General features: G+C 46.4%; 1 protein-coding gene across 6 annotated transcripts; it reads left to right on the top strand.

Moving 5' to 3' along the window:
• Positions 1 to 9,685: 9,685 nt before the first annotated feature.
• LOC309557564 (eukaryotic translation initiation factor 3 subunit C) lies at positions 9,686 to 58,868 on the top strand. Of its 6 annotated transcripts, none has more exons than XM_082260351.1 (22): positions 9,686 to 9,775; positions 11,360 to 11,485; positions 11,596 to 11,661; positions 13,373 to 13,562; positions 13,724 to 13,849; positions 14,953 to 15,010; positions 22,531 to 22,643; positions 23,350 to 23,474; positions 26,286 to 26,454; positions 26,541 to 26,644; positions 30,232 to 30,373; positions 30,507 to 30,632; positions 32,622 to 32,715; positions 36,516 to 36,703; positions 38,412 to 38,636; positions 40,963 to 41,326; positions 47,515 to 47,674; positions 47,753 to 47,818; positions 47,932 to 48,019; positions 50,063 to 50,228; positions 57,787 to 57,817; positions 58,698 to 58,868. In XM_082260351.1, exons 2-22 carry the CDS (start codon positions 11,388 to 11,390, stop codon positions 58,750 to 58,752), a joined length of 2,754 nt encoding a protein of 917 aa, XP_082116477.1. In that variant the 5' UTR covers positions 9,686 to 9,775; positions 11,360 to 11,387; the 3' UTR covers positions 58,753 to 58,868. The 6 variants fall into 6 exon arrangements, with proteins under 6 accessions (XP_082116477.1, XP_082116475.1, XP_082116476.1 ...); XM_082260349.1 differs by having other exon boundaries at positions 57,787 to 57,829; positions 58,710 to 58,868; XM_082260350.1 differs by lacking the exon at positions 57,787 to 57,817 and adding an exon at positions 55,063 to 55,105 and having other exon boundaries at positions 58,710 to 58,868.
• The last annotated feature ends 2,564 nt before the right edge of the window (positions 58,869 to 61,432 follow it).

The following is a 61,432-nucleotide window of genomic DNA, read 5'->3' as shown; positions in this document are numbered from 1 at the left end:
TCTGTCAGGTTGGATGGTAAACGTTGGTGGACAGCCATTTTTAGGTCTCTCCAGAGATGCTCAATTGGGTTTAAGTCAGGGCTCTGGCTGGGCCATTCAAGAACAGTCACGGAGTTGTTGTGAAGCCACTCCTTCGTTATTTTAGCTGTGTGCTTAGGGTCATTGTCTTGTTGGAAGGTAAACCTTTGGCCCAGTCTGAGGTCCAGAGCACTCTGGAGAAGGTTTTTGTCCAGGATATCCCTGTACTTGGCCGCATTCATCTTTCCCTCGATTGCAACCAGTCGTCCTGTCCCTGCAGCTGAAAAACACCCCCACAGCATGATGCTGCCATCACCATGCTTCACTGTTGGGACTGTATTGGACAGGTGATGAGCAGTGCCTGGTTTTCTCCACACATACCGCTTAGAATTAAGGCCAAAAAGTTCTATTTTGGTCTCATCAGACCAGAGAATCTTATTTCTCACCATCTTGGAGTCCTTCAGGTGTTTTTTTAGCAAACTCCATGTGGGCTTTCATGTGTCTTACACTGAGGAGTGGCTTCCGTCGGGCCACTCTGCCATAAAGCCCCGACTGGTGGAGGGCTGCAGTGATGGTTGACTTTCTACAACTTTCTCCCATCTCCTGACTGCATCTCTGGAGCTCGGCCACAGTGATCTTTGGGTTCTTCTTTACCTCTCTCACCAAGGCTCTTCTCCCCCGATAGCTCAGTTTGGCCAGACGGCCAGCTCTAGGAAGGGTTCTGGTCGTCCCAAACGTCTTCCATTTGAGGATTATGGAGGCCACTGTGCTCTTAGGAACCTTAAGTGCAGCAGAAATCTTTTTGTAACCTTGGCCAGATCTGTGCCTTGCCACAATTCTGTCTCTGAGCTCTTCAGGCAGTTCCTTTGACCTCATGATTCTCATTTGCTCTGACATGCATTGTGATCTGGAAGGTCTTATATAGACAGGTGTATGGCTTTCCTAATCAAGTCCAATCAGTATAATCAAACACAGCTGGACTCAAATGAAGGTGTAGAACCATCTCAAGGATGATCAGAAGAAATGGAAAGCACCTGAGTTAAATATATGAGTGTCACAGCAAAGGGTCTGAATACTTAGGACCATGTGATATTTCAGTTTTTCTTTTTTAATAAATCTGCAACAATGTCAACAATTCTGTGTTTTTCTGTCAGTATGGGGTGCTATGTGTACATTCATGAGGAAGAAGAATGAACTTAAATGATTTTAGCAAATGGCTGCAATATAACAAAGAGTGAAAAATTTAAGGGGGTCTGAATACTTTCCGTACCCACTGTATATATATATATATATATATATATGTGTGTGTATATATAGTTTTTTGTATAGTGAACTCCATACATATGCATCTAATCCATCAGCACCTACTTCACCAGTACAGGGGCAAAGTTACTGTTTCCTTTTTTTACATCGTTCCTCTGTTATGAAGCAATTAATGTGCCCGTTGGTATACCAACCATTCTGTTTTGTGCTCTAACTTCTCTGCTTGTGACTTGCAAGTCACTGATATTACACCCCTATTTGTATACCTTATCACAGTTACCCATTGTATTCCTTAAACGTTTCAATAAACATTTATTAAAAAAGAAATCAATGCTATTTTTATAAATATCTGGGTATCATTCGTAGATTCTTGTTGTGTAGACAACCTTAAGCTGGATACACACTATCCAACTTTTGTGGTTAGATTTCCTTCAGATTTACCTTTTCTATGTAGTGCAAGGGACTGCCAGATTGCATACAAATTGAAAGTGTTTAGGTTTGACCTCATATTATATGGTTTTGGTTAAGCCCCGTACACACGTACCGAATGTCGGCCGAACGATCGGCCGTCTTTTGTCCGGTGCTGTCCTGTCGGTTGAAAAGTGCTAAAGACTGCACACGAATTTTGTCGGCCAACAACAGCCGACTGCAGAAGTGATGTCATGTGATGGTTAACTTTCCGTGTGTTTTTTCTTTTCTGAGCATGCCCAGTCTTGATAATCGGCTGTTTGTCGGCCGAATTCTGTACTGACTGGTGAACAATTGGCCGTTCTGGTGACGGCCAACAAAAATTTTAAAGTCTGCACAACAGATTCTGTTCTGCCAAAAATTCGATGTCGGTTGTCGGAAGCATCATACTAACAAGCCGACAATCGGCCGATCGTTTGGCGGCCGAATATTTACAGCCGACAATCGCTACATGTGTACGGGGCTTTAGTCTAAAGGAAAAATTCTTCAGAAAATCTTATAGTGTGTATGGCCCATTAGGGCATGTCATAGTCCCTGTAACTACAGTTTTTGGCTGCATTTTTCTTCAACGTCTTCTAGGTTTGTAGTCCTTTCTTTAGGTGTCATAACCCTACCTAGTTATATCTGAACTTTCTCAACCAGGGTGTCGTGGCAGCTCACCCGAGCCATGGCAACGCATTACTTTGATCCAGGGCAAGCAGTGTGCTGGGCCACCCCCCTGCATTTAGGAAAGGATGGAAATCTGCCTCCTTGAGACCTCCTCCACATCTTGCCCTCTGCTGGAGCCAAAAGTTAGGCCTTTATTGTGAAGAGGGAAATGTGTGATTGGGGGCTCTGTGATGGGGGGACTCTATGGTGAGGAGTGGCTGTAATGTGATGGGGAGGCTCTGGTGTGATGGGGGCTTGCATGATGTGATCGGGGGGCCTCTCACATGAAAGGGGAACTCTGATGTAATAGAGGGCAAGTGATGTGAATGGGGGATTCTGCTATGAAGGGGGAGTTCAGTCAGCATAGAGGGACCTCTGATGTGAAGCGAAGATTCTGATATGAAGGGGGGGGGGGGTTTGTCATGATGGAGGGTCCTCTGATATGAAGGTGGGAGTTTTGTCATGATGGGGAGACCTCTGACATGAAGGAGGGCACTGATTTGAAGGGGGGACTCTGATGTGATGGGGGTTCTCATGTGTACAGTGGACTCTGACATAGGAGGTGAAGTGAAGGTGGGCCCCTGATGTGATGGGGGGGGGGCTCTAATGTGATGGGGGGCCTCTGATGTGATGAGAGGATCTTTGATATGATTGGGTGGGACTTCTGATGTGATGGGGGGACCTCTGATGTAATGGAGGACCTCTGAGCTGATGGAGGACCTCTGATGTGATTGGGTGGGACCTCTGATGTGATAGTGGGCTTATGATGTGGTGGTGGGCCTCTGATATGATGGGGACCTCTGATGTAATGGAGGGCCTCTGATGTAATGGGGGAACCTCTGATGTGATAGTGGGCCTCTGATGTGATGGTGGGCCTCTGATGTGATGGGGGACCTCTGATGTGATGGAGGGCCTCTGATGTAATGGGGGAACCTGTGATGTGATGGGGGACCTCTGATGTAATGGAGGGCCTCTGATGTAATGGGGGGACCTCTGATGTAATGGGGGGACCTCTGATGTAATGGAGGGCCTCTGATGTAATGGGGGGACCTCTGATGTGATGGGGGGACCTCTGATGTAATGGAGGGCCTCTGATGTGATTAGGGGGGACCTCTGATGTGATGGGGGGACCTCTGATGTAATGGGGGGACCTCTGATGTAATGGGGGGACCTCTGATGTGATGGGGGGACCTCTGACGTGATGGGGGGACCTCTGATGTAATGGAGGGCCTCTGATGTAATGGGGGGACCTCTGATGTAATGGAGGGCCTCTGATGTAATGGGGGGACCTCTGATGTAATGGAGGGCCTCTGATGTGATGGGGGGACCTCTGATGTAATGGAGGGCCTCTGATGTAATGGGGGGACCTCTGATGTAATGGGGGGACCTCTGATGTAATGGGGGGACCTCTGATGTGATGGAGGACCTCTGATGTAATGGGGGGGACCTCTGATGTGATGGGGGATTCTAATATGTAGAGGGGGATTATGATGTGATAGGAGGACGCTTGATATGAAGGGGGGGGGGGCTCCTACATGCTGCCCCCGCCGCCCCTCCTATCCAGGTGTACAGGGGAGCCGCACAGGCCCCCTGGAGCAAGGGGCCCGGTTGCAATTGCAACCCCTGTAGTTACGCCCCTGTGACTAGGCCATTTTTTGCGAATCAGCACTGTGTTGGTTTAACTAACAATTGCGTGGCCGTGCGACACCGTACCAAGATTCAATTGATGTTCTCCCCCCCCCCCCCACCCTACAAATAGAGCTTTCTTTTGGTGGTATTTGATCACCTCTGCAATTTTTTGATTTTACGCTATAAACAAAAAAAAAAAGAGCGTCAATTTTGAAAAAAACACCAATATTTTCTACTTTCTGCTATAAAACATTGCCAATAAAAAAATGTAAAAAGACGAATTTCTTCATCATTTTAGGCCAATTTGTATTCTGCTACATTTTTTTTTTTTTTTTACCAAAAATATCGCAATAAGCGTATATTGATTGATTTGCGCAAAAGTTATCGCGTCTACAAAAAATGGGATATTTTTATGGCATTTTTCTTATTTTAATTTTTTTTACTAGTAAAGGCGGCAATCAGCGATTTTTAGCGGGGCTGCGACATTGCGGCGGACAAATCGGACACCTAACTGACACTTTTTTGAACCAGTGACATTATCACATTAAGCAGTGCTAAAAATATGCACTTTTGCTGTACTAATGGCACTGGCAGGGAAGGGGGTTAACATTGATGGCGATCAAAGGGTTAAGTGTGTCCCTAGGGGATGCTTTCTAACTGTGTGGGGGGTGGACTAGCAGGAACACAAGATCACTGTGTTCATCCATGACAGAACGGCAAATACTGCTTGGCTGAATTAGTGCTGGAACCTCGACTTTAACTTGTTTGTTAACTCAGAAGACCCAGGACTGTAGAACTCTTGACTCCTGACACTCGATTTAGCTCGAAAGTCACTGAACAGCTCCCTTCACTGGCTGAGGTAGCTCCTTTTCACTACTTGTGCTGCTGCAACTCTTAACTCTGCACACTGCACACAGACTCTTCAAGGCCCAACCACAGGTACCCCCTTTACACTTCAGGGTCCTCTGACTAGGCACCCCCTTTACAGCTTGCTGACTCCTGGATCCCTGGAACCTTCTCTGGAGTGGTCCCCTCTACAATTAGGGGCAGTTCACAGTACTCACGACCTTGGCAGGCTTTCCTGGAAGTAAACCCCTCTTCCTCCACTGGTTCTCGGCACACCGGATCCCCTCTGCAGCTCAACTCAGCATTCTCTGGATTCCCAGGCAGCCATACTCTCCATCCTGGGACTCTGCTTCCCACCAAAGACGCTGCGTTGTGAGTTTCCCTCAAACTTATACCCACTCCCAGAATCCTCTGCAGCAGAATCTGCCTTCTGGGGTACATACAGGCCTAAGTGTGTCTCTGATTGGGTTTCCTCCACTGCCCAATGAGAACCCTCTCATGAAGCCAGTGGGGAGACTCCCCTCTCAGCAGACACACCTGGAAGACATGACAGCCCAGCTGAAATCATGGCCCTGCTGTTAGGCAGCCAAGGCCCACTATACTTTTACCTAGCACCTACCTGCAGGGTGCTACACCTTATATAGCCCGGTCATTTTTGGCGAGGCTTTACCTATACAGACATCCCAAGTCTCCCGCGACTTGCGGGAGTCTCCCGCCTTTGGCCGGAGGCTCAAGGACACCTGCAAGTGTCGTGCGATCTCCCGGCTGCCGCGGGAGACTTAGAATGTCGGAGGGGAGACTGACTGTCAGATCCCTTCTTGGTAGAGGCCGAAATGCTGAGAGGGCTTCCCTTGCAGCTCGGTGCGAATCACCCCTGGAAGTGGGACAGGAGGTGACGCGTCCCAAGGAGCACTGGATGCTTGTGGAGTGCAGGTAGAGGTTCACAAGGGTATCCGGAACAACTCTCAGGAACTCCAGGGAATCAAGCAATGTGCAGGTAAAAGCCAGGCCGAGGGTCATACACAGGTATCAGTCCAAACAGGCGCCAAGACAAGGGGATTTGAGCAGAAGCAAGTCCGTTGAGCAAGCCGGGATCGGTACACTAGAAGTCAGGCAGAGGGCAAAAGAGCAGGGATGGTCACACAAGCCGAGGGTCAAACACTGGAGCAGGATCGGATGGTCAGATGAAGCCGAGGGTCAAAGCCAGGAGAGAGAGCAGACAGGTCAGGAACAAGCCGGGTCAAACTGGAATCCAGGAAGTAACAATGCACAGGAAACAGGAAGAGCTGAAGACAATCCAGCAATCAGATAGGCTGAGCAGAGTCCTTTTATAGGCCAGTGAATTAGTCTATGGCCTGAGTCCATTGCAGCCATGGGAAGTACTGGCAAAGTTGCCAGTTGCAGCACAGCCATTTCACTTACAATGAGTCTATGGCCGGAGTCCATTGCGGCCATTGGAAGTACTGGCGGAGTTGCCAGTTGCAGCATGGCCGTTTCTCTGACACTGATGGTGAGGGAGCCAAACGCTGCAGGATGACGTCTCCGATGTGAGCGGACCGACACCCTGATGGTATGGGACGGCTTGGACCAAGCATCACACGGTGCCTTCAGTAGCCATGTGCGGCCCGTCCTATACCATCTGAGTGTCGGTTGGCTCACATCGGTGACGTCATCCTCCGGCTGCAGCGTTCGGCTCCATCGCCGTCGGTCTCCCCTCCGCCTCTTTGCCTGGACAGAGCCCTTCGCGTGTCTACAAGCGGACCACTGGAAGTCCCCCACGGTATGTTACATAGTCCACTGCGGTTAGCATTACAAGGAACAGGTTGTCCTTTTCCCCCCAGCACTCCCAGCCTTTTTGTGACAGTTGTAGGATTGGCTCCTATTCAGCTCCATCCACTGACCAGAACACTCGGCTTGTCTTAAAGCGTCAGTGAAGCGGACAGCACATGACAGTATTATTATTTTAACTCTTTCCCTTGTTCATCTTAATAAACTGTACATTTTTTTTTACTTTATTTGCAATGGCATTAGTATTTTTTATCACAGCCCCTAGCGCCTCCAGGTGAGAGACTTTCTGTTGTGTGTTTTTTCCTGGCATCCTCGGTCCCGAGGTTAATCCTCTCTGGCAGCTATGGCAAGGTTTTAGGTACAGGAAGCAATGGCTCTGCTCTCTACTGCAGCCGCTGCTTCCTCCAGAAGTACCCATCGTCATGACCAGCATTACCCGCCAGCAATGCCAGCAGTACCCACCGGCAGTACCCAGCAGCATTACCCACCAGCAGTACCCACCAGCATTACCCACCAGCATTACCCACCAACAGTACCCACCAGCAGTACCCACCAGCATTACCTGCCAGCAGTACCCGCCAGCAGTACCCACCAGCATTACCCACCAGCAGTAACCGCCAGCATTACCTACCAAGTCTACCCGCCAGCAATAACCGCCAGTATTGCCTACCAGCAGTAACCGCAGCAGTACCCGCCAGCAGTAACCACCAGCAGTAACCACCAACAGTAACCACCAGCACTTGAAACAAACAAAAATAAAATTCCCAGTTCAATTTGCCAACCAGTCTGCTCACCAACGAAATTAACCTGTCTAACAGTTTGCGCCAAAACAGGGGTTTAGTTAGCACACATTTGCAAACGCATGTGAAAGCTGCAGGGCCACTTCACGGCTCCCTGTGTTACCTGCAGTCCTAACTCTAATGAATTTATAAGAGTCTTCACAGTGGAAGCACATGCAAGCTAATGGATAGATGGGGGGCAGGTGAGCCTGGAGGTGGCCCATCCCTCCTGAAAGGTAATTGGGGGCATAATGGAAGCCCAGCTGATAGTATTACAGCAAAGGCATCCAGTATGTCCACTCACCAGCACTACCTGCCAGCCAGAGATGTATAGTAACTAATGCCTCGTTTCCACTGAGCGGATCGGTTCGGGTCGGTTCGGTACGGTACGCTAATTTGAGTGTTTCCATTATGAAAGTGGCCCATACAACCGAACCAAACCGCACCATTCCTGGTCCTGCTTCAGATGTAGGGCCATAGGAAGTGGTACGGTACGGTTAGGGCGGAGCTACTGGCGTCACACGATAGAGTCCTCTGATTGGCGGACAGGAAACCATCAATGCTCACGTCAAATGAAAGAGCAAAACAAACACCTCATTTGGTGTAAACCCCGCATGGTCCCTGGTGGCCCGACTTGCAGTGGAAACGCTCACCTGAATAGACCGGACCATTCTAACCCTTCCAAACTGTACCGACCCGAACCGTTCCGCTCAGTGGAAACGAGGCATAAGTAGAACTACTTCACTACTATACTTAAGTACGGAAAGGCGGTATCTGTACTTTCCTAGAGTAGAATTTTTTTTTCCCACTTCCACTTTTACTTCACTACATTTTTTCAATGATTTCAATACTTCTACTCCGATATTTTTTTTTGTGCTGCATAGTTACTCGTTACAATTATAAAAATTACCACTGCCAGAACAGTAGATGGCAGGTTTCATGAAGCTCAAAACATGTGTATTATCAGCGCATACGAAAATAAATGCTACTGTATGTATAAATAAAAGCTGCATTTGAAATAATAAAAAACAATATGATGTTCAAACTTTTGACTTCTTTCTTTAATAACTACATAGCACAGTACTTGTACTTTTACTTTCAGTACTTGAGTAGCAAAATTTTTTAAAAAACTACTTGCAATATTTAAAATGTTGAATACTTTAGTACTTCTACTCAAGTCACTTTTTGATTGAGCACTTCCACTTCTACTCAAGTCACTTTTTGATCGAGCACTTGTACATGGGTTTTGAGTACTTTATACAACTCTGCTGCCAGCAGTACCCACCAGCAGTGACCGCCAGCACTACCCACCAGCACTACCTGCCAGCACTACCCACCAGCATCTCCTGCCAGCAGTACCCACCAGCAATAACTACCAGCAGTCTGCAAAATAAGTAGAAAAGGTCTGTGCATTAGCGTGCGTAAATTGTTGCAATATGTTTTTTAATAACTAGTTGTGTTTACTCATATTATGTCATGTCCTTGTTTATACATGTATGAATAAGGACATGACATTTTCTGGCTGCCTAGGTCACATGTGCTAGGGGTGCAACCAACCCCCAGCACATAATTATAAATATCCCAGCATGTGCAGAGTTCCTGACTCCTCCCACCATCACCACTTCAAATCACTGATTATGGTGGATGGAGTGTTCCTTTAATATCTCTCAGAAGAAGTAATCCTCTGTATACTGATTCCATTTCATTTCATCATCCTCTAGTTGTGTTAAATTAGTGCGGGGGAAGGGGGGCGCGTGGCGGCGCGGAGTGCCACCTACATGAAATGAGTTTTGCGGGTTGGGATGCCTGCCTATATATTGTACACACATCAGTTATGTGTAGAATTCTTTACTGAACACATGTTGTATGTGCTGCTATTTGTTGGTTTGTTTTATTTTAGAAGGAAGAAGAGCAGCCTCCAGTTTCTCAATATTTCCCAGTAATTTGCTCAGCAGCCGCCATATTGGTACACCCAACCTCCAATTTCTCTTCTCGGCGCCTTTATTGCACCCGGCGCCTCCCCTGATTGGCTATGGGTAAGAGTGGGTGGACACCAAAAAAATTACCTATGATTCCTCCAGAAAATTAGGACAATTTTCCACACACGTAACTTTTCTTTGAAATGTATTATTTTTCTTCATGTTTAGTATAATTACTAACAGGAATGGTGAGGTAGTAGTTTAGAACGGGGCGCCGAGGATGCCGGGAAATGTAGTCGGCCGGGTGCCGGAAGTGAGCCCGAGTTCCGGTGAGGTGGTTTTGCGCAGGCGCACTGCTATCAGCCTTTTCCAGGCTTTTCATCAGCCTTGCTGGCCGCGTGTGAGCGGCACCGAGAGGTGAGAGGAATTATGGGGGCCCCTGGGTCTGGGGAACCGGGCAGGGCGGGCTGTGTGAGGGGCCGGTGCACTGCATGGGCTGACGGCAAGCTGAACCGAACAGCTGGTACTCTACAGCCGGGGATTGGGCCTAGAAGGCGGATGGGTGTCTGACCGGGGGGAGGAGACAAGAGCCGTGCTTGGGACTAAACCCAAGGGCTGACACTTTATTGGACCTAGGAGATCCCCAGGAGTAATCCCAGGAGCTAACACTCTAATGCAACGGTCAGGGGGTGACCCCGGGAGCTAGCACTCTATTCTTCAGGAGTTACCCTGGGAGCTAGCGCTCTAACGGTCAGGGGGTGACCCCGGGAGCTAGCGCTCTATTCTTCAGGAGTTACCCTGGGAGCTAGCGCTCTAACGGTCAGGGGGTGACCCCGGGAGCTAGCGCTCTAAAACGGTCAGGGGGTGACCCCGTGAGCTGGCGCTCTAAAAGGGTGAGTGGGTGACCCCGTGAGCTGGCGCTCTAAAAGGGTGAGTGGGTGACCCCGTGAGCTGGCGCTCTAAAAGGGTGAGTGGGTGACCCCGTGAGCTGGCGCTCTAAAAGGGTGAGTGGGTGACCCCGTGAGCTGGCGCTCTAAAACGGTCAGGGGGTGACCCGGGAGCTGGCGCTCTAAAACGGTCAGGCGGTGACCCCGGGAGCTGGCGCTCTAAAACGGTCAATGGGTGACCCCGGGAGCTGGCGCTCTGAACGGTCAGGGGAGCGGCCCGGGGAGCTGGCGCTCTGAACGGCCAGGGGTTGACCCCGGGAGCTAGCGCTCTATTTTTCAGGAGTGACCCCAGGAGCTAGAACACTAATGGTCAGGGGAGTGACCCCAAGAGCTAGCACTCTTTTTTTTCAGGAGTTACCCTTGGAACTAGTATTCTAATGGTCAGGAGTGGCTTCAGGATTTAGCACTCTGTTTGACTAACCCCAGAAGCTAGCAATCTACTGGCCAGGTGTGATCCCAGGAGCTTTATTGTAGTGGTCGGGAGTGGCTCAAAAAGCTAGCACTTTAGTGACCAGGTGTGATCTCAGGAGCTAGCACTCTAATGGACAGGAGAGACCCCCTGATCTACTGTGCAGTTCTGATCACAGGAGCTAGCAATGGAGGAGGGACTGAACCCAGGAGCTTTAAATTCTAAAAGACTAAGCTGACCCTGAGAGCTAGCAATTTAATGGACATTACTGACCCTGGCAGTTATTGCGCAGGAAAAACCACAGGAGCTTGCAGTCTAATTATGGACCCTATGAGTTAGCAGTCTAATGGCCTGGAGTGACCTCGGGAGCTAGTACTATAATGGTCAGGATTGAGCTCTATATTGTTTAGGACTGAACCAAGGAGCTAGCAGTCTAATTGAGTGACCTCATGGGATAGGTAAGAAAGGTGGTTTTTTCTTTATCCATCCTTGTGACTCATGCCATATACACCCTTCCGCTACCCACAATCCTCCAGTAGAAGTTCAGGTGTAGTAGGTTCTGAATACTGTTGGGTCCTTCACATGGTCAGGGGGGTTCCTTATAAACCACAATCTGAACATTTATTTATCTTTGTCTTCTCGCAGTGTTCTGTGACCCGGTGAAGCCAACAAAATGTCTCGATTTTTTGCCGCCTCGGACAGCGAGTCGGAGGAATCCCTGTCTGGAGATGAAATCCTGCCCAAGCCAGTGGGAGGAACCTATGGCAAGCAGTGAGTATCTCTCTGTATCTCGTACCGTTGTCACCCGCTGTAACGGCTGGAATGTACACTGAGGGTTCATCAATCTTCACTTATTTCCTGTTTTATCTCCACAAATGCAGGCCACTCCTTCTCAGTGACGATGAAGAGGACACCAAGCGTGTGGTGCGCAGCGCCAAGGATAAAAGGTTTGTCCCTTATCTACCCATTGATGTATACTGTCACTGGAAACATTTTACTCCATACTCTTGGGTGGGATCTCCAAACCTTCTAAACAAGGGGCCAGTTTACTGTCCTAAAGGCTTTCTGAGGGCCAGACTGTGGCCAGTGGGGGTAGAGAACGCCCTGGTGTCAGTTGGTGTAACTAATGCCCTATGATTGGTTTCAGTGGGAGGAATAGTGCCCCATCATTGGTGTCAGTGGGAGGAATAGTGCCCCATCATTGGTGTCAGTGGGAGGAATAGTGCCCCATCATTGGTATCAGTGGGAGGAATAGTGCCCCCATCATTGGTATCAGTGGGAGGAATAGTGTCCCATCGTTGGTATCAGTGGGAGGAATAGTGTCCCATCGTTGGTATCATTGGGAGGAATAGTGCCCCCATCATTGGTGTCGGCGGGAGGAATAGTGCCCCATCATTGGTGTCGGTGGGAGGCATAGTGCCCCATCATTGGTGTCGGTGGGAGGAATAGTGCTCCATCATTGGTGTCGGTGGGAGGAATAGTGCTCCATCATTGGTGTCAGTGGGAGGAATAGTGCCCCATTTATGGTGTCAGTGGGAGGAATAGTGCCCCATCATTGGTATCAGTGGGAGAAATAGTGCCCCATCATTGGTGTCAGTGGGGGGAATAGTGCCCCATCATTGGTGTCAGTGGGGGGAATAGTGCCCCATCATTGGTGTCAGTGGGGGGAATAGTGCCCCATCATTGGTGTCAGTGGGAGGAATAGTGCGCCATCATTGGTGTCAGTGGGAGGAATAGTGGCCATCATTGGTGTCAGTGGGAGGAATAGTGGCCATCATTGGTGTCAGTGGGAGGAATAGTGCCCATCATTGGTGTCAGTGGGAGGAATAGTGCCCATCATTGGTGTCAGTGGAAGGAATAGTGCCCATCATTGGTGTCAGTGGGAGGAATAGTGCCCATCATTGGTGTCAGTGGGAGGAATAGTGCCCATCATTGGTGTCAGTGGGAGGAATAGTGTCCCATCGTGGGTGTCAGTGGGAGGAATAGTGTCCCATCGTGGGTGTCAGTGGGAGGATTAGTGTCCCATCGTGGGTGTCAGTGGGAGGAATAGTGCGCCATCGTTGGTGTCAGTGAGAGGAATAATGCCCCATCGTTGGTGTCAGTGGGAGGAATAATGCGCCATCGTTGGTGTCAGTGGGAGGAATAGTGCGCCATCGTTGGTGTCAGTGGGAGGAATAGTGCGCCATCGTTGGGGTCAGTGGGATATATAGTGCCCCATCACTGGTGTCGTTGGGAGGAATAGTGCCCCATCATTGGTATCAGTGGGAGGAATAGTGCGCCATCGTTGGTGTCAGTGAGAGGAATAATGCCCCATTGTTGGTGTCAGTGGGAGGAATAAAGCCCCATCGTTGGTGTCAGTGGGAGGAATAGTGCCCCATCGTTGGTGTCAGTGGGATATATAGCGCCCCATCACTGGTGTCGTTGGGAGGAATAGTGCCCCATGCGCTTCTCATTAAGTAGATGTAGACTTGTTTTTTAGGCTTCTTGTTTCGGAGCTCATATGAAAAGTACGGGGTTGGTTGATCGCCTCTGTAGGTTGACCCCATCCTCATGAGAGGTGATCAGACAGAGTGTGTGTATGGCAGAATTGGGACTTTTGGGCCTATTCAGAAATTGCTTTTCCATCAGTAACAACCAACGCTCGTTTTTCTGGAACAGGTTTGAGGAGCTGACCAACATCATCAAGACAATTCGGAACGCCATGAAGATTCGAGACATGACCAAATGTCTGGAGGAGTTTGAGCAGCTGGGCAAGGCTTACATGAAGTCCAAGAACATCATAGACAAGGAGGGCGTCCCCCGCTTCTACATCCGACTCCTGTCTGATCTGGAGGACTATTTGAACGAGGTGAGAAGCACTCATCTGAGAGACGATCCATATACAGGATGCGACTTCTATTATCTATGAGGATCGCTTACATCATTGCTCCAACCTTTCTCCGATCACTGAAACCTTTTGGTTTAAACTGTCTTCTGCTTTTTACTAACCGGCTTGCTTTTGTCCCGCAGCTCTGGGAGGATAAAGAAGGAAAGAAGAAAATGAATAAGAACAACGCCAAAGCTCTGAGCACACTGCGGCAGAAACTGCGCAAGTACAACCGGGATTTCGAAGGTCCAATCACTGCGTACAAACAGGTGAGCCGCCATTCACCAGTATAGACTCATCAGTGGCACCAACCAGCACATGGGCCGCCTTCATCAATTGTCACCACTTAGTGTAGAGCTTCAGGATTTCCCCCTTACACCCTAATGCCGCCCCCATACATATTACATTATTGATCGACCGATATCGTTTTTTTACCGCCAATACCGATATTTTGGTCATCGGATATCTGTATTGGCCGATATCTGCCGATAATTTTCGGACATTACAGGTACAGTGGTCGGAGGGACCTGGGGGTCTAAAATACCCCAAACCCCTCCTTGGACTTAAAAGCATTCAAAACGCCAAGTTAGGCTGTTTTGATTGCTGTAAGTATTTTAAATTCGGCGCTGCCAGTACCCGGAAGTCATGTCATGACATCACCTCCGGGTACTCGGCGGCGCCAAATTCAAAGAAATGGAGACCCGGTCAGACGGCGGCGGTGGAGGTAGGATGCCCGGGTCTCCCGGTGGGACAGGAGACCCGGGCGACCCGCGGGAGGGGGGGGACGTCCTCTTTCGCTCCTTGGAATGACAGCTGAGCGGCTTCTCAGCCACATCGGTTGTCATTACAAGACAGCCGACCGTTGGCTATGGACGCCGGTACCGGGGTGATGCTTCTAGCTGCAGGCATCACCCTGGTACAAGCACTTTCCCGAAATATCGGCAATATCAGTAAATCAAAAGGCCGATTCCGATATATCGGGCAAAGTGCATATCGGCCCTCGCCGATAATCGGTCGATCACTAATTTACATTTATCTTCACGTCTTGCTGGTCCATTAGCATCACCACTGAGGACTCTGAACAGTGCTCACATAATAGCATTTAACCATCCTTCAGTCTTAAAGTGCTGTGCTAGGGCAAATGTGTCAACACAAGGCCCGCAGAACGAATCCGGCCCAGGAGGCTGTTACATGTGGACAGGGCGCTCTGCGGGTAGCGCATCCCCCGGCCGGGGCGCTCTGCGGGTAGCGCACCCCTGAGCTGGGTACTCTGAGGTATAGAGTATATTAAGCGGGGGGAGGCTGTAAGGTGTCTGATACTGTATGTATTGATGTCTGTTATGCTATATCCACTTGTGCTCTTTGTTTCTAGAATCCTGAAGAATCAGCTGATGAAGATCAGGAGAAGGATGACGATGACGATTCAGAAGGTGAGGAATCATCATACGGCCTTAGGATAGTTTCCATATTGATAAAATCAGGGCTAAAGTGCTACATAAACCTGAATAGCCAAACTTGCTCAGATCCAGGCTTGACTGGTTTCAGGCGCTATCATACAAGAAGTATTGGCTGCCAAGTCTTAAGCCCCGTACACACGTACCGATTGTCGGCCGAAAATGTTCGGCCGCCGAACGATCGGCCGATTGTCGGCTTGTTAGTATGATGCTTCCGACCGCGCACTTTCGGCCGAAAAGAATCTGTCTTGCAAGCATTAAAATTTTCCCTAAAACGTCTTTCAGGACAGCACCTTAGAGAGATGGCTCCTCCCTCTCCTCATCAGGAAACACCCCATCCACCAGATTTTAAAAGGAGGCTTCTCCCACCATTCATCAGTTTTTGTGTTTCCTCCGGCCGAGGAACACCTCTGTGGGGAGCTGGGCTCTTAAGGTGCTATCCTGAGAGACCGGGCTTCCTACGTCCACCTACCCTTTTTTGGAGACGATTGCTTCTCCCATTCACGCGACCGACTGCAGTGCATGGGCTCCTTCTTCCTCTTCAGTGCTCTAGGCTGAGTCAAGACCCCGCAGAGCACAGCCCTGGGAAGGCATCTTGGAGGAGCGGAACGATTTTTCTTAGGTCCGCCGCCTTTTTTTCAAATTTGCCGCCATTTCTCCGGATCGAGTGACGCTCGTCCGGACCGGAAGTGAGGTTCCGGAAAGGGCAGCGTTCTGCAGGGGGCGTATGGCGTCATTTCCGCCGGACGCAGAGGAAGAAGGGAGGAGCAAGCTGGTGCCTTATTCCGGATCCGGTCCAGTGCAGGTGCGCTTTGGTCTCCGGAACCGGTACCGAAGCCACGGGTGATACCGCTGCCAAGCGATGGAAGCTTCTTCAGCGAGTGGGACAGGCACAGGCACCAGTAAGGCCCAGGTAAGGGGTATCTTTATATGGCCTATCTTACTGTGGGGTCTCTCTCCATCCCTTTTACTATCCCCCCGGTGGCTGGGGGCCTGTCAGGGCACATGGGACTTCCCTTTAAATGTCTTTCTGTGCACCTTTGGTGGCCCTGAGAATCAGGCTGACTTTTAAGAAGCATGTGTATGTTTTCCCATTCATGTCTTCCAGGCTAAAAGCTCTGAAACTGTTTTCAAGAGAAAGTGTCCTTCATGCAAAGCAAAGTTGTCGGAAAGTTGGAAAAAGACACTTTGCCAGGGATGTATTGATGCACTAGTAAAGGAAGAAGCATCTGCAGTTTGTGGCGATTTAGTCGCATCTGTGAGGAAGGAATTGGATGCTACCATCCAATCTTTTCGGTCATCCCTACAGGACCCTGCCCTGAGTCAGCCATCAGCCTCACTGTCCTCTCAGGGTTCACAATTGCTTCCTTCGGTGGGGACAGAAGGGGTTCCTTCCACCCAAGGAGATAATTCCCCCTCACATTCCAAGGAGGATTCAGAGGAAGAAGAGGAGGGAGGGGCACAAAGCAGGCCCACTAAATACAAACTATCCTTAGAGCAAGTGGATGGTCTCCTGAGGGCAGTTTATATCACCCTGGGTCTAGAGGAAGAAAAGAAGGAACTGTCCCTACATGACAAAATGTATGCAGGCTTGGAAGAGCCTAAGGGCCGTATCTTCCCAGTACATCAGACCATCTCAGATGCAATAAAACATGAGTGGACTGATCCGGAAAAGAAAACCTTCTTCCCTAAAGCCTTTAAAAGGCGATTTCCTTTTGATGAGGACCCAGGAGCTCCCTGGAATAAGATGCCAAAGATTGATGCAGCCTTCTCCCAGGTTTCTAGGTCAACAGACCTAGCATTTGAAGACATGGGAATACTGAGGGATCCCATGGATAAGAAGATGGACCAGCAACTTAAGAGATCCTGGCAATCCATCATGGGGAGTCTGAAACCTGCCATGGCAGTAACCTGTGTGTCCAGGAATCTGGAATACTGGCTTAGCCAGCTAAAAGCACACATCACAGCAGACTCACCTAAACAGGAAATTTTGGATTCCTTTTCCACGCTCTCCACGGCCATAGCCTTCATTTCTGACGCTTCAGCAGAGTCAGTGAAGATGACCGCAAGATCTGCAGCTTTATCCAACTCAGCCAGAAGGGCTCTTTGGTTAAAGACATGGCCTGGAGATACAGCTTCTAAAAATAAGCTATGTGGACTTCCTTTTCAAGGGGATCTACTATTCGGGCCTGGGCTAGACTCTGTTCTAGATAGAACAGCAGACAAAAAGAAGTCTTTTCCTGTGAAGAAGAAACAGGCAGCAAAGAAGCTTTTTCGACCTCAAAAAGCTCAGCAAAATAGCAGACCCCAGGAGAAGAGAAGAAACTGGTCGACACAAAAACCCAAAGGGAAAGGAGGTGTTCTCTTCCATCCTCCTGTGTCAACCAACAAAACACAATGACAAGACATTGCCGGTGGGAGGAAGATTGAGGGAATTCCTCCCCTATTGGGCAGCCATAACAGAAAATCAATACATTCTGGGTATGCTGTCCCAAGGCTACAACATAGAGTTTTCAGAGACGCCACCCGAAAGGTTCTTTGTCACAAACCTCCCAAGAGATGCAGAAAAAGCCCTGGCTATGATGGACCTGTTAAAGGACCTGAGGCGACAGGGAGTTGTCTGTCCAGTTCCAGTGGAGGAACGACATCAGGGATTCTATTCCCACATATTTTTGATAAAGAAACCATCGGGGGATTTTCGTCTTATTCTGAATCTGAAACCATTAAACAGGTCAGTTCTGTACAAAAAGTTTCGAATGGACTCAATTCTTACAGTCAGAACCCTGTTAACAAAAGGATGCTTCATGGCATCAATCGACTTAAGGGATGCTTACCTACATATCCCTATTGCCCCTCACTCACAGAGATTCCTAAGGTTGGCAGTAAATCTGGGAAAGGAAATGCTCCATATCCAATTCAAAGCACTCCCTTTCGGGCTATCATCCTCCCCTCGTATTTTTACGAAGGTAATGGCAGAGTGTCTAGCTCCCCTCCGCCTTCAGGGAATCTCTGTGGTGCCTTACCTGGACGACCTGCTTTTCTTTGCCCCGTCAAAGGAAAAACTTCAAGAGGACCTGCACAAGGCAAGAGGTCATCTAGAAGCTCTGGGATGGATAGTGAACATCAAGAAATCGAATCTCACACCGGCTCAGCGGGTTCAGTTCCTAGGGTTTCAGTTATGCTCTGTGGAACAAAGAATCTTCCTACCAGAAGACAAACAGGTCAAAATACAGAATTTGGTAGCAAGGCTACAAACAAATCAGTGGTGGTCGATCAGAGAGATCATGTCAGTCCTTGGAAACCTGACTGCATCAATTCCAGCTGTCCAATGGGCAAGGCTGCATTTTCGACCACTCCAATATTTCCTCCTCAGAATCTGGGATCACAATCCAGAGACTTTGGACTTAAAGGTAAAAATCCCCACCAAGGTCAAGAGGTCCCTTTGGTGGTGGAGAAATCGGACAACCTTGTCTCAGGGTTTGGCCTGGTCCTTCCCGGCAGACCAGAGGTTGACAACGGATGCCAGCAGGTGGGGGTGGGGAGCCCACTGGAACCAAAACCTGGCACAGGGGGTTTGGTCTCAGACCGAGACAAGAAAATCCTCAAATTGGAAGGAATTAAAGGCAGTCGGCCTAGCCCTAACTGCCTTCTCTCAAAATCTTCAGGGGACTCATGTTCAAGTCCTTTCAGACAACGCCACTACAGTGGCATATCTAAACAAGCAAGGGGGCACAAGAAGCAAAACCCTACAGCTTTTGGCAACGGAAATTCTGCAATGGGCGGAAAGGCAGTTACTTTCCTTGTCAGCAATCCACCTAAAAGGTACACTAAACAGTGTGGCGGATTATTTAAGCAGGCAGAAGATCCGAGAAGCAGAATGGAGCTTGAACCCAGAAGTCTTCATGTTGATAACCAAGACTTGGGGAAAGCCAGAGGTGGATCTGTTTGCAACGAAAGAAAACGCAAAACTTCCACTTTACTTCTCACTCCACAGAAGCGACAACTCTCTGGGAGTAGATTCCCTGGCACATCCCTGGAGGTTCAGGTTGGGGTATGCCTTCCCCCCCTTCCAGCTCATTCCGTTGGTATTGAGAAAAATCCAAATGGAAAGAGCCTCAGTGATCCTGATCACACCCTATTGGCCCAAAAGGGTTTGGTTTTCGACTGTCCTTCAACTGTCAGTCAAACCTGCTTTTCAGCTCCCTCTTCGTCAAGACCTACTGCTTCAAGGTCCAGTCTATCATCCAGAAGTGGAAAAGCTAAAGCTCACCGCCTGGTATCTGAGGAGCAACTGCTGAAAAGGAAAGGATTTTCAGACGCATTAATTGCTACTCTACTTTCCAGTAGGAAAAAAGTCACAAGGAATATATATGCAAAAGTTTGGAAGACATATAATACCTGGTGTGAATCGAAAGATCAAAAATTGAACAGTACTACTTCAATTTTGGAGTTCCTACAGGAGGGCGCAGGAAAAGGTTTGGCAGTAAGTACCCTCAAGGTACAAGTTACAGCCCTGGGGGTATTCTTGGAAAGGCCCATTTCTTCAGAATCTTTAATCATCAGATTTTTCAGGGCCCTTACCCGCTCCAGACCAGTGCCTGTCAGAAGCTTCCCCAAATGGGACTTGTCGGTGGTCCTTCAGGCCTTCACAAAGGAACCTTTTGAACCACTAGAAACGGTTACACTAAAAAACCTTACCCTCAAGACGGTCTTCTTGGTGGCAATAACATCAGCAAGAAGAATCAGTGAATTACATGCTTTATCAGCTATCGAACCTTTCTTGTCCATATATCCAGACAGGATAATTCTCAAGACAGATCCAGGGTTTCTCCCAAAAGTAGCTTCAACGAGAAACCGCTCACAAGAAATTGTGTTACCTACCTTCTGCCCTAATCCATCAGGAGATAAGGAAGAAAGCTTTCACTACCTAGATGTAAGAAGGGTTCTTATACACTACTTGGAGGTTACTAAAGAGTTTAGATCATCAAACTCTCTTTTTGTTCTTTTCTCTGGCAACAAAAAAGGTCGCCAGGCATCAAAAGGATCAATAGCCAGATGGCTCAGATCTGCTATTTCAGAGGCTTACTCCCAAATGAAATTGTCTCCCCCACAGGGGATCAGAGCTCACTCTACTAGAGCGTTAGCCACTACATGGGCAGAGAAAGCTGGTGCCACTCCAGATCAGATCTGCAAAGCGGCTACGTGGTCAAGCTACTTTACATTTGCAAGACACTATAGGTTGGACCTTTTGGCAGCTGAAGATCAGGCTTTTGGCAGAAAGGTCCTGCAAGCTGTGGTCCCTCCCTAAATTGAGTAAGTCTCGATAATCCTCTCTAAGGTGCTGTCCTGAAAGACGTTTTAGGGAAAATTCAAGTTAGACTTACCGGTAACTTGTTTTCCAATAGTCTTTCAGGACAGCAGGAGGATCCCGCCCTATTGTATAAAATGTATTGCTGTGATTAACCATATCTGTTTATGTGTTCCAGCATGGGCCGGAGGTACTCTTCTACAAACTGATGAATGGTGGGAGAAGCCTCCTTTTAAAATCTGGTGGATGGGGTGTTTCCTGATGAGGAGAGGGAGGAGCCATCTCTCTAAGGTGCTGTCCTGAAAGACTATTGGAAAACAAGTTACCGGTAAGTCTAACTTGAATTTTTGTATGCCGACACCAGAGCGGCCGATTGTTCGCCAGTCAATACAGAATTCGGCCGACAGACAGCAGATTTGCAAGACTGGGCATGCTCAGAAAAGAAAAAACACAGGGAAAGTTAACCATCACATGACATCACTTCTGCAGTCTGCTGTTGTCGGCGGACAAAATTCTTGTGCAGTCTTTTACACTTTTCAACAGACACGACAGCCCTGGACAAAAGACGGCCGATCGTTCGGCCGACGATCGGTACGTGTGTACGGGGCTTTATTCCTTGTTCTGAAATGTTACTTTTGAACTAATTTATAAAGTTCATTTGGGCCAAGCTGGTTGTTTAGTTTATTGAAGATAGCTGGGAAAGCTGAGAACATTGTTTGATTTGAGTTCAGCTTACAGAAAGGTAAAGTGCATGACATTTAACCATTTGACCTCCGGAAGGATTTGCCCCCCCTTTCAGGACAGGGTCATTTTTAGCGAAAACGGCACTGCGTTACTTTAACGGACGATTGTGCGGTTGTGCGACGCTGTACCCAAATAAAATTTATGTTCTTTTCTTCCTAATAATAGAGCTTTTGGTGATGTTTGATCACCTCTGTTTTTTTTTTTTGCACTATAAACAAAAAGAAAACAGACTGTTTTGGGGGGGGGGGGGGGACTATTTTTTTCTGCTATAAAACATATCCAATAAAAAAAAAAATTGTAAAACAATCTAATTTCATAAATTTAGGCCAATATGTATTCTGCTACATATTTTTGTTAAAAAAATCCCAGTAAGCGTATATTGATTGGTTTGCATAAAAGTTAGTGTCCACAAATTTTGGGAAATTTTAATTTTTTTCTAGCAATGGCCGCGATCAGCGTCTTATAGTGGGACTGTGAAATTGTTGCGGACAAATAAGACCCATAAGGGCCCTTTCACACGGGTTTTCCGATCGGGTCCGCCTGTCAGTTTTGTAGGCACCCCTATGGAGCAGCAGATGTCAGCAGTGACATGTCTGCTGACACCCAATCCGATCCTGTCCGTGAAATCCAGACGGATAGAAACCCTATTTTCCATCTATCCGGAGGACTGGATCAGATTGGATTGAATGAAAAGGACAGGCGGTCTGTTTTCATCTGATCTCCCATAGAGGAGAGCGGGGATCTGACAGGTCTGTCTTTGCAAAGTAAGCGGAGATGAACCTGTCATCCTCCTGCTCAGCGGGGATCGGCGGATCGATCCTCGCTGAGCAAAACCGAGTCAGCTGTGTGAAAGGTCCCTGACGATTTTTTGGGGACCAGTGACACGAATACAGTAATCAGTGCTAAAAATATGCACGGTCACTGTAATAATGACACTGGCTGGGAAGGAGTTAACATCAGGGGCGATCAAAGGATTAACTGTGTGCCTGGCCAGTGTTTTTTACTACTGTGTGGGAGGTGCTTGTACTATTGGAAGGCATTGATCCATGTCCCTGCTTTTGCAGGAACACAGGATCCATGCCTTCCATACTGACAGCGGCAATCTGGGCAGACTGCCGTTCTGCCTGTGTAACGAACATTCGCAGGGTGCCGGCAGACATCAGGACCGCCGGGCGCATAGATCGGCTCCCGCTGTGCGCAAACACATCAACAGTGAGCCTCCAAAGGCCCGCATGTGCGCCTGATACCTGGAAATGCAGGATCATGTATAATATAAGTGATTCTGCATAGCGCGGCCGCCCTGTAACAGTAAATCTGCTATGGGGCGGTCGGTAAGTGTTAGTGGACAGATCTACAATATTACATTTTTGGCTGGTTTATATACACACGGGGGGGGGGGGGGGGGACAATAAATGCGATCTTCATTTCTTCTTCTGCTTTCCAGCTTCGTCTTCTAGTGAGGACGAGAAGGATGAAGGTATGAGCGCCAGCAAGTTCCTGAAAAAGATTGAATCTGCACCACAAGACGCCCGAAGCAAGTTGTTGAAGAAATCGGAGGTGAAGTCCCAATGAGATATTTGTCATTTTTTGCATTCCTGTAGCCCTGTAGAATTTGTAGAATACAGCGCATCCCGAAAGTATTCCCAGCGCTTCACTTTTTCCACATTTTATGTTAACAGCCTTAATCCAAAATTGATTAAATTCATTATTTTCCTCAAAGTTCTACAAACAAACCCCCATAATGACATCAAAGAAGTTTGTTTGGCAAATTTATTAAAAATAAAAAACGAAAACAATCCCATGTACATAAGTATTCACACCCTTTTTTCAATACTTTTGTTGAAGCACCTTTGGCACCAATTACAGCCTCAAGTATTTTGGGTATGATGCTACAAGCTTGGCACACTTATTTTCGGGCAGTTTCTCCCATTCTTCTTTGCAGGACCTCTCAAGCTCCATCAGGTTGGATGGGAGGCGTCGGTGCACAGCCATTTTCAGATCTCTCCTGAGATGTCCAATTGGGTTCAATCCTCTGCTCTGGATGGGCCACTCAAGGACATTCAGAGTTGTCCTGTAGCCACTTCTTTGTTATCTTGGCTGTGTTAGAATTTTTCTGAGGAAAATTAATGAATTTAATCCATTTTGGAATAAGGCTGTAACATAAAATGTGTAAAAAGCTGTGAATACTTTCCGGATGCGCTGTATATCAGAATGGAGCGGAAGAAGTAAAATGTTTAGTGGCCTAAATGTAACTTCTCTACAGGAGGCTGAAGATGAAGAGGAATCCTCTGATGATGAAGACTGGGGCTCTGACTCCGAGGACTCCGACTCCGAATCTGAGGATGATGAGGGCAAATATACTTCGCTGGCTTCCAAATTTTTGAAGAAGTGAGTTGGGGGTGTCCAGCATCTTCCTGCTTCACTGATTGGACAGCTGCTGATGTATCTCCTGCATGTGTGCGCTGTTTACATTATCTCCACATCCAGCTCTGGATTTGGTACCCTACAGATGCTGTGACCGGCCCAGGACTGCTCTCATTGTACAAATAACACGTTTTTTTTTTTTTTCATCAGTAAGGAAATGTAGGGTAGGGTGGATAAAAAAATCTATTTTTTTAACCACTTCTGGACCGGAAGGATTTGCCCCCTTAACCACTTAAGCCCCAGACCTATTTTGGACACTTTTTGTTTACAAGTTAAAATCAGTATTTTTTCCTAGAAAACAACCTAGAACCCCCAAACATTATATATATATTTTTTTAGCAAAGACTCTGTAGAATAAAATGTCGGTCATTGCAATATTTTTTGTCACGCGGTATTTGCGCAGCGGTCTTTAAAACGCCATTTTTTTTTGGAAAAATTTAGAAAAATCACATTTCACTGCATTTAAAAAATACTAAACAGTAAAGTTAGCCCATTTTTTTTTATATTGTGAAAGATGATGTCACGCCGAGTAAATAGATACCCAATATGTTACGGTTTAAAATTGCGCCCCCCCCCCCCCCCCCCCGTGGGATGGCGACAAACTACGGTCAATAGAGATCTCATTAGGAAAAGTTTTTAATTTATTTAACGGTTACCAGTTTAAAGTTAGAGTGTAGCTCTTTTTTTTTAATTATTGCTCACGCTATGGCGATCGCGGCGATACCTCACATGTGTGGTTTGAACAGCGATTTCATTCGCGGCTCGACTTCCATCTACGTTTTTTTGTGCGCGAGGTGACGGGGGCTGCTAAAATTTTTTTTTTACTATTTATTTTTTTTTTTTTTAAACTTTATTACAGGTTTTTTTAAAAAAAAAAAAAAAAAAAAATCTGATCACTTTTATTGCTGTCACAAGCAATGTCAACATCCCTTGTGACACCAATATGTAGTGACAGGTACACTTTATGGAGGGATCGAGGGTCTAAAAGACCCCAAACCCCTCCACTACACTTCCATGTATGCAAAACGCCGAATACGCATACAGCCGTTTTTTAAATTTGCCGCTTTTTGCAGCACAGTAACCCGGAAAGTGACGTCATGGATGCCGCCTCCAGGTTACGTCATCGGAGACCCGATCAAAGCCGTTTCCGGCATTGATTGGGACTCCATCCAGCCGGCGGACGTGCCGGCTGGGTGCTCGGGGTTCCCGGTGGGACGGGAGCCCCGAGCAAAGTCACCGAAGGCGGCGGGAGGGGGGAGATGTCCCCTCCCGCTCACCCGGGTAACGATCGAGCGGCTCCCGAGCCGCATCGGTCATTACCGACGGAAAGCCGACCATTGGCTGTTAACCACGGTACCGGGGTGATGCCTCTAGCTAGAGGCATCACCCCGGTATACCCCCGCAAAGTCTGCCGACGTATATATACGTCGATATGCGGTAAGTGGTTAATGACCAGGCCATTTTTTGCAATTCGGCACTGCGTTATTTTAACTGCGACGCTGTATCAAAATACAATAGATGCCCCCCCCCCCACAAATAGCTTTCTTTTGGTGGTATTTGATCACTTCTACGATTTTTTTTTTCCATTTATTGCGCTTTAAACAAAAAAAAAAAATGCTATATAACATTCCCCCCCAAAATGTACAAATCTATTTTTTTCATCCTTTTAGGTCAATTTGTTTTCTGCTACATATTTTTGGTAAAAAAAAAATCCCAATAAGTGTATTTTGATAGGATTGCGCAAAAGTTTATCGCGTCTACAAACTAGGGGAAAGATTTGTCATTTTTTTTCTACTAGTAATGGTGGCAATCTGCGATTTTTTTTTTTTTTTTTTTTTTTTTTTGCGGGACAGCGACATTGCGGCAGACAGATCGGACCCCTAACTGACATTTTTGGGGGGGACCAGCGACATTACTACAGTAATCAGTGCACAAATATGCACTGTTACTGTAATAATGACACTGGCAGTATAGGGGTTAACCTAGGGGGGATCAAAGGGTTAAGTGTGAGCCTAGGGGGTGTTTTCTACCTGTATGTGGGAGGGACTTGTGAAATGGACACAGAGACCTGTGATCCTAAATAGAAGGATTACAGGCGGTCTGTGATCATTTCAGAGAGAAAAATGTCGTTCTCTCTTCCCAGGGAGCCGCTGGCCCCGTGGGTTGGCATCCCCGTTGCCTAATGGGGGCGCTCCCAGGAACCTCCGTACAGGTACAGCAGTTCGCGTAGCAGAGCCAGCCTGCCGCAGTATATCAAGTGGCTAAAAAAATCCAAATCAGATTTTTTTTTTTTTTTTTTTTTCATCTTTATCAAATTTATTTTAATAAAATGCTTATGGGGGAAAAAATCTATCTAAAGATTTAAATAATCTTAAATAATAATTTCTATTTAAGATGCATGAGGCTGTATATTCTGCACTATTTACATTTTTGCTAAACTCATTCAATGAATCCAAGCTTTGCCAGCTGAGATACCATGCACTGCATTGATGCATTCACACAATTTCACAGTAACCATGAGATAAAACAAAGTTCAGGAATATTCCTTTATCCCATTGTTTTGCTAATCTATGTACACTACAAACTGTATGATTGATTTGGTTCTGATATTGCCGTTTTACTGGTTGGCGGAAGCTCTCCTGGGGCAGGATCGGCAGAAATAGACTCTTTGGCAACTGCAACAGCTTCCTTAGATGTATTTAACAGTTTGACTGGATCTCCGCTTCAATTCTGGAATACATTATTTTCACCTTTTTTTGTTTTTCTATATTTAAGGACCGCTCCTGATGGGGGGGATCGCCAAACGATAGAGAAAGAGAAAAAGAAAGAAAAGAAGAAGCAGCATCGTAAATTGAAGAAGCAGGGAGAGGAAGAGGGTGAGGAGGATGAGGAAGGAGGTGGAGGAGAGTGGGAGAAGGTCAAAGGAGGAGCCCCAATGGTTAAGGTAAGAGTCATCTGAGGGCATGGTGGGAATATGTATGTACGCCCTCTCTTCCGGCCATTTCTGTAACTTTGTCCTTTTATCTTTAGGAGAAACCGAAGATGTTTGCCAAAGGCACAGAGATCACTCCCCCTATTGTGGTCAAGAAGCTGAACGAGATCCTCCAGGCCAGAGGAAAGAAAGGCACAGACAGGTGAGTTACAGCATCCACAGTGCTCAGTGTAACTATGTGATGACTTTGTGTGTTTCCAGCACAATGGGGGGACATTCACTCCTAATAGTAGGATTGTAACCTCTAGATCAGTAGTCTCCAAACTGCGGCCCTTTGCTGGCTTTTTTATGGCCGTTGGGGCACTGTTTCATCCACTGATAACAATAGGTGAAAATCCCCCCCTCCACTGAGAACAGTGACGGGGCTCAATTCCTCCCCTATGACCCCAACGACTGGGCTCAATTCCTCCCCTATGACCCCAACGACTGGGCTCAATTCCTCCCCTATGACCCCAACGACTGGGCTCAATTCCTCCCCTATGACCCCAACGATGGGGCTCAATTCCTACCCTATGGCCCCCAATGACTGGGCTCAATTCCTCCCCTATGACCCCCAAAGATGGGGCTCAATTCCTCCCCTATGACCCCAACGATGGGGCTCAATTCCTCCCCTATGACCCCAACGACTGGGCTCAATTCCTACCCTATGACCCCAACGATGGGGCTCAATTCCTACCCTATGGCCCCCAATGACTGGGCTCAATTCCTCCCCTATGACCCCCAAAGACGGGGCTCAATTCCTCCCCTATGACCCCAACGATGGGGCTCAATTCCTACTCTATGGCCCCCAACGATGGGGCTCAATTCCTACTCTATGGCCCCCAACGACTGGGCTCAATTCCTCCCCTATGACCCCCAACGACGGGGCTCTATTCCTCCCCCCGTGACCCGGACGACGGGGGGCTCTATTCCTCCCCCCGTGACCCGGACGACGGGGGGCTCTATTCCTCCCCCCGTGACCCGGACGACGGGGGGCTCTATTCCTCCCCCGTGACCCGCAATTTGTATGCAGACTACCCTGGGGTAACGCCTCCATGATTGAAAGAAGTAAAATCCAATGAATGAAAGGGGCGGGCCAGGGAAAGTCAGACTGGGGAGGAAAGAGCTTAGCATGGGGTGCTCAACCCGTGGCTCTCCAGCTGTTGTGGAAATACAAATCCCATCATGCCTCTGCCTTTGGGAGTCATGCTTGTGTAACTGTCAGCAGCTTGCATTGCTTCATGGGACTTGTAGTGCCACAACAGATGGTGCACCACAGGTTGAGCACTCAAGGCTTTTTAGAGCATGTTGGACGTCCTTCACCCCGGAAATGAGGCGGGCTTCATCCTAAATTTTACACTATGGAGATCTCTCTATTCCATGAAACCTTTTACTGGGAGTCGTATGGATAAGGATTTATTGCATTAAACATAGAATCTAGCGGCCAAGATATATATCCAGTCCAACCAGGAAGAAGACTAAAAGCTCATATTATCTCCTTAGTGCTTACATAGCACCAGATGCCGCTTTCTCTCTTTGCTTCGGTGAGTGGGGACACAAGAGGGCAGCACTGAGTCATTCACTGATATTTGGATTTCAAGCACTGGCACTTTGATGCACACAAGGACTTCACATATTTTCACATTCATCGATTTTGAGATATAAAGACTTTTTTCGCTCAGCACTTTATGGTTTATTTATTGATGTATGTATGTGTGTATAGCACTTTTATTATATGTTATGTAGCAGCGCTGATACCCATTCATTTCTCCATCCTCTAATGCACATGGTGAGAAGCTCACAGTGTGCAATGAAATCAGAATAAGCCATTTCAGTCCAGGAAAGGAGCCGCTACAACTGCAAGACTGAAAGGATACATCCAGTCAAAACCTAACGCTAAACCTGCTCTGTGCCACATTCTAAGACTTCTCTATCTAACCCTGTAAAGCAGAAAATTCTGTACTTACCTTTTCTGCACCCGATCCGGTCCGGTCCCATGCTGATCTGTCAGCGGCGGCTTCTTCAGTGTGGAGACGGGTGCCCCATAGTAACTCTATGGGTGGTGTCACTTCCTATGGGTGATGTCACTTCCTATTCATTTCACAGCCGTTGTCCTGCACACAGCTTCCATCGCTGGAGACCCGACCTGGTGTAGAAAAGGTAAGTACAGTGATTTTTGCTTTAACCACTTCTGGACTGGAAGATGTAGGAACAACTCAGATCTGATGATTTTGGAAAACAAGAGGAATTAGTTTATTTACATGTGCATGGAGATATATACAGAGTTCAGTCACAGCCTGTCTCATGCATAAAAATCTACCCAGACAATAGGGTTTGCACTTTTTATAGTGATGAATATTTATGAGGTATAGGTGTGTTCTGGGCTGGTCCAAGGTGTAACAGTACATTTCCATCCAATCAATGTCCTCTCTTTCATCCGGCAAAGTAACGGTTACTTCAACTGTCCCATCCTTTAGCTGTTATCTCTCCGGTCAGAGTTGGTTCTGGAAGTTGGTCTTGGAAATGTAGCATCTTGCTTCCGATGCTTCCTTATCTCTCAAAGTTCTCTCTGTAGGAGCAAGAGACATACAGACTCCCCTTTTATTACAGGAGAAGGGGAAGGGAGGATGGAAACCTTCAACATAGTACACATAGAATTAGGTTATCCTAAAGCATCACTCTAACTACTGTGTTTTATATAAAGTCTACCTCTACCTACATTTCTAGGTTCACACATTATATATATATATATATATATATATATATATATATATATATATATATATATATATATATATATATATATATATATATATAATCTCTACGTCTACATTTAGTGAAAGATTCCTGACTCAGCCCATTCTTCCAACAGAAGATGTGCCCCCTTAATCACCAGGCCCTATTTTGCGATTCGGCACTGCGTTACTTTAACGGACATATTTTTGGTTAAAAAAAAAATCGCAATAAACGTATTTTGATTGGTTTGCGCAAAGTTATCGCGTCTACTAACTACAGGAAAGATTTGTCATTTGTTTTTTTTACTAGTAATGGCGGCGATCTGCGATTTTTAGTGGGACTGCAACATTGCGGTGGACAGATTGGACCCCTAACCGACATTTGTGACACTTTTGGGGGGACCAGTGACATTACTACAGTAATCAGTGCTAAAAATATGAACTGTTACTGTAATAATGACACTGGCAGGGAAGGGGTTAACACTGTGGGTGATCAAAGGGGTTAAATGTAAGCCTAGAGGAGTGATTCTAACTGTATGGAGGGTGTGGCTTGTGAAATGATCATAGAGACATGTCATCCTATATAGAAGGATCACAGGCGCTCTGTGATGATTTCAGGGAGAAGAACGGTCAGCTGTGTTTACAATAGCTGACCGTTCTTCTCTCTCAGTGGGGAGCGATCGCGGGTGTCAGACAGCAGTTGGAGCCGCCTGCCCCGTGCAACGGAGTTCCCGCTACAGAGTGGGGGCGGGAGCGTGGCAGCGAACGCTCTCGCCCCCTAGTTGCAGGCATGCGACCGACGTAGAATAGTCTTTGAATGTGGCAAAGAGCAGATTTAGCCCTAAGTTTTTGACTGGACTTTTCCTTGAAGGGAAGGCTGGAGGTCAGATTTCCGATAACTTTAGGCTCCGGATTAGAAGCACTGTCATCTGTTGATGAATACGTTTTACTTGTTGCTCAGCTTGTGTATTGGAGGCCCGTGTATTCTCTCACATCCTTCCTTCTCTTCCTCCAGGGCGGCTCAGATTGAACTCCTGCACATGCTGGCGGCTATTGGAGTTGAACACAACCTTGGGCAAGGGATCGCCGTCAAGATAAAGTTCAACATTGTGGCCTCTTTGTACGATTACAACCCAAACCTGGCCGCTTACATGAAGGTACAGAAATCCCCCCGGCGCTATAAAGAGCCGGACAGCATAGTGCAGTATATGGGGGATGGTTGTTGGGGGTTCTTCAGGCACTTTAAAGGTCTATTTGTGTGTCTCACATGTCCCCTCTTTTCCTCCTCAGGCGGATATGTGGAAGAAATGTCTTGATTGTATTCACGAACTCCTAGATATCCTCTTTGCTAATACCAACATGTTCATCGGGGAGAACATTGCTGAAGACTCCGAGAACCTCATTGTTTCTGACCAGGTAATGGCTCTGCTGCTTCCATCCTACTTAAAGCGGAGTGCCAGGAAAAAGCAAAAGCTCCGCTTGTTTGCACCCTCTTCTCCTCCACTACCACATTTTGCGGGGAGAGGGGGGAGGGGGTACCTGGTTTTGAAGTGCATCGTGATTCTTGCATGCGTAGTAGGAAACCGGCTGTGAAGCCTGAAAGCTTCACTCCCTTTTCCCTTGGAATGCCGGCCCCGGCACCCTAAGATGATAGATGAGAAACGGCTTGGGGTGCCGACATCGCAGGATACCCCCAAACATTATGTATGTGTGTATATATATAATGTATGTGTGTGTGTGTGTGTGTGTGTGTGTGTGTGTGTGTGTGTATATATATATAATGTGTGTGTGTGTGTGTGTGTGTATATATATATATATATATATATATATATATAATGTGTGTGTGTGTGTGTGTGTGTGTGTATATATATATATATATATATATATATATATATATATATAAATAATGTGTGTGTGTGTGTATGTATATGTATATGTATATGTATATATATATATATATATATATATATATATATATATATATATATATATATATATATATATAATATCTTTTTTATTTTTTAAGCAGAGGCACTAGAGAATAAATTGGTGGCTTTTATTATGTCGCATTGTATTTGCACAGCAGTTTTTGAGAACACAATGTAAAAAAATACACTTTTTTAAAAATTTTAATGCAAAATAACACAACACACAACCCTGTGTTTTTGTAAAATATAAAAGATGTCACTTTGAGTAAATGGATACCAAACATGTCACGCAATTTGCGGTTTTTGCAATTTTTTTATGTCACACCGTATTTGCGCAGTGGTTTTTCAAACTCAACTTTTTGGGGGGAAAAAAATACATTTTCTTTCGTTTACTCCTGAAGAGAGACCCCATAATACCCAATGGTCTGAAGAATTGAAGCTGTGCCTGTCCGTGAACCTCAGAGAAAAGGATTTTAGGTTAAGACAAAATCCATTTTTTTTTTTTTTTTATTTTCATTTTAATGCATAAAAACACGATATGTAACCCATTTTTTTTTTTGAATAGTATAAAAGTTTGTTACGCCGAGTAAATAGATGCCAAACATGTCACGCTTTCAAACTGCTCGCGCATCAGCGGCAAACTACGTAAATTTTACTATCCATAGGTGGCGATTTAAAAGCCTTTACAGGTTAACACATTAGATTTACAGAGGAGGTCTGGTGCTAGAATTACTGCCTATGATCTGAGGTTCGCAGTAATACCTTGCATGTGGGATGATCTTTGTGTACAAGCACGGGTGGGCGTGGCACTTAGAATTTTTTTTTTTTTTTTTTTTTATAACATTTTACACCGTTGCGCTATATAATTTTTTTTTTTTTTTTTTTCTATCACTTTTTTTTTTTTCTTGCTGTTACGAGGAATGTAAACATCCTTGTGACAGCAACAGGCATGTGACAGGTACTCTCTATGGAGAGACCCCAAATCCCTTCTCTGCACTTAAAAGTATTCAAAACACCAAGATCGTTGTGTTTTGAATACTTAATATTTTTTGAAACTGGCACTGGGTAAACCAGGGATTCCCAAACTACGGCCCTGCAACTGTTGCAGAACTACACATACCATGAGGCATTGTAAAACTCTGACATTCACATACATGACTAGGCATGATGGGAATTGTAGTTCCTGAGCAACTGGAGGGCCGTAGTTTGGGAATCCCTGGGGTAAACCGTAAGTGGTGTCACTGCTTCCGGGTTACTATACCAGACAGAGGATAAAAGCTGATCCTTGCTTTGGCTGTCAGGTCGTTTGGTGGATGCGTCTGCTGGTAGCTCGGGTCTCCCAGTGGGACAGAGCCCAAGCAACTGGGGGGGGGGGGGGGGGCTGATTAGCCGTACTGATTGCTACTACAGTTTACAGTTCTGCTGTTACCGCTGTATCAAATTGGGTTTGATGTGCATTTCTCTGTCATCCCTCCAGCCTCTGCGTGTACGGGGATGTATTCTTACTCTGGTTGAGAGAATGGATGAAGAATTCACCAAAATTATGCAAAATACAGATCCCCATTCACAAGGTATGTAGAACACACGGCAGGCCTTGTCATGTGACACATAAAACATGTAATGATGCTTTGCAGGGTGTTTGAATTGCTTTCCTTTGTAAGGTTACAATGGGTCTCATTCATCAGATCAGAACTAAAAAGACACAAATGAATACCGGTCTGTAATCATTTACTACATCATTAACCACTTCACCTCTGGAAGATTTTTTTCTCCCCTTCAGAATATTGGCATCCATTAAAAAGGGGATTCACTCCAGAGATGAAACAATAATTTTCCCACTCTACAAGACTCTGGTCCGGCCACATCTGGAGTACGCTGTCCAGTTCTGGGCACCGGTCCTCAGGAAGGATGTGCTGTAACTGGAGAGAGACCAGAGAACGGCAACAAAGCTAATTAACCACTTAAGGACCAGGCCTATTTCTGACACATGTTGTTTAACCACTTTACCACCGGAGGATTTTGCTGTCTTACGTCCAGGCCACTTTTTGCGATTCGGCGCTGTGCGAATTTAACTGACAATTGCGCGGTCGTGCGACGCCGTACCCAAACAAAATTTACGTCCTTTTTTTCCCACAAACAGAGCTTTCTTTTGGTGGTATTTGATCACCTGTGCGATTTTTAATTTTTGCGCTATAAACAAAAAAAGAGCGGCAATTTTGAAAAAATAACATTTTTCACATTTTTTATATGAAATTCCCCCCCCCAAAAAAAATGTAAAAATCTAAATTTTTCTTAAATTTTTGGCCAATTTGTTTTCTGCTACCTATGTTTGGTAAAAAAAAAATCACAATAAGCGTATTTTGATTGGTTTGCGCAAAAGTTATTGCGTTTATTAACTAAGGGAAAGATTTCTGTCATTTTTGGTGTTTTTTTTTTTGTTTTTTTTGCGGGACTGCGACATTGTGGCGGACAGATCGGACCCTTGACTGACATTTTTGACACTTTTGGGGGTACCAGTGACATTACTGCAGTAATCATTGCTATATATATGCACGGTTACTGTAAAAATGACACTGGCAGTGAAGGGGTTAATTTTATTGGAGAGGGAGGGGTTAATGTATGCCTGGTGCTTACTGACGTGTGGGGGGAGGTGACTGTGTGACACAAGGACAGATCGCATGTTCAGCTATGCTGAATCCTGCAATCTGTCACTCCCTGTCACTGAGGAGATCCGCCCGCTCTGTTTACACAAGCGGGCGGATCTCCAAACTCTATTCCCCGACGATCGGGGCAGAGCAGCGGCAATCGCCGCCACTCCTCCCCTGGCCCGACTCCCGCTGTGACTGAAAACACCGGGAGCGCGCCTCTGGCAGCACGCGATCGCCGCCTACAGGGGGAGGAGTCCAGCGACGTAGGTCTACGTCGCTGGACGGAATCGTGCCACTTTGCCGCAGTACGGTCAACGTGACCGGTCGGCAAGTGGTTAAAAAGGGGATTCACTCCAGAGATGAAAGAATAATTCTCCCACTCTACAAGACTCTGGTCCGGCCACATCTGGAGTACGCTGTCCAGTTCTGGGCACCGGTCCTCAGGAAGGATGCGCTGGGACTGGAGAGAGTCCAGAGAAGGGCAACAAAGCTAATTAACCACTTAAGGACCAGGACTATTTCTGACACGTTTAAAATAGTTATAGTCAGGGCTTTTTTTCTCAGAAAATAGGTGCAGGAACTCCCCCTTCTGAGTAACTTCTTGTCTCTCCCCCCCCCCCCCCCCCCCACCTCTGAGCAACATCCCTTGGTTCCACCCACTACCTACTTCTCATCAGTACCGACCCTTATAGAGAATACAGAGCCAAGTATACTTTTGTGGGGAGAAGTAATTTGTATGGAATTTGCTAATCACAAGAAAAGCAGTATAGTATATCCCCAGCAGCAATAGACCCATCCCAGCAACAATGAACCCCAATAACAATAGACCCCAGTAGCAACAACAGATTTCCCAGCAACAATAGAGCACTCCCTGAACAGTAGATCCCTTCCAGCTACAATTGACCTCCCCTAGCAACATAAGCCCAACCAACAACAATAGTCCCCCCCGCCTCCCCAGCAACGATAGGCCTCCCCAGCAACGATAGGCCTCCCCAGCAACGATAGGCCTCCCCAGCAACGATAGGCCTCCCCAGCAACGATAGGCCTCCCCAGCAACGATAGGCCTCCCCAGCAACGATAGGCCTCCCCAGCAACGATAGGCCTCCCCAGCAACGATAGGCCTCCCCAGCAACGATAGGCCTCCCCAGCAACGATAGGCCTCCCCAGCAACGATAGGCCTCCCCAGCAACGATAGGCCTCCCCAGCAACGATAGGCCTCCCCAGCAACGATAGGCCTCCCCAGCAACGATAGGCCTCCCCAGCAACGATAGGCCTCCCCAGCAACGATAGGCCTCCCCAGCAACGATAGGCCTCCCCAGCAACGATAGGCCTCCCCAGCAACGATAGGCCTCCCCAGCAACGATAGGCCTCCCCAGCAACGATAGACCGCCACAGAAAAATAGATGCCCTCCAGCAACAATAGATCCCCCCCAGCTGCCAGCAACTATAGACCCTCCCTCAACAGTAGATCGCTTTCAGCAACAACTGGCCCCCTCAGCAACAATAAAAGCCCTCTACCATGCAAAAATAGGTTCACTCCAGCATACCCCAGCACCCCTTTCCATTACATTCAGCGCTGGAGGTGCTGGAACTGCGTTTCCCCCGCGTTCCCGCTGAAAAAATGCCCTGGTTATAGTTAAAATCAGCATTTTTATTCTAGAAAATTACTTGGAACCCCCAAACATTATACATATTTTTTTTTTTTTAAGCAAAGACTGGAGAATATAATGGCGGTTGGTGCAATGTTTTATGTCACACCGTCTTTGAAACGCAATTTTTTTGGGAAAAAATAAATTTCACTGCATTTTAAAAAAACGAAACCGTTAAGTTAGCCCAACTTTTTTTTGTATATTGTGAAAGATGTCATGTCGAGTAAATAGATTCCGAACATGTTACATGTGCCACACTTTTAGCAGTAAAACTGCTTTGGGGTGGTCTTTAAGTGGGTAAATGTTATTTGGCTTACGATCAGCCAGCCTCTTCGCAGTCAACTGTAGAGCAAAACTCGGACTGGGAGAGGGAAAAGCAGAACAAGGAGCTAAGGTTTGCTGCTGCTCTCATATGCTGACAAGAGACATACCTTAGATCAGGGGTGTCCAAACTATGGCCCTCCAGCTGTTCAGGAACTACAATTCCCGTCATGTCTAGTTATGTCTGTGAATGTCAGAGATTGACAATGCCTTATGGGACGTGTAGTTCCACAACAGCTGGAGGGCCGTAGTTTGGACACCCCTGCCTTAGATTGTAAGCTCCTTGAGGGCAGGGACTGATGTGAATGTACAATGTATCTGTAAAGCGCTGTGTAAATTGACAGCGCTATATAAGTACCTGAAATAAATAAATACTGTTGGGCAAGAAGAGAGAGATGAGCTTGTCAGTCTTCTGCTTCTCCTATATCTATCTAATCACAGGCTGGGGAACACAAAAGAGAAACCTCTTTTGCTCTGCCAGATAGGGTTGCACTGTTACAGAGCTGTGTAAATCTGGATAGACAGAAACCTAAATCTTCTCAGGCAGTATTATTCAATGTGAGGGGACCCTTTGGCATTCCTTGAGTATTATTGTAGCTTGATTATTCAGACATAAAATTCCAATCCCCCCTGAGGTGATAGAGGTCACCCTGAATAAAGCCTGGTTGTTCATTTTGGCAAGAGGCCAGCCTGCCCTGTGGTTCTGCCTTGTTGGGAATATTTGGGCTCATCTCATGGTTTATTTCTCTACAGAGTACGTGGATAATCTGAAAGACGAAGCGCGTGTGTGCGAGGTGATCGAGCGCGTACAGAAATATCTGCAGGAGAAGGGCAGCACGGATGAGATCTGCCGGGTCTATCTCCGGAGGATCATGCACACTTACTACAAATTCGACTACAAGGCTCATCAGAGATTGCTGAGCACCGGGCAGGAGTCTAAGGTGACCTTTTCTCTATAACTCCCTTCATCTTACCCAGCAGTACCAGCGATATCTCCTTTTATGATATTCTGTACTACAGAGCAAGGACTGCTGGGAAATGTAGTTTCAGCATTGTTCCATTGCTTATGTTGGTGGTGACATGTAGGGCAGTATCACCCCTACAGCCCCGTGTTTGTACAGTACAGTGGCCAGAGGAGGTCCCATGACTTCAAATTTCTGTAGCCTTAAAAAAAGAAAAAAAAAAAAAAAAAGTTTTATTTATATATATATATATGTATGTATGTATGTATGTATGTATGTGTATATATATATATATATATATATATATATATGTGTATATATATATATATATATGTATGTGTGTGTATATATATATATATATATATATATATATAGAGAGAGAGAGAATGCAAAGTGTTTTCTGAATGGCACCTGTTCTGGGTGAGCGAACTTCATGGTGTTCCCTAAGCAACAGGGCAGCAGTTTGGCACCAGACCTGGAAGCTAGCGGCAGTCACTGTAGCAGTAGTGGTGCCTTCTTCAGTGATTTCCAGCTTGCACGGGCATCCACCAGGCATGACCCTTGATCCAAGATGGACCAATGAAACTATGCAAAATCATTCATACCTTAACTTCAGCTTTACCAGTGACTTGTATATTTCCTACCGAACTATTTTTGTCCATTTTCTGTTTGAATATCTGTTCCTCTATTTAAATAAATTTAACGTGTTTTTGTTTAGTTCACTAAACTAAAATAATCATGACTTTCAATGATGACAGCCATTAAAAGTTTAAAATAATCTGGGTGTGAGGATTTGCTGTATCCAGTGAGGCTAGGTTGATTTTCCGTAGCCGGCAAGATAGGATGATTTCCCATAGCAAAGTGAGGATAGGGTGGATTTGCCATATCCAGCGGGTATGGTTTGATTTGCCATATCCAGCAAGGATAGGGCTGATATGCTGTAGTCAGCAAGGATAGGGTTGATTTGCCGTAGCAAAGCGAGGATAGGGTTGATTTGCCGTAGCCAGCGAGGATAGGGTTGATTTGCCGTAGCCAGCGAGGATAGGGTTGATTTTCTGTAGCCGGCAAGTTAGGTTGATTTTCTGTAGCCGGCAAGTTAGGTTGATTTTCTGTAGCCGGCAAGTTAGGTTGATTTTCTGTAGCCGGCAAGATAGGTTGATTTCCCATAGCAAGGCGAGGATAGGGTGGATTTGCCATATCCAACGGGGATGGGTTGATTTGCTGTAGCCAGCGATAATAGGTTGATTTCCCATAGCAAGGTGAGGGTAAGCTGGTTTGCCGTATCCAGCGAGGATATGCTAGTTTGCCGTATCCAGCGAGGATAGGCTGGTTTTCCGTATCCAGCGAGGATAGGCTGGTTTTCCGTATCCAGCGAGGATAGGCTGGTTTTCCGTATCCAGCGAGGATAGGCTGGTTTTCCGTATCCAGCGAGGATAGGGCTGGTTTGCCGTATCCAGCGAGCATAGGGCTGGTTTGCCGTATCCAGCGAAGATAGGGCTGGTTTGCCGTATCCAGCGAAGATAGGGCTGGTTTGCCGTATCCAGCGAAGATAGGGTTGATTTGCCGTAGCCAGCGAGGATAGGGTTGATTTGCCGTAGCCAGCGAGGATAATTTGATTTCTGTGAGTGAAAAGTAGCCTGGATCTCTAATTCTGAGGTAATAATATTGATTTTGCTTCCTCTTGCAGTCAGAACAGGACCAGGCTGAGAACGAAGCCGAGGACAGCGCAATCCTCATGGACAGACTTTGCAAATACATCTATGCCAAGGACAGGACGGACAGAATTCGAACCTGTGCCATTCTGTGCCACATCTACCACCACGCCCTGCACAACCGCTGGTTCCAGGCCAGAGACCTCATGCTCATGTCCCACCTGCAGGACAACATCCAGCATGCTGACCCTCCAGTGCAGGTAAGGGAGAAACTGGCCCCTCACAACATACATAACATTATGGAGATCAGACTGTACAACACACATTCCTGTATATTAACCACTTCTCCTCCAGAAGGTTTTACCCCCCTTCATGGCCAGGGCATTCTTTGCTATTCAGCACTGTGCTACTTTAGCTGGTAATTGCTTGATACTTAAATATCTGGCTGTTCACAGTATACAGAGTTGTATGTTTTTTTGTGTGTGTGATTGGCCATAGCCGATCAGCTGACTTCAGCCAAACTCGTTGGCTGAAATCAGCTACCATATTTGTGCTGTGTCCAGTCACAGCATGGGTCAGACCCGGAAGAAAGACCGCGACCTACAGGTGCATTGCTTGGCGTGCAGCTACCGCTGGCGGGAAGTAGTTGGACTGACTTGGTCTCCGTTTTACATAAAGTGGTCCACCAGCCAAACAGATACACATGTAGGAATTTTCAGTGGTTTGGTTAAAGTGGACTTCTACTCAAAAGGTGAAGATCTGCTAAGGTAGTGGAAACATTTGGAGATGCTAACCATTTCCCTCCCAGCTTACAGCAAAATGATGGCCGGGCGGGTCTTTCGTATATCCAAGCGGACGTCGTATGAAGCAATCTGTCACTGGCTGTGTCTGATGGATGACAAATCTGTGTACCAGCTCACTGCCGGTACCATGTGATCGCTGTGAATAATCACAGCAGATCGCATGACACTTGTAAACAATGAATGGCTTTCTTTTATGCCGTCCATTGTGTACAATTGTATTGCTAGCTGTGATTGGTCACAGTATTTGTATGGTACAGACAGGGCCAATCACAACTCATCTTCACCATGCGATGAGCTGTGGCCAATCAAGCGAACCACAACAAAACAAACACTGAATCGATTTCAGTAAAATTCTTGCTTGCTTATAGCAATGAAATTCACTGCTATAAGCAATCATGATGTGTAAACCAAAACAAAAAAGACAAACAAAATTCTGATCACTTCCCCAGAGTAGTACAATGTTACTATGGTATCATATTGCCTGTTATAAAAACCCTTTCTTTGTTCCATATAACCAGGGATGGAGACACTTCTGTGTGTCTCATGTAAAGTCCCAATACCCTCCCCTTCATGTTAACAGGTAAATGTCCCTTCACTGGTCACGTCCAGCTGAAACGTTCCTTCCTGTAAACCCGATTGCCTCCCCCCATCAGTTTGCATAGCAGCCACACCTATTACAAGCCAAATTCCATCTCACTTTTGGAAACACATTCTAAAAAAAAGAGATCCTCCAGGATGTTTGACTAGAAAGGTGGCTCGGTCCCCACAAGACTAGGGAGCCAACAACCTCCGCTCTTATGTCTCCTGTCTGCCTGCACACACACACCAGTCCAGTTCCTGGCTTGTTTTTTTACAATAAGGGACAACTGTAAGCATTAGAGATCCCCCCCCCCCCCCCCCCCGCATTCCCCAGCAGCCCAGGACTGCTTAGGCAGGCTGGTGGGTCCTGGGTTGAAGGGGCCCTGGAGGAGGGCGCTTGGCTGGGGTCACGTATGCCCTTTCCTCTTATAACCCCTTTTCTGAATAGTAGGGCTTTCTTGCATGCTCTGGGAGGCATGGGTAAGATTATTACTGAGGAACTGGCCCCATTTTACCCTGGTGTAGCTTTTTTCTTCGTGATGGTCTTGGTGTGGGTCTTAGAAGTTCATCTGGTTTTTCCTTGACCTAATCACCTAGAGCAGTGTTTCTCAACCTTTTTTCAGTCAAGGCACCCTTTAAAATTATGGACAATCTCGAGGCGCCCTCCAAAATTATGGATAGTCTTAAGGCGCCCCATTCAACTATTCTGATAGTTTTACATAATGCAGGAAACATCAATAAATGTAGGACACCCAACTTTAAAGGTGATTTATTCTTCCAAAGCAAATATACTTTTGCAAACTGGTACTGACTAGTATTCCAGTGTTTCTCTTCTCCCTCAGTTTTTCTTCATCACTCAGCTAATGATACCCCAAAGCTGATGGAGAGACGCAAGGGTGGGTCAAACAAGGAGGATGTAGGAAATGGACATCCTCCTTATCAACTGATGATGTCATTGGTCGTTAGGAGGTTGGCAGCTAGAAGGTTGTGGCTTTGTGTAACTAAAAGGCAGGCTTTATCCACCAACCGGCTTGTATATAATTTTGGGGCAATTTTTAGGCATTCTGCCAAGGCACCCCTGAAGAAATCTCAAGGCATCCTGGTTGAAAAAGGCTGACCTAGAGTGTGTCCTGTATAATTGTCCTCTGTGTTCAAACAATTGTATGGTTTGCATGTTGTGACCAGATTACTTTGCCACTTCTAGATCCTCTACAACCGGACCATGGTGCAGTTGGGTATTTGCGCCTTCAGGCAAGGCATGATCCGTGATGCACACAACGCTCTCCTGGACATCCAGTCTAGTGGGAGGGCCAAGGAATTGCTGGGGCAGGGCCTGCTGATGAGGACCATGCAGGAGAGGAACCAGGAACAGGAGAAGATAGAGAAACGCAGGCAGATCCCCTTCCACATGCACATCAACCTGGAGCTGTTGGAGTGCGTCTACCTGGTGTCCGCCATGCTGCTGGAGATCCCTTACATGGCAGCCCATGAGTTTGATGCACGGCGGAGGATGATCAGCAAGCAGTTCCACCATCAGCTGCGTGTGGGCGAGAGGCAGCCGCTGCTTGGTGAGTCCATGGTGGGAAAATTGGGGTTACCAGGATATATTTAGATACATCAGAGGTTACCATTTGTCCACCCTAAAGTAATATAGAATTTGTAGAGTCTGCTGGGTTCTTGTATCTTACTCTGCTCTCACCCACCTCAAAATTTTGGATGTTCTACCCCCATCTTTTCCACTTCTTGTTTTCCATATTTAAAGTGGAGTTCCACCCATTTTAGTAACTTTAGATGAATGTAATCCCCTTTAAAAGACTTTTACCAATGGAAACTTTTTTTTTTTTTTTTGCTAGTAAATACCTTATTTTATTCTTTATTCATCCTCTCCTCACTTCCGGGTCCGGTCGGCGATTACGTCATTTGGTGATTCGCAGGGGGTGCTGGGATGTTTTTCCTGGCATGAAATCTCGCATTATTACACAGGAGCTGATCTGTACTGTTTGTATTGAGGCCGTGCTCTGCCCCGCCTCCGCCCCGCCTCCTCTCAGTGAGCGAGGACTGAAAGCATTATATCCTCACTGAGAGGAGGCGGGGCAGAGCATGGTCTCAATACAATACATACAGTACAGCTCACTGAGAGGAGGCGGGGCAGAGCACGGTCTCAATACAATACATACAGTACAGTTCACTGAGAGGAGGCGGGGCAGAGCACGGTCTCAATACAATACATACAGTACAGTTCACTGAGAGGAGGCGGGGCAGAGCACGGTCTCAATACAATACATACAGTACAGTTCACTGAGAGGAGGCGGGGCAGAGCATGGTCTCAATACAATACATACAGTACAGTTCACTGAGAGGAGGCGGGGCAGAGCACGGTCTCAATACAATACATACAGTACAGCTCACTGAGAGGAGGCGGGGCAGAGCACGGCCTCAATACAATACATACAGTACAGCTCACTGAGGAGGTGGGGCAGAGCACGGTCTCAATACAATACATACAGTACAGCTCACTGAGGAGGTGGGGCAGAGCACGGTCTCAATACAATACATACAGTACAGTTCACTGAGAGGAGGCGGGGCAGAGCACGGTCTCAATACAATACATACAGTACAGCTCACTGAGAGGAGGCGGGGCAGAGCACGGCCTCAATACAATACATACAGTACAGCTCACTGAGGAGGTGGGGCAGAGCACGGTCTCAATACAATACATACAGTACAGCTCACTGAGAGGAGGCGGGGCAGAGCACGGTCTCAATACAATACATACAGTACAGCTCACTGAGAGGAGGCGGGGCAGAGCACGGTCTCAATACAATACATACAGTACAGCTCACTGAGAGGAGGCGGGGCAGAGCACGGTCTCAATACAATACATACAGTACAGCTCACTGAGGAGGTGGGGCAGAGCACGGTCTCAATACAATACATACAGTACAGCTCACTGAGAGGAGGCGGGGCAGAGCACGGTCTCAATACAATACATACAGTACAGCTCACTGAGAGGAGGCGGGGCAGAGCACGGCCTCAATACAATACATACAGTACAGCTCACTGAGAGGAGGCGGGGCAGAGCACGGTCTCAATACAATACATACAGTACAGCTCACTGAGAGGAGGCGGGGCAGAGCACGGCCTCAATACAAACAGTACAGATCAGCTCCTGTGTAATAATGCGAGATTTCATGCCAGGAAAAACATCCCAGCGCCCCCTGCGAATCACCAAATGACGTAATCGCCGACCGGACCCGTAAGTGAGGAGAGGATGAAGAAAGAATAAAATAAGGTATTTACTAGCAAAAAAAAAAAAAGTTTCCATTGGTAAAAGTCTTTTAAAGGGGATTACATACATCTATGTAATCCAAGTTATTAAAAATGGGTGGAACTCCGCTTTAAAGTAGATCTCTGGTCAAACTATAAAATCACATATGTGATCTATTTCACTATTCCCAGCAAGACCAGTCTGTTTTTCATAGTACCCTATGAACATTTTTGTAACTATTTGTTGATCCCGCCAGTGTAGAGCGATTGGGCAGCCCCGCCCTTTGATAGGCTGACAACACTTATTCTAGTTATTGGTCTTGGCAATAGCTCCGTCATTGATGCCAACCTGGATCCATCCAGCGCATTTTAGATTGACAGCACATTGGGGTTGATTTACTAAAACTGGGAGAGTGCAAAATCTGGTGCAGCTCTGCATAGAAACCAATCCGCTTCAGCTTCTTCCATTAAGCTTTGACAAAAAAAAAAAAAATCATTGAAGCTGATTGGCTAACATTCAAAGCTGCACCAGATTTTGCACTCTCCAGGTTTAGTAAATCGGCCCCCATTGCGGTTTCTGAAGAGTTTGCAGTTTCTAGACGTGTGCACAGCTAATCCTTCCCAACACCCAGCTTACATTCACCAGAAATGTCAGGACTGTTTAACTAAAATGTAAAAAGAAGCGGGGAATCGGCGCTAATCCCTTAGAATGACAAAATAAAACCAATAGAATAAATATTAAATGAACAATAGCAATCAGAATGGTGTGGGACACTATTAAGTGCGGGAAATGTTGCGTGATGAAAAAAGGGGTGAATCGGCGCTAATCCCTTAGAATGATAAAATAAAACCAATAGAATAAATAAATATTCGATGAACAATAACAATCAGAATGGTGTGGGAAACTATTAAAGTGCGGGAAATGTTTTATAGTTTCCCACACCATTCTGATTATTGTTCATCGAATATTTATTTATTCTATTGGTTTTATTTTATCATTCTAAGGGATTAGCGCCGATTCAGCCTTTCTTTTTTCATTTTACTGGTATTTTGTGATAAATACAGAATTGGCTGCTTATTTTCTTCCATTTCTTCTTCATCCCGTCATTTGAATCCATCACCTTCTTTTTCCCCTCTTGTCTCATACCCGATTAGCAGCGCATAGGTATTTTCCTCTATATGACTGTTTAACTACTACAGCCCCGGAAGGTTTACCCCCCTTCATGACCAGGCCATTTTTTGTGATATGGCTCTGCATTACTTTAACTGACAATTGTGCGGTCGTGCGACTCTGTACCCAAATACAATTGATGTCTATTTTTTCCCCACAAATAGAGATTTCTTTTGGTGTTATTTGATCACCACTGTGCTTATTTTTTTGTGCTATAAACAAAATAGGACCGACAATTTTGAGAAAAATATTGTATTTTACTTTCTGCTATAAAACAAATCCTATCAAAAAATGTAAAAACCTCAAATTTCTTCATAAATTTAGGCAAATATTTATTCTGTTAAGTTTTTGGTAAACAAAAAAAAAAAATCCCAATACTCGTATATTGATGTGTTTGCGCAAAAGTTATAGCATCTACAAACTATAGGATATATTTGTATTTAATTATTTTTTTTACTAGTAATGACAGCGATCAGAGACTTGTAGGGGAACAGCGATATTGTGGCAGGAAAATCTGACACTTTTTTGACACATTATTGGGGACCAGTGACACCAATACAGTGATCAGTGCTAAAAAAAAAATGCACTGTCACTGTACTAATGACACTGGCTGGGAAGGGGAGTAACATCCAAGGCGATCAAAGGGTTAACTTTGTGCCTAGCTGGTGTTTTCTTACTGTGGGGGAGGTGCTTTTACTAAGGGAATGCATGGATCCGTGTCCCTGCTTTGTTGGAACACAGAATCCATGCCTTACCCTACTGACAGAACGGCAATCTGCCTGTTTACATAGGCAGACTGCTCTTCTGCCTATGTACTAAACGATCAGAGGGTGTCGGCGGACCCCCTGATCAGCACCTGCTGTGTAGAATCACAGCGGGAGGAAGCAGCTAGCGGCGCTACCCATGAAACACAGGTTCACATATATTGAAGTGATCCTGCGCAGCCACACTGTAGCAGTAAAACTGCTATACCGGTCAGCAACTGGTTAACCCCTCCCAACACCCAGCTACATTTACCATAAATGTCATGACAGTTTAGGAAGAACTCCAGGCAAATGGCTAAATACCCAAATGAAACGCATCAAAGGAAGTTATTTTATTTGCCCCAAAGGATTTGGAATTCTGTGCATCCAGTCCTGAGATTAAAGCCCCGTACACACGTACTGATCGTCAGCCAAACGATCGGCCGTCTTTTGTCCGTTGCTGTCCTGTCGGTTGAAAACTGCAAAAGACTGCACACGAATTTTGTCGGCCAACAACAGCCGACTGCAGAAGTGATGTCATGTAAAGGTTAACTTTCCCTGTGTTTTTTTCTTTTCTGAGCATGCCCAGTCTTGCAAATCTGCTGTCTGTCGGCCAAAATCTGTACTGACTGGCGAACAATCGGCCGTTCTGGTGTTGGCCAACAAAAATTTTAATGCTTGCACGACAAATTCTGTTCGGCCAAAAATGCACTGTCGGAAGCATCATACTAACAAGCCTACAATTGGTCGTCGGCCGAATATTTACAGCCAACATTCGGTACGTGTGTACGGGGCTTTACTCAGCTCTGTGACACAGCCTGAGCTGGCCAGGGAGGAGACCAGTCTTTTCTCTGCTGCAGTTCAGTAACTCTTATAGGTCTTGTCCCTCGTCCACCCTGTGACTGGACAGTAAAAGGAGAAGCAGCAGATGAATAAGTGCATCTCTCTGTTACTCTGCTTTCTCCTCCAATCAGCCTTCTCCTTGCACAACTGATTGGCTCCTTCCTCTCCCAGCCAGAACTCCTATAGAAAAATCTAATTCAGGCACCTATATTAAAGGCCAAGCCCTCTTCTCTGAACATGTTTCATGTAATGCCAATATTTTTGAGATATTCTAAAACACAGTTTGCCGCCCCCATCCTAATCCGGCCTCCTCCCTCTTACTGAATCTGGGGGTTCTTCTCTCTGGAGTACCCTGTGTGTGTGTTATAATTTGGCGTGGCTGCATGTGATCTGTACAGCTGCGTCATTCATTTATGAGAATCTGTGAATGAAAAGACTACAAGTCCCATCTTCCACCACGGCAGAAGGACCCTCAGTGGAGAACAAGTGCGGTGACGTCCCCACATTGGAAGTCCATTTATAGCTCTTCCAGCCCCAGAAATGAAGGTCTGGAACTCCGTATGGACCCGGCTTGTAGGAATAGTATGCAGGAGTCTGACCAATTCCACCTGTAATATCCTGAGCTCAGTTGCAACTCTTTGCAGTCTGCAATGCAAAAAAAAAAAAAGTGATAAATGCACATTTGTTTCTTAATCGGTGTGGAAGCATTTATTTATTTTTGTGAAAGGTGGAATTTGCCCAAAAAAATAAATTTTTTAATGCATGAATGATTACAGGGCTGCATTAGAGTGTTTGTGTTTTTTTTTTTTAAATAACAAAGCTGTTAGCCCCCCGTTCACACAGGTCGCCTGACAGGTCGCCTCCCATACAGAAGCTATGGACCCGTTCTAATAGAAGCGACACAAGTCGCTCCGACTTAGAAAAAGGGTCCGGAGCTTCTTTGGGGCGACCCGGAGCGATCGTCATAGACTTCAATGTTATGAAGTCCGTGCCGGCCGCTCCGAGGTCGCGGTGCGAGCAGCGCGCCGTGACCTCTGTGGTCGCCTGGGGAAGTCGATCGCCCCAGTGTGAACGGGGGCTAATACTTACCTGCTCTGTGTAATGGTTTTGCACAAAGCAGCCCCAATCCTCCTCTTCATGGGACCCCTGTGCTCGCGCTTGTCTGGTGCCCCCATACCAAGCCCCATTCTATGGGGGCACTTGCACTTGCTCGCTCCCGAGATGGCTTTCTGTGTACGTAAGACACAGACCGTGGCCTTGCGCTGCTTCCTCCTCACTGCCCGTGATTGACAGCAGTGGGAGCCAATGGCTCCTGCTGCTGCATCTCAGCCAATGAAGAGGGAGAGCCTTAGGTAAATATAAGGAGGGGGGGGCTGAGGGGGGAGCGGCGCACTTCAGCCTTTAGAACCACTTTAATTTATGTGTTTTATCTGCCTGGAGTTCAGCTTTAACATGGCAGGTGGCAAAAAAAAAAGCAAATGTCTGCGATTTTTCTTTTCTTTTTGGTGTATAATATAAATTCTACAGGAGAGTTGAACCCCATGTAATTGGTAACTCAGAGGTTTTACCATTGGATTCCCAGAGACATGCAAAATATTTCAGGTGTAGTAACCCCATCAGCCTCCAAAACCTGAAAAATCTTTCTTTTGGCTAGGATTAATGTGATTCCTTAAGTTGTGACTACATCTAGTGTGACTCATGTCTTATCACCGTGTCCTCCTCCATCTGTCAGGTCCACCGGAGAGTATGAGAGAACACGTGGTCGCTGCTTCAAAGGCCATGAAGATGGGAGACTGGAAGACCTGCAGGAACTTCATCATTAATGAGAAGATGAATGGAAAGGTGTGGGACTTGTTCCCGGAGGCGGACCGTGTGCGGAACATGCTGGTCAGGTAAGGAAGTCCGGAGAGATTCTGACCCTGTCTATAATAAGGTCACATTGTCACCATCTTGTCGTCTTTCATCCTCAGGAAGATCCAGGAGGAATCTCTAAGGACTTACCTCTTCACCTACAGCAGTGTCTATGACGCTATCAGGTCGGTATTCCTCTGTGTTGATTTGTTGAAGGCTGTGACCAACCTAAGAAATTGTTTCAGGTTTGTTGTGAACTTTTCTTTACCTTTTACTTCCTATGTCTCTTCTCTTCCAGGATGGGGATATTAGGAGACATGTTTCAGCTGGAGATCCCCATGGTACACAGTATTATCAGCAAGATGATCATCAATGAGGAACTGATGGTGAGTCTTACTTGTGCTGATGTCCTTCAAAGTTCAATACTCCCAACATTTTCTTTGGAGGACACTGCAGACTGCTGGGGTGTTACAAGAGAAATGGCCGCACACCAGGCAATAGCTCACGATGAAAGGCTTTATTGAACAAGGATGCAAGGTACAGCAAAATGGATGGTGGACGCGTTTCACACGACTCACAGCGGGCTTCTTCACTACTACTTTGGTAGTACAACAACAAACATGTCTACCATCCATTTTGCTGTACCTTGCATCCTTGTTCAATAAAGTTCAAATAAGCTCAAAAAAGTACAGGAGCTTCTTTTTGGGCTGATCAAGAGCTGTTCTGGTCTCATAGGAATGCATTAAAATGCCGTTATCAGCGTTTCACAGGTATTTTTTAAACACACAAGTGGTCTCCACCCCTTTCAACACACCCATTTTTTTTTAAAGCGCCCAACAAATGCCAGAGAAACGCCCAAAAAAACGCCTACAAAATACGCCTGAAAACGATACGCTCAGATGTGAATGGAACCCAAGGCGTTGTTTTGGGCTTTTTACAGGCTTTTTTTTGGGGGGGCTTTTTAAAGGCGTTTTTTGGGGGGGGCTTTTTACAGGCTTTTTTTTTTTTTTTTCTTGGAGCTTTTTACAGCCTTTTTTTTTTTTTCTTGGGGCTTTTTACAGCCTTTTTTTTTTTTTTTGGGGCTCTTTACAGGCTTTTTTTTTTTTTTTTTTTGGAGGGCTTTTTACAGGTGTTTTTTGGGGGGGGGGGGGGCTTTTTACAGGCGTTTTTTTTGGGCTTTTTACAGGCATTTCTTTGGGCTTTATTTAGGCGTTTTTTTTTTTTGGCTTTTTTCAGGCGTTATTACGGGGGTTTTTTTTCAACTTTTTTCAGGCGTTTTTTTTGCAGGTGTTTGGAGGCAGGCATTGACATCTAACAAAAACGCTTGTAATCTGCCAAAAAGAAGCTTCAGGCATTTTGCTTCAGGAGACAAAACACTCATATCTGAACAGGGGCCATTGAAATGAGTAGGATTTTGCTTGTTGGGCGTTTTTGAGATTTTAGAGATGAGCGTTTTACAAGCTGAAATGCGCTCAGGTGTGAACAGGGCCTTAGAATCGAGGACTTGCTGTTTTAAGATCGTGAGGGCGGGGTGGGGGGGGGGGGGGTGAATCGAGATCGCAATTTCTTTTTAACGATTAATCGTGCAGCTTTGGCTTTGTCCATTCAGGGTAATCTTTCTTCATCCCAAAGGTGTTAAAGTGGTAGTATACTCCGCTATTTGACTTTTACCTACAGGTAAGCCTATAATAAAGCCTATAATAAGGATTTACCTGTACATAAGAGAGGAAAAAGGAGGCGCAAACACCTAGTGCATTAACCGTGGTCACCATAAATATTTTATTTAAAAAGCCAATTGCATACTCACAGACAAGACGAGTGTTAAAATCGCATTACAAGCATCCGCCACACATGGAATGGAACATGTCCTTGTAGATCAGAGCGCTCTGATTTTGTGGAAAGTCTTCCCAGAAGAGTGGCGGGTGTTATAGGTGCAAAGGGAAGCCAGTCCCAAACTAACGGCCATAGTTATGGATTGGGATGTCCCAACCAGTTGATGTAAGTGTGATGGTCAGGTGTCCACAAACCTTTGGTATATAGTGTAAGTGTATATTGGTAATGACACTTTCCTCCATGATGTCCTTTCCTGATTATAGCTGTGTGGACAGGAGGGTGGAACCCATAAGCTCAGTATTTCCAGTCTGTTAAGATTGTCCTTCCTGTCCAATGATAATTTACAAATGGAATCGGCTGCAGGGACTGAAAGCATTGAGCCGTCACTCGGCACAGTTTTCCTGGAGCCATTACACACAAAGGATAAGTTCAGTGATAACTCTTTAACTTCCGGCTTTCCTTTCAAATACTATATTCCGGAGCCGTCCTTTTAACTTTTTAGTTCATATTCTTTTATAAAAAGCTTGTTGACAGTTGTCATTAATCCACCCCCCCCTCCTCCCTTCCCTTCCATTTCTTCTGTTTTTTGTCCACAGGCGTCCCTGGATCAGCCCACCCAGACGGTGGTGATGCACGGGACGGAGCCCAGCTCTCTGCAGAACACTGCCCTGCAACTGGCCGAGAAACTCGGCAACCTTGTGGAGAACAATGAGCGCATCTTTGATCATAAGCAGGGCAGTTATGGTGGATACTTCAATCGCGGTGAGGAAAGCTGTATGTTTTTAGGATCCTGCATCTTCATCTTCTTCCATAATCTACGTGAAATGTCCGTCTTCCAACCTTTCCTCCACATGGATTTAAAGTGGACTTATGACCTGGTGACGGCCATTTACAGGACTGAGCTGATGTTTTATTGTCTCATGTGATGTAGTCCAGGGCTTGACAAATTTGCCTGAAATCTAGGAGCCAGTTTTTTTTTTTTAAACTAACAACCAAGCTTTATTTAATAAAACGGATACTAAATTTACACATAAATACGACTAGAACCCCACTCTTCTCTATAGCGTAATTGGATGGAAACAGACTGTCTGTCTCTTACCATCTGATGCCATCTGATCCGATCCACAGGGTGGATAGAAAATAGAACCACTATCTGTCTGTTTTTGGTGGACAGGATCAGATGGCGGCAGACTACCGCTCCATAGAGGAGAATGAAGGGTCCGATCAGCTCTGCCTGAAAAACTCACAGGCGGACCTGATCAGACAGCCCGTGTGAAAGGGGCCTTCGGCTGTGGCATGGCGATGAGGAAAAAAATAAAAGATTATATATATATATATATATATATATATATTTTTTTTTTTTTTAATAATAATAATTGAAAAATATATATATATATTTTTTTTTTTTAATAATTAAAAAATAAATTAAGAATAACCACACTCCCTGTCCACTTACCTTTAAGCAAAGGTAACTGGACAAGGAGATGAAGCCTGCAAAGACTTCCCTCTCATCTCCTCTTGGGAAGGAGATGGGAATGCATTGAGAACAGGCAGTGGAAAACAGTCATTACTCCCGGCCACCACAAGAGGGCGCCAGTTTCCCATTGGAAGCCTCTCATCTCACAGAAGAAGGCCGAAAAGCCGGGGCCTCAATTTTCGGACGGCGCAGAAGTCTGTGCACTCGGGGAGGAGGTGGGGGCGCAAAAGTGACAGGACACCTCCTGCAGGGCACCCCAGGCGCCAGGTCGCTAATTCTACTCACAAATGCGACCTGGCCCCCGGGGTTTGTCGAGCCCTGGTGTGGTCTCACCAGTGAGGTGGAATTTCAGTTTTTTTATGTAGTGAAGGGATAGGCTCAGTATTAGGTATTTATAGCTGGCTACCCGCGCCCCCACACACACTTTAACCACTTCTGGACCGGAAGATTTTCCCCCCTTAATGACCAGGCCATATTTTGCGATTCGGCACTGCGTTTCTTTAACGGACAATTGCGCAGTTGTGCGACGCTGTACCCAAATAAAATCAATGTCCTTTTTTCCCCACAAACAGAGCTTTCTTTTGGTGGTATTTGATCACCTGTGCGATTTTTTTTTTTTTTTTTTTTTGCACTATAAACAAAAAAAAGCGACAATTTTGGAAAAAAATAACCATATTTTTCACATTCTGCTATATAACATTCTCAAAAAACAATGTGTAAAAATCAAAATTTTTTTAACATTTTAGGCCAATTTCTTTTCTGCTACATATTTTTGGTAAAACAAATTTGCAATAAGGGTATTTTGATTGGTTTGCACAAAAGTTATTGCGTTTACTAACTACGGGGGAAGATTTATGTCATTTTTGTTTTTTTACTAGTAATGGCGTCGATCTGCGATTTTTAGTGGGACTGCGACATTGCGGCAGACAGATCGGACCCCTACCTGACATTTTTGGAGGGACCAGTGACATTACTACAGTAATCAGTGCTAATATGCACTGTTACTGTAATAATGGCACGGGCAGGGAAGGGGTTAACATTGTGGGTGATCAAGGGGTTAAATGTGAGCCTAGGGGAGTGATTCTAAATGTGGGGGGGCTGGGCTTCTGAAATGACCATAGAGACCTGTGATCCTATATAGAAGGGTAACAGGGGCTCTGTGATCTTTCCAGGAAGGACAACAGTCGGCTGTGTTTACAACAGCTGACCGTTCTTCTCTCTCAGCAGGGAACGATCGCGGGTCTCAGGCGGCAATCGGAGCTGTATGCCTGCCCCATGCATCGGCTTCCTCGCTGCTGAGTGAGGGCGGTGATGGCGGCGCATGCTCGCCCCCTAGCTGCCTGCGAGCGACCAACGTAGGTCTTGGAGGGCCGCACTGCCGCAGTAAAAAGGCGGCCGGCGGTCGGAAAGCCGTTTAAATATTCCGAACAGAAAAATGGACTCCAATAAAACCCGATGGAGGTTCTCTCCAGTTCTCACCCTGTCCATACAAAGGAAAGTGGTGTAGAGGCTGCCACTGATTTCTACTGCAAATATTAGATCCCTGACTGTCATGCTGGCTCTCTTCCTTCCATACTCTGTGACCTGAAACTTGTAAGCAGATCAGGACCCTCAGACTGGTATTCTGGTAACGACTCCACTGAAACCAGTAAAACCGCGTCACAGCCAAGCAGCTAGCATGTCCAGAGCCCCTGTAATGGCAGCCATAGTTTTATCATGAGAGAAAAGAACAAAAATTCTAATGTTTGATTTTAATACAGTAAAAAGCTTTATGTTAATTTCTATCTGGCCGTCTCCTGGGTGTCAGCGAAGGGTCCACTTTAAGTGCTTTTTCATCCATGTCTTCATTTTCTTTTTTTTTTTTTTTTGGTTTATCACCTTCCATTCTATTCTGCTCACATACTATATCTAAACCCAAAAGCAAACTATGTCCTATATTGCAGCTTACCAATTATTTGATATAGTGGCTGCATTACTTTTCTCCTTTTGGCTTTTTTCTCTTTATTTTCATCTTATGGTCCTGCCAATAACACACTTCCTGTCCTAGGGTGACAGGTAGGAGGAGCCACATTGTCCCCCTTGGAAGGAGGTGTGTTAGAACCCCCCCCCAAGAAAAGAATTCTCCTTTCCTTTTCTCCATAACCTAAGAAGAAATGTATAGCTAGCTTACAGAGATTTCTGGGGGCAATGATAACAGTAAGATAGGCAGAGATCACAGGAAGTTAGCAGATTGTAAGATTTCTGGCAGGATCAACTGATATCTGTTGCGTTTATTAAACAGAGAAAACAAAAGAGTGTATTTAACAGACCAATAGGGAGAAAATAAGAGAAGTTCGGTGGATATAAAAGCAGGTCAGTAAGGTACTAGGCTTGATGGTGCTTAAAAAAAGAGGAGTTTTATATACAGGGGGCCAGCTTACTGTCCTTTAAACTTTGTGAGCCAGACTGTGGCCAGTGGGAGTGTAAAATGTCCTGGCATCAGTGAGAGTAAATAATGTCCTATCAGTGATATAAGAGGAAGTAATAGTGTCAGTAGGAAGAAGAATAGTGCACCATCATTGGTGTCAGTGATATTAGAGGAAGTAATAGTGTCAGTAGGAAAAAGAATAGTGCCCCATCATTGGTGTCAGTGGGAGGAATAGTGCCCCATCATTGGTGTCAGTGGGAGGAATAGTGCCCCATCATTGGTGTCAGTGGGAGGAATAGTGCCCCATCATTGGTGTCAGTGGGAGGAATAGTGCCCCATCATTGGTGTCATTGGGAGGAATAGTGCCACATCATTGGTGTCATTGGGAGGAATAGTGCCCCCATCATTGGTGTCATTGGGAGGAATAGTGCCCCCATCATTGGTGTCATTGGGAGGAATAGTGCCCCATCATTGGTGTCAGTGGGAGGAATAGTGCCCCATCATTGGTGTCAGTGGGAGGAATAGTGCCCCCATCATTGGTGTCAGTGGGAGGAATAGTGCCCCCATCATTGGTGTCAGTGGGAGGAATAGTGCCCCCATCATTGGTGTCAGTGGGAGGAATAGTGCCCCCATCATTGGTGTCAGTGGGAGGAATAGTGCCCCCATCATTGGTGTCAGTGGGAGGAATAGTGCCCCCATCATTGGTGTCAGTGGGAGGAATAGTGCCCCCATCATTGGTGTCATTGGGAGGAATAGTGCCCCCATCATTGGTGTCATTGGGAGGAATAGTGCCCCATCATTGGTGTCAGTGGGAGGAATAGTGCCCCATCATTGGTGTCAGTGGGAGGAATAGTGCCCCCATCATTGGTGTCAGTGGGAGGAATAGTGCCCCCATCATTGGTGTCAGTGGGAGGAATAGTGCCCCCATCATTGGTGTCAGTGGGAGGAATAGTGCCCCCATCATTGGTGTCAGTGGGAGGAATAGTGCCCCCATCATTGGTGTCAGTGGGAGGAATAGTGCCCCCATCATTGGTGTCAGTGGGAGGAATAGTGCCCCCATCATTGGTGTCAGTGGGAGGAATAGTGCCCCCATCATTGGTGTCATTGGGAGGAATAGTGCCCCCATCATTGGTGTCATTGGGAGGAATAGTGCCCCCATCATTGGTGTTAGTGGGAGGAATAGTGCCCCCATCATTGGTGTCATTGGGAGGAATAGTGCCCCCATCATTGGTGTCATTGGGAGGAATAGTGCCCCCATCATTGGTGTCATTGGGAGGAATAGTGCCCCCATCATTGGTGTCATTGGGAGGAATAGTGCCCCCATCATTGGTGTCAGTGGGAGGAATAGTGCCCAATCATTGGTGGCATTGGGAGGAATAGTGCCCCATCATTGGTGTCATTGGGAGGAATAGTGCCCCCCATCATTGGTGTCAGTGGAAGGAATATTCCCCCATCATTGGTGTCAATGGGAAGAATAGTGCCCAATCATTGGCATCAATGGATGGTATAGTGCCCCCACTGTTGCTGATTGTGTGAGGAATAATGCCGTAAAGGGCAGATCAAAGCAAGTAAAGGGCCCCCGGGCTGCAGTTTGGAGATCACTTCACTAGTCTCAGTGTTATGAGGAAAAGTAATATAATTGTGGTGAATGATGTGACCCCTTCTGGCTTTTGATGTATCTAATTTATTTATTTTTTTTTTTTAATTTTCAGACCAAAAAGATTCTTACCAACGGAGAGAGGGCGGCTACATGAGTAAATAATGTCCTTTCTGTGATATTAGAGGAAGTAATAGTGTCAGTAGGAAGAAGAATAGTGCCCCCATCATTGGTGTCAGTGGGAGGAATAGTGCCCCATCATTGGTGTTAGTGGGAGGAATAGTGCCCCATCATTGGTGTCAGTGGGGGGAATAGTGCCCCCATCATTGGTGTTAGTGGGTTAATAATGCCCCATGAATGGTATCCATGGATGCTATAGCGCCCCCACTGTTGCTGATTGTGGAAGGAATAATGCCGTAAAGGGCAGATCAAAGCATGTAAAGGGCCCCCGGGCTGCAGTTTGGAGATCACTTCCCTAGTCTCAGTGTTATGAGGAAAAGTAATATAATTGTGGTGAATGATGTGGCCCCTTCTGCCTTTTTGATGTGTCTAATTTTTTTTTTTTTGTTAATTTTCAGACCAAAAGGATTCTTACCAACGGAGAGAGGGCGGCTACATGAGTAAATGTCCTTTCATTGATATTCAATTAAGTAATAGTGTCAGTAGGAAGAAGAATAGTACCCCCATCATTGGTGTCAGTGGGGGGAATAGTGCCCCCATCATTGGTGTCAGTGGGGGGAATAGTGCCCCATCATTGGTGTTAGTGGGGGGAATAGTTCCCCAATATTGGTATCAGTGGGAGGAATAGTGCCCCATCATTGGTGTCAGTGGGAGGAATAGTGCCCCATCATTGGTGTCAGTGGGGGGAATAGTGCTCCATCATTGGTGTCAGTGGGGGGAATAGTGCCCCATCATTGGTGTCAGTGGGGGAATAGTGCCCCATCATTGGTGTCAGTGGGAGGAATAGTGCCCCCATCATTGGTGTCAGTGGGAGGAATAGTGCCCCCATCATTGGTGTCAGTGGGGGGAATAGTGCCCCCATCATTGGTGTCAGTGGGGGGAATAGTGCCCCCATCATTGGTGTCAGTAGGGGGAATAGTGTCCCATCATTGGTGTCAGTAGGGGGAATAGTGTCCCATCATTGGTGTCAGTAGGGGGAATAGTGTCCCATCATTGGTGTCAGTAGGGGGAATAGTGTCCCATCATTGGTGCCAATGGGAGAAATATTCCCCGATCATTGATGTCAGTGGGAAGAATAGTGTAAAGGGCCCCCGGGCTGCAATTTGGAGATCACTTCCCTAGTCTCAGTGTTATGAGTAAAAATAATATAATTGTGGTGAATGATGTGACCCCCTTCTGGCTTTTGATGTGTCTAATTTTTTTTTTTTTGAATTTTCAGACCAGAAAGATTCTTACCAACGGAGAGAGGGCGGCTACATGAGTAAATAATGTCCTTTCAGTGATATTCGATTAAGTAATAGTGTCAGTAGGAAGAAGAATAGTGCCCCGTCATTGGTGTCAGTGGGAGGAATAGTGCCCCGTCATTGGTGTCAGTGGGAGGAATAGTGCCCCATCATTGGTGTCAGTGGGAGGAATAGTGCCCCATCATTGGTGTCAGTGGGAAGAATAGTGCCCCATCATTGGTGTCAGTGGGAGGAATAGTGCCCCATCATTGGTGTCAGTGGGAAGAATAGTGCCCCATCATTGGTGTCAGTGGGAGGAATAGTGACCCATCATTGGTGTCAGTGGGAGGAATAGTGCCTCATCATTGGTGTCAGTGGGAGGAATAGTGCCCCATCATTGGTGTCAGTGGGAGGAATAGTGCCCCATCATTGGTATTCATAGATGATATAGTGCCCTCACTGTTGCTGATTGTGGAAGGAATAATGCTGTAAAGGCCAGATCAAAGCAAGTAAAGGGCCCCCGGGCTGCAGGAAAAGTAATATAATTGTGGTGAATGATATGACCCCTTCTGGCTTTTGATGTGTCTAATTTTATTTATTTTTTTTTTTTGGAATTTTCAGACCAGAAAGATTCTTACCAACGGAGAGAGGGCGGCTACATGAGTAAATAATTTCCTTTCAGTGATATTAGAGGAAGTAATAGTGTCAGTAGGAAGAAGAGCCCCCATCATTGGTGTCAGTGGGGGGAATAGTGCCCCCATCATAGGTGTCAGTGGGGGGAATAGTGCCCCCATCATTGGTGTCAGTGGGGGGAATAGTGCCCCCATCATTGGTGTCGGTGGGGGGAATAGTGCCCCCATCATTGGTGTCGGTGGGGGGAATAGTGCCCCCATCATTGGTGTCGGTGGGGGGAATAGTGCCCCCATCATTGGTGTCGGTGGGGGGAATAGTGCCCCCATCATTGGGTTCAGTGGGAGGAATAGTGCCCCATCATTGGGTTCAGTGGGAGGAATAGTGCCCCATCATTGGGTTCAGTGGGAGGAATAGTGCCCCATCATTGGGTTCAGTGGGAGGAATAGTGCCCCATCATTGGGTTCAGTGGGAGGAATAGTGCCCCATCATTGGGTTCAGTGGGAGGAATAGTGCCCCATCATTGGGTTCAGTGGGAGGAATAGTGCCCCATCATTGGGCTCAGTGGGAGGAATAGTGCCCCATCATTGGTGTCAGTGGGAGGAATAGTGTCCCATGAATGGTATCCATGGATGGTATAGTGCCCCCACTGTTGCTGATTGTGGAAGGAATAATGCCGTAAAGGCCAGATCAAAGCAAGTAAAGGGCCCCCGGGCTGCAGGAAAAGTAATATAATTGTGGTGAATGATATGACCCCTTCTGGCTTTTGATGTGTCTAATTTTATTTTATTTTTTTGAATTTTCAGACCAGAAAGATTCTTACCAACGGAAAGAGGGCGGCTACATGAGTAAATAATGTCCTATCAGAGATATTAGAGGAAGTAATAGTGTCAATAGGAAGAATAGTGCCCCATTACTGGTGTCAGTGGGGGGGGGGGGGGGGGGGAATAGTGCCCCCCTCATTGGTGTCAGTGGGGGGAATAGTGCCCCCATCATTGGTGTCAGTGGGAGGAATAGTGCCCCATCATTGGTGTCAGTGGGAGGAATAGTGCCCCATCATTGGTGTCAGTGGGAGGAATAGTGCCCTATCATTGGTGTCAGTGGGGGGAATAGTGCCCCCATCATTGGTGTCAGTGGGGGGAATAGTGCCCCCATCATTGGTGTCAGTGGGAGGAATAGTGCCCCCATCATTGGTGTCAGTGGGGGGAATAGTGCCCCATCATTGGTATCAGTGGGAGGAATAGTGCCCCCATCATTGGTGTCAGTGGGAGGAATAGTGCCCCCATCATTGGTGTCAGTGGGAGGAATAGTGCCCTATCATTGGTGTCAGTGGGGGGGAATAGTGCTCCCATCATTGGTGTCAGTGGGAGGAATAGTGCCCCCATCATTTGTGTCAGTGGGAGGAATAGTGCCCCCATCATTGGTGTCAGTGGGAGGAATAGTGTCCCATGAATGGTATCCATGGATGGTATAGTGCCCCCACTGTTGCTGATTGTGTGAGGAATAATGCTGTAAATGCCAGATCAAAGCAAGTAAAGGGCCCCCGGGCTGCAGTTTGGAGATCACTTCACTAGTCTCGGTGTTATGAGGAAAAGTAATATAATTGTGGTGAATGATGTGACCCCTTCTGCCTTTTGATGTGTCTAATTTATTTATTTTTTTAATTTTTAGACCAAAAGGATTCTTACCAACGGAAAGATGGCGGCGGTGGCGGCGGTGGCTACATGAGGAGAGGATACAGGAGAGACCAGCCCAACCAGAGCAACTATTGATCTCCTGACCTCGCTCATCATTCCCAGCTTTTTTTTTAGATTTCGGAGTTGGCATCTGCTGCGCACCTTTTTCATCATGTCACTGATCTATAATAAAGTTATTGCTGTGAATTAAATCCATTGTTTGATTTTATCTGAGTGTAAAATCCCTGAAATATTTGAAGTCTTTTGAAAGATTTGATGTCTTAGCGATCTGAATTAGACCCTGTTCACAGTTCCATGCCTGGAGCGGTGCCATCTCCGGCACGTGAATGCACACGTGTTTCACACATCCCCACGCCAGAATCACATAGATGTCTATTGGGACATACGGCTGCACAGACACAGCGCTGTGTCCCTATGTGACATCCTTGGGGATGCACAGTCCAGAACGCACCCATGGTGAGGAGTTCTGGGACATGTTCCTGGAAGGATGTCCATGCAGCCAAGTGTCCCAATAGACATCTATGGGACTCCGGCACGGGGATGCACACAATACCTATACATCCCCATGCTGGTGAAAGACTGCCTTGTACGGGCACACAACTCCCTGGGAGTTACATCGTTTTTCTAGTGTAGCCCTGACCCCGCTGGAGAAAATAACATTGTGACAGCAGCAAGACTTCCCCGCCATCAGAATACACTGATCAGTGCTGCTGGCTATAGCCGGATACGCTAATCGAGCAGGGAAAATCTGACAGGGCGGTTGTACAGAAGTCAATCAGTGGATCAACTTCTGTACAATCTCCCTGCCCGTACATGGATCAAAGTTTGTCTGGTCCCTGCTGAACCAGCCAAATTTCAATCTGTATATAGCCGGCTTAAACTGATTAGCTGTAAAGGCTTTTTAGGCATCGCCTATGGGCAATATTGGGTACTGCAGTTTTGTGCAGATTTGCAGGCACATGCAATTTTGAGGGTTAACATGTATTTGGTATCTATTTCACCCTTTTGCTGCCAGAGCTGTTTGTATTTTTTTTTTTTTTTGCACACGTCTAAAAAATCTTTTTAGGCCTGAAGAATACATGAAACCCCTGAACATATATTTTATGAAGCCAAAAGAAGAAAACTAGCGCACATTTTTATATAACCCAAACCTGGCTGGGATGGACTGCTAATATCCTTTAAACCAGTGGTCCTCAACTCCGGTCCTCAGGGCCCACTAACAGGCCAGATTTTAAGTATTACCTTGGGGAGATGCAGACTAGAGTACTGCAATCACTGAGCAGCAAATGATATCACCTGGGATGTATTTCAGGTATCTTGCAAATCTGGCCTGTTAGTGGGCCCTGTAGGCCAGGGTTGAGGACCACTGCTTTAAACCACCATATGAAAAATAAAAAAATATTTCCAGAAGTGCTAGTGCAAAGCTGTTGATATCGCATCCACAATCAAAATATATATTGTGCTATTGTAAAAAAATATATATATATAATATGCATATTGTAAACGTATGCCAGCTGTCTGACACAGCTGAGAAAAGTGCAAAAATAATTTATTATAGAATTTGCCTGTATACTGGAAATTATGTGCAATGTGCAAATATATGTGTGTGTGTGTGTATATGTGTGTATATATATATATATATATATATATATATATATATATATACACCGTATAAGCCGAGTTTTTCAGCACATTTTTTTGTGCTGAAAACGTCCCCCTCGGCTTATACTCGAGTCAAGGAAAAAAAAAAATTCCCTGTCCGCTCCGACGGGCTTAAGCTTTAAAAATGGCGCCGCCCGTCACATACATGTCACCGCGCACGCGCCACCGCCACTGGCGCCGCTCAGGAGAGGCCGGGAATAGCCGAAAGTATACGAGCGGCGGCAGGGCGTGCGCAATGACGTGGCGGCGCCATTTTTACAATGAAGGCGCCTCTGGAACAGGTAAGTGAAACAGCTTCACTACCTGCCATTATGCAGGGCTGCGGGCACACTACAAGGGATGCAGTGATGCGGGCATGGTCCACCTGTACCATGCCCACAGCACTGCATCTCCTGTAGTATGCCCACAACCCCGGATCCTCTTGTACCATGCCAGTACCCTGCATTCTCCTGTACCATGCCAGTACCCTGCATTCTCCTGTACCATGCCAGTACCCTGCATTCTCCTGCACCATGCCAGTACCCTGCATTCTCCTGCACCATGCCAGTACCCTGCATTCTCCTGTACCATGCCAGTACCGTGCATTCTCCTGCACCATGCCAGTACCGTGCATTCTCCTGCACCATGCCAGTACCCTGCATTCTCCTGCACCATGCCAGTACCCTGCATTCTCCTGCACCATGCCAGTACCCTGCATTCTCCTGCACCATGCCAGTCACCCTGCATTCTCCTGTACCATGCCAGTACCCTGCATTCTCCTGTACCATGCCAGTACCGTGCATTCTCCTGCACCATGCCAGTCACCCTGCATTCTCCTGCACCATGCCAGTCACCCTGCATTCTCCTGCACCATGCCAGTCACCCTGCATTCTCCTGCACCATGCCAGTCACCCTGCATTCTCCTGTACCATGCCAGTACCCAGCATTCTCCTGTACCATGCCAGTACCCAGCATTCTCCTGCACCATGCCAGTCACCCTGCATTCTCCTGTACCATGCCCGCCGCCCTGCATTCTCACCCTCGGCTTATACTCGAGTCAATGATTTTTCCCATCTTTTTGTGGTAAAAGTAGGGGCCTCGGCTTATACTCGAG

This window comes from Pelophylax lessonae (genome assembly GCF_965119305.1).
Source record: "Pelophylax lessonae genome assembly, chromosome: 6".
Lineage (NCBI taxonomy): Eukaryota > Metazoa > Chordata > Amphibia > Anura > Ranidae > Pelophylax > Pelophylax lessonae.
This window is presented reverse-complemented; position numbering and strand designations above follow the sequence as displayed.

Coding starts and splice junctions, on each gene's coding strand:
- LOC309557564 (XM_082260348.1), top strand. CDS start 11,388: ATGTCTCGATTTTTTGCCGCCTCGGACAGCGAGTCGGAGGAATCCCTG. Junction 30,633..32,621: donor ACCTCATTGTTTCTGACCAG/GTAATGGCTCTG, acceptor TCATCCCTCCAG/CCTCTGCGTGTACGGGGATG. Junction 38,637..40,962: donor ATGCTGACCCTCCAGTGCAG/GTAAGGGAGAAA, acceptor TGCCACTTCTAG/ATCCTCTACAACCGGACCAT.